Source organism: Glandiceps talaboti, chromosome 12 (genome assembly GCF_964340395.1).
Source record: "Glandiceps talaboti chromosome 12, keGlaTala1.1, whole genome shotgun sequence".
NCBI lineage: Eukaryota > Metazoa > Hemichordata > Enteropneusta > Spengelidae > Glandiceps > Glandiceps talaboti.
Window position 1 is genome coordinate 3,552,116 of NC_135560.1, and position 72,089 is coordinate 3,624,204.

Sequence of the window (72,089 nt, forward strand, 5' to 3'; positions counted from 1 at the left end):
CGCTACGGTAACCATAGTTACTCTAAACCTTAACTTTTGTTCTAAAAAACTAGTATATTTAAACTATGACAATTGTTGCCTTCAGTCTCTAAAATTTGCAATGTCGATCAAGGTGTTGACTTGAACTAGAAGAACTTGATATACACATGTATATGTACTGTATTATTTGGATGACGATACATGAAAAAAGTTATGGTCGACGATCTGGAGTAAATATTGTTAATAGCAGGAAATACACCATAGCGGACTTAATACTAACTAATTACTATATTATACAATAACCACATCTGTCGTTGTTTATATATTATATAAAGGTTACAGTCGTTGTTTATATATTATATAAAGGTTACAGATGAGGAAACAAAATTATTATTTATGTCTTTAAGGACACCGCTATAGTCTAAATACGCACCTGTGGATGTAATATTTCATAAACAACGACAGTGCCAACAAGTGGTTTTACAAACGAGATAAGAAGCAGGATATGCCAGTCACTATGTATAGAGGCCTATACTTCGTTATTGCCTAGAGTCGCATACAGACGTCAGGCATGCATGTATATGCACATTGATCTCCGATAAGCAGCAACATCACAATACATTATTTAGCTGTAGACCCTATAGTAAAAGCATTAGGGTTCATAGTATCGCTGTCAGACTCGTGACTACCGTCCCTAAACTTTGCAAGCCGAGCCGCGAGAAGTGAGGGACTTTCGGGACTAAAGTCCCCCACTTCTCGCGGCTTCGCCGCTCGGCTTACAAAGCTTATTAGGGACGGTAGTCACGAGTTTGGCAGCGATACTATAAACCCTAATGCTTTTACGGAAATATGCACTTGATACAAATATTAAAATTGCATAGCTCGATCACTACCATAACATCTTTACATGATCGATTTAAACTTGTACATATATGCTACGTAACATTCAAAGAATGGTGAGAAGATCTAGACATGGGATGTTGTAACCAATCAACACCATTGAAGTCTATGATAACTGTAAAAAGTCTACACTAGAGTCCATTAGATGGAGTTGCATTATCCACTCGTATGTCAAGTACAGTTCTTGTTCCCTACAGTACAATTGGTGAGAGGGTATATAGTGACGCTTATCAACATGATGAAGTGGAATAACTTAATTAGTTAGCATTGCTGTCAGCGTCAGGATTGCTATCGGGGTATAACTCGTCATAAGCTGGCAGTGGTGCTGTAAATAAAAAAATGAACAATTTCATTACATTAAATGATGTATGTTTAAATGTAATCAGACGGAAGAAGATGTACATGTGAATGTACACGATATTCGATGAAAAATTATACATTGACGGCTGTTTCACAATCGATGCTTCACTAGTATACGTCGAGCCGGGGGGGGGGGGAAAGCAAATATTGAAAGTTCTATTACATTAATTTCGTCATGAATGGCTTATAAAATAAGTTAATTAGTCTTAGTTTTGTACTTTTCAGTATGATCAGATCAATAGGTATATGCTACGGACTCAAAGTGTTACGAACATTGTATGTTACGGTGTAAAGGACTATCGCCACTATGCTATTTCGCTACCATAACTGACATGTTGAATGTAAAATGAAACAGTTCAGGGATTCAAATTTAACGAGGTGGCGCTCGAGTTAACTTTTAATCCATGGACACTGTTTTGATATGTAGATTAGTATTCACATTCAACTAAACATTGTCCCCATGGGGACCACATGGGGCCAGCGAGCATGTAATTGATTGATCTATCTATCGATCAATTTGATTGAATTATTATTTGGTTGAATGATTGATCGATTGAATGATCAATTTTTGTGGTGCGATTGATCGATTGAATGATCAATTTGTGTGTGATATTGATCAATTGACTCACTTATTTTTTGTGTGATATAAAACTGTTTTTCTTTTTTTGTCTTTCCCTGGCTACTTTTCTCTCTTTGAGCTGTATACAATTCTCTCTTTATTGACTAAATAAAGACACCTTGTCCATTCTTCTCCTCTAATCTAAATATATAAATTAAAACACCCCTCTCATAACTAGTATGAATCTGTTGTGTTACTTATCTGTGGTTACTGCGAAAATTTGCTTTATGTCTAATCTTCTGGACACTGAACAGTCAATCATGCACACAATAGACTAAGTAGGAAATAGAGCGTGATAATTCCCAGAAGATAAGAGATAAAGTAAACTGTTAATGTAAGTGATCCCTTGCCAATTATAAGATTAGAGGAGCGGGTGTTTTAATTAAGATAAGAGGAGAAGAATGGACAAGGTGTTTTTATTTAGTCAATAAAGACAGAATTACATACAGCTGAAAGAGAGAAAAGTAGTCAGAGAAAGAAGAGAACATGTTTTATATCACCACAAAACTCAATGAGTTAATTGATCACACACAAAATAAGTTATATTGCCCCACAAAAATCGATCATTCAATCGATCAATCATTCAGCCGAATAACTAATAATCAATAAATCGATCGATAAATCAATCGATCGATCAATCAATCAATTACATGCTCGCTGGCCCCTTTGTGATAACATTCGGAGGTACTATCTTGTCAAATATACATGAACTAGACTTTATCTGTTGTTTGTTTGCTGTAATTGCCAATAAATCTCAAGTTCACATATTTCAGTTTTCCGGCATTCACATAATTATATTGAACTTGCAGAAATATTATGATAAATACTATAAACAGTTACACACCTCTAAAGTTATCTCCTGAGTTTAGTATATGCAGTGACAATTGGTCCTGTATCAGGACTGTTACCGACTGCTATGCATTTCTAGTTTGTGGGTCAAACTTGTGGGTATACACTCCAGTCGTGCTGCTAATCTCTAACACCCATTTCCTTTGTCTACTCTACTTGCATTCATGGAAGTATAACCCACTGCCAGGAGATCTAAATCTCAAATTTCCATTATCATACCCCCATATTATCCTGTGTTGACTTGACAGACTTATTTTCTTACTGGTTACTGATAGGTCAGTGGCAGTGTCAATCAACTTGGGTGAATACTAAGTAATATATTTCGCCAGTGGTTGGTTTTGCTGACTGTATCTCACCAGACAGTTACTTCTTAAATTTACAATTAAGTGTGTGTACATGTGTACTTGTACGTTTGTACGTTTTTAACCTTTGACACTGTAATATATATCTGTAACTTACATAGATACGGTATGAATCCAAATAGATCCATATTCCAACTGTTTACTGATTCACAATGGAAGGCAGTGTTTGTAAAAGCATGTGTTGCCAGATAAGGCGGTGCACTGTCAGAACGTTCCTCACGTATTCGTCGTAGTGTGCCAACTTTGATTGGAAAGCTAACATCTAGAAATTCAGATCCACTTCGACCGACAAAGGCTTTGATCTACAGGGAAGAGATGGAGGTATGTAGATGGGTGGTTGGATAGAGAGACAGAGAGTCAGACAGACAGACAGACAGAGACATAACGGAGAGAGAGAGAGACAGAGAGTCAGACAGACAGACAGACAGACAGACAGAGACATAACTGTAAGCATGCATGTGCGTGAGTGAGTGAGTGAGTGAGTGAGTGAGTGAGTGAGTGCATGTATGCGTGCATGCATGCATGCATGCGTGTGTGCGTGCGTGCATACATACACACACACTCACTTTCACGCCTGTGTGTATTCCTGGGAGTGGCGACCCTCTTGAATTCTCCGTCTATTTTAGGTTCTTATAAATATCTAGTGTTACCTAGACAACCGAGTTCCTAGCTATGCCGTCAATCCTACAAAGTATTTACAATGGTTACAATGATTGATTACTTCCCAGAAGACACTCACACATGATAAATAATTGATCTATTACTTACCCAGAGATGATATGCCACATTGATGATAGTACAGCCAGGCAATGCTGTCGGTGGTACAGGTGGTATTGTTATGTATTCATTTTGCCAGACTGTAGTAGAGTGTGCTTTGCATCCATTCGAAGATATACATTTGACTTGCCTCAACGATGTTTTTTTCCGTACTTTGCCCCTTCCCCCTTTCCTGGCCGTGAATTGAACGTTCTTCAAAAATAAACGATGCAAGGAAACACATCTATTATTATGTATAGGTAGACAAATATTGTAATATGGAATATTCAATTTTCAGAATTGCTAGAGAAAAAGTACTTCGGCATTGTTTTGCTAAATATGTTATACCACAGATTTCTTTGTCTTTGGTTAAACCCGGTGATCGATAATAACATAAATAGTTTTAAAAGTGTGGTTAGATAATAAATGTTATGTCCAGACACCAATTCGTTTACATGACAACATTTCGCCTGGAGTGATAATATCTCAAATTACAAATTACGAATAAAAAATGAATGGATAAATAAATAAATAAATAAATAAATGAATAAATAAGTAAATAGATAAATTAATAAATAATTAAATAAATAAATAAATAAATACTTGTATACATACATAATAAAATATAAAGCTTTTACACTGATATGCATATATGTTAAGTGAAACTTCTGTGCAGTCTTGGGTGTTACTGTACCCTACACTGTGTACATTAACGGACGACTGAACTCAGTCAACTCATTACTATATGTACACGGTATACGTAGATTTAATGTAGTCCCCTTGTTCATCACGTTCAAGTTAATTAAGTTGGGGTCAATTTTAACGACTCTACGAACTATACTCTTTTAATGCTAGATCTTTTCATATAGAGACTTTAAGATGAGGGACTGGGAGAGAATTCTTCTCGATATCATCTACTCGATTACATAGTTGGCGGGAAAATCATGTACGCTCATGACGTTTCCATGGTATTCTCATAGACTAATAAAAACTGCACTTGGCATTGAACATTTTACAGAAATTGCGGAATCGTACTAATATAGCTCACCACTGTAAAAGGAACTTCAAATATAACGGTGCTTTGAACACACAGTCACAGGCACACGCGCGCGCGCCCACCAAGCAACCCACCCACCCACACCCACCCACTCACTCGCTGACTCACTCACTCGCTCGCTCGCTCGCCTTTTCATTCATTCATTCATTCATTCATTCATTCATTCATTCATTCATTCATTCATTCATTCATTCATTCATTCACTCATTCACTCACTCACTCACTCACTCACTCACTCACTCACTCACTCACTCACTCACTCACTCATTGTTCATTGATTAATTGATTGATTGATTGATTCATACATCGTATATGTGGGCTCGACTCTCCTGACTGTTTTATCGGCGTAAATGATATACCGACCATTATCTGTCTTAAGCAGTCCAAACCTATTTACCTGCATAAGTAGCATTTGTATACACCGTACTTTACTGCTACTATTGTTTTCTAAGTTGAGTTTTACAACTATAGGTTCACCCGGAGTGTGGAAACATCTGTTGATGCCGACAGCCAATGTTATATTACTAGAGTTAACACAACCACTAAACTTCAGTATGGCGTTTCTCTCCATAGGAATCTGTAATGGCAAACAGTAATGTATACTAAGTCTTCAAGATATAAACCACAAATCTGTCATAGGTACAAAGAATCGGATGTACAAAAATGGAAGGGCGTAATTACATTGCATTTTGAGCAAACTAATTTGAAAGTAGACCCTCTATCATTTAGCCCATTGTACAAAATAATGATGCATGTGCCGATCGATATGAAAGAAACGTTACCTCAAAAATAATTTTCTCAAACGAGAGACATTTTTTGCGGTTGACTTTTTCCATAAAATCAAGTATAATATATGTAGGGTGCTATCACTAGTAGAAAAAATAGTACAGTTTACGACACTTTCCGTACTATAGTTCAGATTGAGTTCAATTCTGTACTTTTATGCTGATGAGGTGGACGTTTCTGTACTTTCCCATTAGCGCCTGTCTAATCGGATTATACTCGATCTGAAAAATAGTTCAGATTGCGAGTCGGAAGTGATTTGAATACATTTGCATTTAGTTCAGAATATATTCATGAGTTCACCCCCATAACCGGGCAGTAAACAAATGAATATTCAAATCTATCTCGCCTGCATGTGATTCAAGGCGTGTACACTAATTGTTTGACCCACAGAAAACTAACAGTAACACTATTTAGTTAGTTAGTTGTCTGTGTTTGACCACATGAAGGCGGAGGGGGAGGGTGCAAAAGAAAAGGGTTACACACATGTACAGTGTATGATATGATGAGAGCTACATTTAATGTACATGTACATACGAACTGACATGTATACGTACATGTACAACTACGCTAGCATGTAAACGTTAGCAAAAACTCTTACTACTACCTCAGACCACTAAAATACTAGAGTGGTCTGAGCTACTACTACTTGCAAAAAGTATTTACAAGCATTTCCATGTAGGTCAATGAAATATCACCTATGTGGGTTATACTTCAATAGTCGGTCAAACAGCGTAAAGGTCTACATTCTACAATGACAGACATGATTGTTCAACTCGGTGCGATCTAAGATGAATTCACGGTGTATATTTGGTTACGTCGCCTTTGAATTGATGATGACGACTCGTCCGACCTAGACTGTTCTGGTCCAGTTTCAAGTGAAAGTCAGAATTATCACGGTGCCATTGATTATACTAACTGTGATGAAACTCGCCCACTCTAGTCTCTATGACTTCATTAGCCCCAAAATGCAAGAACTTAATAATGGTATTGTAAATCGAAGTTCATGCATGCTCTGACTGTCGCCTGTTTTTTGTTTTCTTACATTTTATACAATTTTGAATTGTTAGCTTTGTATTTCCTGCATTAATGTTGAAAACTGGTCTTTTTACTGTGCGTCTTCAATGCGCAGGTAAAATAGTGTGTTAATCTAGCATCGTGAGTACGCGCTCGCTTATGGTTTCGCATACCTTGGACTGCCTGTCATTCAGTATTGTTTTAGCCTATTTATTTCTAAAGAAAAATGGTCTGTAAAGGGACTGCTTTAGTTGTCACAGTGCCTTTGTGGATTTATAAATCGATTTATGACAAGTGAGTCTACCTATTTTTTTTCCGACCCACTCAGTCAAGGAGTGCGATACACCAATCACCGTGTATTTAGCTTTGTATACAGTGTATGGATAATAGCAAGTTTCGGGACTGAAAAATCATAAATTGTTTGTTAGACTTATTTTTTATTCAATGTAATCTGGGTTGATTGGGAATTTTCAGATATCAGGATTTAAACCTCGGATTTCAACTCAGAAAGGCTATATTTTTTGCCTCAGTCTGAATTATATTAGTAGAACTCTCACCAACGTTCCCAATGTGAAGTGATCTGAAAGTTGGTGAGAGGTCCTCACGTTGGATTGCAGCACTGCATGTTCTTGCCGAGAAGATAAAGAGGTGTAGTAATTATGGTTTAAAACTGACTTTTACAAACGCCAGTCGTGTAGGGTCTATGATTTTTTATGTTGTGGATGAATGCGGCACTTTGATCTGAACCTCAGACCACTATAATAGGAACAGACTAGAATCGCTTTTTGTTTTAGGTGTAAATGGGGCTCTAAACCCATCTTCTCTGTCGTGCATGGTTACCCTTCAAACCTGCTTCAAGCCGAACGTTGTGCAAAACGATACTTCGTGTCTTTACGGTTTTTTTTTGCAATTGTGTTTTAGTGGCCTGAGTCTGAACAAGTGTTCATACAGTACAGCAAAGTCCCACCAACAAAATCCATAGCAATAGATGCAGGAAAACCTCAGTATGGGCGACGGTGAAATCATGGTGTTAATTCTAAAACCTTTGAAAGCAAGAACATATGTTTGTGCAACTTTTGTATTAAAAGCATACCATTCCAATTCAAGGACAACGATTTTGTTCAGAAATGGTGGTAGGACTATAATCCTTCCTACCTCCTTCCTTCCTACCTCCATAGTTCAAAACCGCTGATCGTAACTGCATGGTACAGCGCATCTACATTTATTTCTGAGTTCCGGAGGGCATTATTTGATAAGTACCCCATTCGTCCCTGTATTAGATCTTGTATAGTCATAACATTACAAAGATATGTGATTGTTGTGATCATTTCATTTGCTCATTATGTATTCAAGTGTAGTCAAATTTTCTTAGGTGTATGAGCAACTTTACTTCACCAATAAATTCTACTTTCTCACGAGTATTGTAAAATAACATGGCTATAATATGATACTACACAGCACGTTTTAGACGTATTTGCATATCAATGTCATCTTCAAATTTTCTTGAAGAATTCTTCATCCAGATACTCTAACATACCTGCACACCAAATGTCAGCCCATTCAATCGATTAGTTTTGCGGCTGTCATTCATTTTTACTTTGAATTCTTTTATTTACAAAACAAATGACAGTTTTTGACCCCAAAAATGACCAAAAACAGAAAATTGAAAATATCTTGCTGTCATAAACAAATATGAATAGACTTCTCGATAAAATTCCATTTACTCATTGGGAACATCGAACGTACAATGTCAAAAAGTCGCACTGGCGCAAAGTATCATGGGAAAACTTTCTTTGGCACACCTCACTTAGGAAATATAGCCGCAACAAAAAAGTTAATACTGGGATCATGTCTTTTTAAATTTAGCCTTTACCTTATAGAATAGAAGTATCAAAAGTGTATGCACTAACAAGTATCTGTGGTTTGTGCAAACATGCCAAATCGCTGATGATTGTTAAACAACAAAACTTTGCATACCATTGTCATTAATAATTCTACGTTTTACTTCTGAATCAGTTCTAAACACTTACGATTGAAATGATCGTCAACGATACGCTGATTTGTAGTTGAGGGTAATTAAAAATATTTTACAATGACGATTTCGACCATTAGCCGATGGAGGTGACCCCAACCAAACCTGTCACAAGATGTAAACTTGCACACTTTTTGTGTGTCAATATGTCTGTTCTGGTCAGTCTGTTTTGGGAATTTATGGTACACTCACTGTCGCAGTTTTCAGCCAGGGTCACGTTATTCGACGATTACTATTTGGATAAACACTGCAAAAAAGTAACACCCGTCATTGTTGCTTAGACATTTTCCTAGGGTCTTTTTCAACATGATTTATAGTAAGAAGTAACTTTGTTGATGGTGTAGTCACTGAATTTATAACCCTACATCGATGACTTAGTAATTGAACACGCAAATGAATTATCATGAACACTGATCTACAACCGATCCGACCCTGGGATTCGATCACAATTCATGGCGTCGCTTGCCAGTCTATGTCTATGTCTTGGTCACGCAAACGTGAACACTCTGATATCTGAAACACTTCTTTGCTCCAGATACGCACCTTTTTTTCATGGAAAATGTCATATAGTTTGAAGTAAGCTGGGAGAAAATATTAATGAGATATTTGTAGATTTAAATAAGAGTGAAATGATAGTCAAGTGATTTTGAACCATCTCCGTGTATTTTGCTTTAGCGAAAACACTGACAACTACTAGTATGTGATCGCCCGGTCGTCAAATTGCAAAGAACAATGAAGAACAGCTGAACACCTTCCTGTGGTCATCTGTTCCTTTCCGTACCGACTCTCAATTGTTTTGCTGCGTTTACTTGTATATCTTTAATAACAATAGTTTTTTAACTAACACCAATGTTCTTCCACTTTCTTTGCTTTCAAAATCAGTCACTTACTGTTGTAGCCAGTCAAAGACAGCCATCCTCAACTGGAAACACACCATGACAACAAAGATATACCAGAAAGTCATGACGTTTTGAATCATATCATTCGGCCCCCAACCCTGTTTTTGACAATTAAAAAATGCTCTACTACCCATCACAGCCAGTATCAATCAGACTTTTTCCATATATTATATTCCACCCTAACTTAACCCATATGACCGCCCCATTTATAACTCGTATGTCCGGACATGAACATGATTGGCTTTTCGCTGACCAAGGGGTATGAGACCATATGTGGAAGTGGGGGATAAGCTTATCAAATATGACCGTAGTTCCATGTAAATTAAAACTTATAGTTATGCTTATAGTCGTTACGTTTTCAGTTTATTGTGGTACCCGCTTGATGCTTTCTCTGAAGATGCCGACGGGATCAGTCTAAAATTCAGTTCTGGTGTATAAACTACAATGTATCACACATATCATGACTCTCACTATCCAATCCATCGGCTATACACTGGAGAACACAAGGACTATACTGACTGTTTTCTATCCAGCACGAAATAAATTGAGAATACGTGGAACTTATATGTACATGAACAGTAGCTCCGACAACTCTGACAAGTCTCTATATACCCCACCAGGCCTCTTTGCTGGAGTTCGCGGAGCGTGTGTTGTCAGTGCTAATCTCGTCTAGTTCCTATCACCGTGTTCCTAAACAGTATCGTTACCATTTACACCTCCACTCACTAAACTTGGTTTAGTCATAGAAAATAGAGAGGACCCTCTCTATTGTCTATGGTTTAGTTAGATACCAATTGGCATCTGGACTAGAGCTAATCACGAGTCCATCACAACGTGCATGCATCATTTTCTGATGTCCGCATTTGATTTGGACATTGAAGTAAATGATTTTACATTTCTGAGTCTCATTCGGTATTTTTCCACTGTTCTATATGTGGTAGCTACTACTTTTGGCACAATAAAAAAAAAAGATGTTACGAAGACGAAAAAAAATATAATCGAGATGCACGATAAACATTTTTGGAAAAAAAGTCACATAAATGACTGCAGTATCCATATTTTTAATTGGCATGATTGAAGACTTTAAAAAATGAATGATGATAAAAGTGAGATTTTGCCTCAGTGATGGTTTTTCTATACAAGCGATAACATCACGATACCGGGTACTTCACAAACATTATCTCACTGACTTCAAAACCATAGTGACTAAATCGTTTCGTACAATTAGACGGCATGATGTTTTTTACGTCTCGCACAAGCATATACAATGGTACACTTTACCAAATTGTAATAGACCATGTAAATATTACATTGACCGATGCAGATCTTGCTCGCGCAGGTTGGGTAGATTTATATGCTACGTTATGCCTTAGGCCTAAAAAATAACTGTTTGGTTTCTGTTACCCGACCCACCTAGTTTTTCACTGCCGACCCTTAACTTTTTTTTTACGTGTTCTTGAAAAACTAACAAAATCGCAACAATTGTGAAGTCTCACGAGACATAGTGGATGCAGAAACTGACATCAACTTAAAAAGACAATATAAAACTGTTCCTCCAATCTGTAATGGTTGTACATCTAATGGAAAGAAGCCAATAACACAGAGATCATTTGGAAAAAATGGAAAACCAGAATTAGACACTCGCACATGAATAAAAATAAATCTACCTACCCCACCTATTTATTTATTTTGCCTAATCGGAACAACACAATTTTTTTAATAGGCCTATTTCCTAACTCAAGCTTAAATTATTGGACCCTTGTGAACCAAAAATGTGCGAAAATACAACGCCAAAATAGTAACGCTTTGCACGGTTTTCACACTGAGCAATACGATTAGATCATAGACAGTGAAGTTCTCCAGTGTCTCTGGTTAGACCGACAACAATGAAACCGTTAGCGGGATCTCAGAGTCATACTCATTCACATACAATTTTTTATGGCTGTTCACGTTGGTTAGCAACATCTCTGTCTTTGAGTTTGAATGAAATCGCTGCCATTCCCTACAGGAAACTGTTCTATGGAATTACATGCCAGGAGCGCTTTCAATATCATAGAATGTTTTGTTGATCTTTTTTTTTCTTTTTTTCTTTTTTTTTTCTTCTTTTTTTTTTTGGGGGGGGGGGTCGACAACTTTTACCAAGACAACCATTATATTAATCATTATAGTAACTACCTAGCATGGCTAATAGCCATACTGAGGTAGAACTGTAGATTGCTAAAATGTTATGGGTTGCTGGTTGTACACAACCTCAGCATATGCCACTTGACTTTCAGGCATTAATAGGTGGCAGAAATAGTCCGCACCAGGGCCGCTCTGTAGTCCGCATAAAAGGGTGACTAAGCCCAGACAATATTGTCCAGACCAGATTTGGAGGTGTGAACGCATTTAAAGCTGACTCGGTTCTAAATCTTGGTGCATATTCATGAGGTCGACACCTAGAAAATGAACCATGTGTACATTTCTTTTGTCTTTTGTTAGTTAATTTATGCGGGTAAACTGTGTCTTCACTAACATTTTCCACTAAAAGTTTCAAAATTGTCTTGTTTTTTGAAGGACTACTATAATAATATTTCACCGCCCTTGCTTTATTGTCATATCAGGAAAGTCAAGAACTTGACAAAAGCTATTCAAAACAAAGTAATCAAAGTTGTAAAACCAAAATGGTGCCGTGGAGAGTTGTGTCTGGTCATGTTCTGATCATGGAAGTATAACCCACGGTCTGATCTAGTAGCAGTATATCAACGACGAATCTACATTACAAACAAACAAACAAACAACACACACACACACACGGTGATATTAAAAAGCACGCAACACAAAGGTTGGTTCACATCCCTCGCATCAGTACCGGTACCCATTCTACTGAGTTATAAATATAAATCACATTCTCAGCTACAACATTGAACTTGTATGATACAAAAATCTTCAGAATGTGCGGGCCATATTTTCACTACCGGCATTGGCAGTCACCATCACTGCCTTTAAAAAAAATTAATACAGATAAATGGAAGCAAAAACAATCCTCTTGACGGTAGTTTAGTAGTCAGTTATGAATTATGTAACGTTAAATAACGCTATTCAAATATTTCCCTCTATGCTTCCCATATACCGATAGTAAATCTTCAAACATCCATACAGACATGCGGACTTTGCTCCCTACTAGATACATCCATGTTTTACGTTACTTTCGTATTGCAAATTTAGCTGATGATGTCATGTCAAAGCCACGTGGTCTAAAAACCTGAATCTCCGTACATACATTTCGATATGAAATTATTTATCCGTGATGTTTAGAATTTTGGTCGGTCAATATAGTTTCAATGACCAAGTGTGACCCCCACTGATGTCTAAAGTACTAATATCAGTACCTGACCGGCCATGGCCATGGCCTTGTTTTTGTTTTTGATTTTCTTCAATATTCAAATCTACGTAATGTCTGGTTTGTTAGGCCATAAATTCCAAGCATATTTACCATGATATCACAAATATAGACCAGTTACAGAAAGTAATAAGTGTCAGCAAAATACTGTAATATCGACACTGGTTCACGGATTTTAGGGACGCTGGTGCTTGGATTATTTTACGGTTGACATTACCTAGCCAGTAATATAAGGAGTAGTACATGGGTATTTTATCCCTGGACTCTCTGTCTGTTTATATCGAAATGGAATAAGCTGAAACAGTTCTTCTTTGAGCAGGAAATATGTTGTGATTATGGATATTATATATATACATGTATATAATTGCCAACACATCGGCAACGAGAGTAATGACATTGACTATACGTAATATGTAAAGATGTAGTGTAAAATTGGAATACGGTCGTCAGGAACTAGATTAGGGTAGGGGGAGGCTCAGGAGAAAAATTGTTGTCACGGGAAAAAAACGAATTGGGACGTGCGTGAAAATTCGGATTGTCTGAAAGGGGCCCGGAGTCACGTACAAATATTTTGCTCATGAGTTGAACCAAATTTAACTCCAGGAGCAGACGTTTAACAAGCGTATTTTTAAAAGGGTGACTGGCAGAGAATGTGTGTCTCTTGAAGGGTAGACAATATACTCGCGATAGACTATGGGTTTCAGGCCACTGTGTCAGACGTGGTCTTGGAGGAGTCAGTACAATTCCTCCAAGAGTGGTAAGAGGCCAAGCCTGAAATAGACGGGTTGTGCGGCAAGTAGAAGTTTACATGCCTTGTCTGTGGTTTACATTGTGCACGCAAAACATCCCACAAAACCGGCAATAACTAAAGCGGCATATCAGTAAATATGAAAAACGTGATCTTGGTAATTTGGATACCAGTTCTGAAAATATTCTCCGGGAAAATAGGTTAAAATGAACATCAAGATAGCTGCCTATTTCCCATTGTTTATAAATCGTCAAGAGGTTAAGCTATCCACTCAGATGAACCACTCTTTGTCACTTTATAATCTGGCATTATACTTGGGATAATTTCCAAAATGTACATGTTTTATCGTTTCATTTTGGACTTTATAGAAGTTGATGACTAAAATTACCTTACCCTCGATGAAAGTTATGAATGCGACTAGGTTTTACCATAGACAGGGTGGAGGGTCTATGGTTTTACCTACTAGAATTAGTTGCGACAAGATTGTAAATGCACATGGGCGAGTTTTGCCAGATTGCTTTATTTCAAGTGATTTGAAAATTGTGAATGGCGGACTTGGCCGTGGTCCATCGAATTGTCGAGTACTACCGTGGTGGCACTAGTCGTTCCTCACTGGAACGGCAAGTGCCACCTTATGGCGATATTTATTGTCTTTGAACCTTTCTCAACAAATAAATCACACATAACTCCCCAAACGCTTCCATTCTAGAAATCCGGTGCCAACCCTAAACCTTTTTAATAAAGAAGAAAAATCAGTAAAATCGAGAAAATTGTGAGTGAAGTCTTGCCAGAAATGGTCATCAACTTAAAAAAGACAATAAAAAAACGCGGTTCTTCCAATCTGGAATGCAGAGCAGATGTCTTTGAAATAGAATTATTTAGTTTGGTTTAAAATTTAGTTGAAGTGGGCACAAAACTTGATTTGGTTCTGACTGTTCTGAATTTAGGGACACGAAATCGTCTCCCTGATGGCAGGAGTTCAAAGTGTTGGGACATAATGTGGCCTTTGTCATTTACCATTTTCCCAGCTTTGTTTTGTACACGAGATGTAAACATTTCATTCAAATTAGTCTACTTTTCACTCAATACTTTACTAAACACATTTACAATTTTGTTCAAGACACTCTTGTAGCTAGTCCCTAGACTACCAAACCAGCACAAAAAAGAAAATGTTAAACCGACTCAAAACTCCGATAGAATGTCTGTAATACCTTGGCATTTACAAAATTTTAGGCCCCTCAATTGTTGTAGACAGTAAACTCTAGATTGACATTTCTTGTTAATGAAATCTGTGTTGGCCTTAACATTTGATTTATTATCCAAGACTGTTCCTATATATATATATATATATATATATATATATATATATATATATATATATATATATATATATATATATATATATATATATATATATATATATATATTTAGTCACCTGTTCAACTTTAACATTGTCAATAAAAAGGTCGGGCACTACTTTAGGGTTCTTCCTAAAGTCGACCTTTCGTCCAAGTAGTTTTCTTTACACCAAGTAACAAACCTATCAACTTCATCGAAATAAGTACGGTCGGAATTTGACAGGTCAACTAATGCAGAGTTATCAGAATATTTGATAAGTGGATTTGTATCGGTACCTGATGAGCAGTCATTTGTGTAAAGTGTAAATAGTTTGTGTGAGAGTATCGTGCTCTGTGAGGCACCCCTAAATGTTGAATGGAAGGCTGAACTTAATTTTTGGTAGCGAACAAACTGGGAAAGGTTGACAAGAAAATCCATTATCCAGAGGATGAGTTTGGGGTTAACGTTTAAATAACTAAGTTTATGAGCCATCATGTTTGGTTGACTTCTGTTAACGACTGATGAAAAATCAATAACCAATAGTCTTACAAATGAACTTGGTTTTTCAAGATGTGTATACGCATCGTGAAGTAATGTGAGAGTTGCATTATCAGTACCTCTATTACTTTAATATGTAAATTGGTATGGGTCAAGGTGTGAATGTTTTTGTGGGTTTTGACAAAGTAAAATACGCTCGAAGCATTTCATCACAATGGAAGTCAGTGCTACAGGACGATGCCTTGGAAGTTTTTAGGGACCGGACAGATGGTAGATGTTTTCCAAATGGTTGATATCGTATGATCATTGTACGACCAATTGAACAATCTACTGGAAACACTAGCTAACTGCGATGCATAGACATTCAGTAACCTACCACATATGTTATCAGGACCCATAGCTTTCCTTATATTTAGTTTCTTAAAAATAGACAACTCGTTTATCACTGATTTCAAATTAACTCTTCTTTTCTTCTTATTTACTCTCAAGATCTAACCCGATGTTATCTATTTCCTTTCCAAAATCGTGAATATCAAAGCGACAGTACATTACAACTTCGCCTCGCCACCACCCTGTGTTGCTTGGCAAGGTGGTAAATAAAACAAGTTTGCCTTTGGGATTATATTAACTGGGATTGTCGACACTGAATAATCCGGTCAATCATGGCACTGCGCTCATTGTATGTCACGGCGTACAAGTATAAACGACGTTCATACTTCCATGACCATAGTTTCTGCGACCTGTCATTTGTTTGACCATAGACACTCCACCTTTGTGGAGGGTCCATGGTTTGATGGGATGCGTTAATTCTGGCAAACTTGTTTGGCAAATCGATCTGACGCAATATAGCTTGTGACCGTGGCATGCATAGCTTGGGTCAAAATCTATAACACCATTAAAGTATAAATAATGTTTAAACTTCCACGATAACACATACCTTTGAGAAATTATACTGACAGTATAATTACTCCAAGCACAGACTATTCTCGTGTCAAACTCCGACACGAACTTGTTTTTCCTTGAAGAGTATATCTCGTGAGACCTATGGAAATTATCAAAATCTATATTGTAGTTGAAAAGAGCAAGAATGAAAAGAGGGGAAATTTAAGGGACATCATTTCTATATACACGTGTATTGTGCAAAGAACCCGATATCTTTGACCGCGTTGCCGTCAACCGAGCAATGGTAATATATATATATATATATATATATATATATATATATATATATATATATATATATATATATATATATATATATATATATATATATATATATATATATATATATATATAAGAGGTAAGTCATAAACTGAAGGAAAAGTGCTCAATACTGAGAAGTAGAGCTGTATTTACACAAAGTACACAAGTTATGGTACGGAGGCCGTTACGATCTTCAGACGACTAAATAACGGAAATTCAAGTGATAGAATTCGATGCGCGTTGTTGAGTGACATGGTGGAATGATAGAATGTATTTGTTTTCGTGGACGATTTAGTGGACGATCTAGTGGAATTAATCTCTAAAAAAAAACATGAATCATGGTCTGAGTACTTCACAAATGTATTCAATGCTCAAGTCCAAAGTGATGAAAGTTTCTCGATTTCCATGATCTTATCAGATCCACCTTGATAGACATAAATTCAGGCATTAATGGTGAGATTAATATCCGACTGTAGTCTTTTGGACAAGGTAATTACTTTGATAGTCTAGTTCCTATACTGTATCATTACCATTTATACCTCCACTCAAAGTATAGTCAGAGTCGTTACTCTAGAAGTCTTGAAATGCATGAGATGCAATTTAAAATTCATTTACAGCCACCCACACAGTCATTAACATCATGTCTTTGTTAATAAATCACAAAACTCTAACCAATAACACAGTCCCTCATAAAGTTAGTGTTTATTGGGACAGTAATGTTCAAATGTGGTATATTTGTCAGCCCATGATGCTACTTATATACTGTTTACATCACCAAAACATTTAGGTTTCACTGATTGGGTGAACAACTTTTTGTGCTATTTGAGGGGCTTTTGGCTAGACGTGGTTTAGTTAGAAACCATATTGGCATCCAGACTATTACTTTGAAGGAGATCATTGAAGAACAATAAAAATAAAACTCAAGGTGTGGATATGGGATCAGTGTGGCATTCTACATAGACATTCTCCAACAATTCTTGTAGACATGTTATGTAACCATTTTTTCTTCACGAAAGGCATGTTCCCACAGGAATCAATGGGGTAGGGGTTTCTAACATTGTCTTTTGAAAGTAAATTACATGTATGTCAAAACTAAAATTATTGTATTTACTAAGAGATGAAATTCTTAAGAAAATTGAAAAGTGGTTATTGGTGGTCATAAACTCGACGTTGTTCGCTTTTTATGAATATCTAGGCGTGATTATGTCAAGCAGTGGTCTATGGTATTTAGCGCTTGCAGCTCAAGCGAGTAAAGCAATGATTGCGGTCATGAGTCAACTTGCAAAACTTGGGGACCTCCTAGTCAAAACTAAATTTAAAAGTTTTTGACTGTAAACTATTACCGATATTAAATTATACAGTGGAGATTTTGGGTTTTAATAGGTCTACTGAAACTGAACGTGTTCCAAGTAAATTTCAGTGTTATATTTTGAGTCGTATATAAACATATATGTAGTCTTTGAGTATGGGAGCTACAAAAATGCTTGACAAGTGTTCATTACGGGAAGTAGGCTGAAATGTTTTGAGATTGCTGAACGAGAGCTGCAAAACTTTAACCTCAGACCACTTCTCCTCAGCCCTGGTTCAAGTTCTTAGGTCATAGTGGTGTAAACTACATCTCAGACCACAATGTAGTGACCTGAGACTACATGTACATGTAGGCCCTACCTACTGGTATATTATGTAACTGCACTTGACGCCAGTGTGATGTCTAACTAAACTGTGTTATTGAAAGAACCGATGTGACGTCATCTGTTTTCTTTGTACCTGACACAATCCTAGCTGCTGTATTTTGGGCATGTTCAAGAGGGACAATGTTTTTAGCTGGCAGCCCATACAGAAGGGCCATTCAGTAGTCAGGTATCGATGATATAAGTGCATGACCAAGGTTCTGACAAACTCCGTTTGTAAGATACTGGCGTATGCGACCATAGACAGTGGAGGGGCCCCCTCCACTGTCAATGATGCGACCTATTGTTCGGGGGTGAAAAAGAACTGATCTACATGTCAACGAGATGTGCTTCTTGAGGTTATAACGGTCATCAATTGTTACACAAATGGTACATGCTGAATCCACTAACTGCACAGAAGACGATCCCATGTTGATGTGGTTCATGAGACGAGGAAGCCTGTTGAACTGAGACGTGATAAGGAGGACCTCGGTTTTGCCATCATTAAACTAGCTTATTTTGGGTCGTTTAATATCATGTGCAACAGTTTCCATCTTAGTTACTGTAGTTGACGTATGTGATTGGGGAAATATATTGGTAAATCTGGTTGTCGTCTGCATGTTGTTGCATATTGAGATTTTGATGTCGGATTAGCTTTCCAAGTGGTGATGTGTATAGACAGCATACGCGTGTAAGAGTGGACCAAGCACAGGGTTTTGTGACACTCCACACTGCAAATGTTTGGTTTCTGATATGCCTTGTACAGAAATGGACTGTTGTATATCTTTGAGGTATAAAGACTCTAGTCGAATGCCTGTAATACCGAGCTCGGAATAAACTTGAAATTATGCTGGAGTCAGAATTTACGGGGGGGGGCATGAACAAAATTGAGGTTCAAAGGGAGGGGGGCATGACAATTGTGATGGTCTGAAAGGGCCCCCGAATATTCTGCTCATGATTTGAACCAAAATTAAACCTCAGGAGCAGTTGTTTACCAAGTAAATTTACATTTGTATAAGTGTATGCCTCTCTCTCTCTCTCTCTCTCTCTCTCTCTCTCTCTCTCTCTCTCTCTCTCTCTCTCTCTCTCTCTCTCTCTCTCTCTCTCTCTCTCTCTCTCTCTCTCTCTCTCTCTCTCTCTCTCTCTCTCTCTCTCGTCGCCGTATGTCTCCTTCTCTCTTGCTCTATCTCTCTGTGTGGAGACTTTGTTGAACATTCAAACCACAGGAGCAATCGTTTACCTTGTACTTTGCAAAATTGTTCACTTCATTTACCTACCACACATTTAATTATTAGGCAGCCAATGGCCAAACGAATGTGTGTGTCTGCCAAAATATCTATGTATTAGTTAAAGCGTAGGTAATACAGTTGTAAAATAATTTAATGAGAGTACAATTTGGGTATTGAAGACAATTTTCAAGTACTTTATGGCTTCCAATAATGTGTATGGTTTGAAATATTATGCCGCTAAATGGCCTCCTACATGTCCTTATTTTTCAAACAATTGCCTACTGTGGGAGGGGGACACACCCTCCCCACTAGTTATCGAAGGGGGGTGCCGTTTCTGTCAAGACATAGGATTCAAAAAGAAAACTCTGCTGGTTAAGTTTTTCCAAGTACAGGTTACAGCCCAATGAGCCCACATCCATTTGTAAAGAAATCTCTATGTCTGATATGTATGGACACTGAAGTTGATTTCCACTGTTAGCTTACAGTGTGTCATATAGTGTACCATACTGTACTTCTCTGACGTGTATGGGGAGGGGGTAATGTATAATTGCATATTAAAATATGTGCAGCCGGGGGGGGGGGGGGGGTATGGACGTCGCCATCTTTCAAGCGCTAAATTACCTGTTAATCGAGATTTGTTTCAAAACATTAGCATGGTTGATAATATATGTGAAAGGGGTAAACTAAGAATGGTTTCTGGGATCGCCTAAGTCAACACGACATATATTGTGGATGGTCTGAGATATTCGATTACGATTCACATCGTCCAATTTCCAATCGTCCCAATATCCATATTAACATTCTTTATCGTTTCAAAATCACAAAAATGCATATGTCGTGGTGGGGTGAGTACCGACTCTAGTTTGGTCTCCGCTCTCTCTCTCTCTCTCTCTCTCTCTCTCTCTCTCTCTCTCTCTCTCTCTCTCTCTCTCTCTCTCTCTCTCTCTCTCTCTCTCTCTCTCTCTCTCTCTCTCTCTCTCCCTCCCCCGTCTCCCCCTCTCTCTCGTCTCCGTATCGAAACTTATTCAGTCATAAAATCATCAGGTTTCTGACAATTTCCAATACCTGTTACAAGAAAGACTGCAGTACAAGAATATTTGGTTAGCTACATGTATTACATCTGATGCCTTATACGTGACACGCACGATAATTGTCCAGTTTGCATCAGAGGGTGTGCCTCGCCTTCTGTACATGTGCCGTACGTCTGGCTTGTCTGTCAGTGTCACATTTTGCTTCCCCTCTTCAGTTTTCTCAGATGTTTTAAGAATTTAAACATAGTCAGTGTCTGATCGACAAAAATTCTTTCCACTGAAGTTTAGAAAACATTTAGTGCAACTCTACGTAAACGTCATGTTGATGCATCATACATCATCATGAGACGTCACATTGACCTCACACTTCGCTTCGCGCTTCCTTCAACGTCCGGTCGTTATGAAACTAGTTCGAAGGCTTTCGCTAGCGATAGCGTGGCCAGTCTTGTTTTACTGCGTAATCGTCTAATGTTTTCCAAATAATTATGAATTAATTTATCTTTTTGTTTACACTTTGGGTATTTTACTTGCTATTAGAACTCCCGGGCAACTCATATTTAATTTTCCAACCTTAGAATTTGTTCAATGATCGTCAGGTTTGAGTACTTTCCTAAGCCGGTCCCACAACTGTTATACTTATAAGTTATAGCTGGGCGTTGTGACCGGTAACCGGCTATTATCTACATCACTGCCTACTAGGTACGTCAAAAACACACCGTTCGCACATGTGAGCCTGATTTTAGGCAAAATATCGGGCTATTAGAGTGCATACAGGCCCTTTTGTTCGCTTGTATTGTTTGCATTTGGTATTTGGCATTTCGCACGTTGTTTATTTGCACCATTCACAGTGTCTTATCATGCTTTGTGTAACTTGTAAGCCTAATCGACAACTGGGCCAACGGTTTTTACTAGACAAATTTGAAACAAATTTTGCGTCAGTTTGATGGTAAACCTGCTATATTGACTACCAAACTTAGTTAACCCCAGTTATTTTTACTCATGTTGCATCACCATATATTTAGAAAGAGTATATATGAAATATGAGAGCCATGTGAAACTTCTTCAGTGCAAAATGGGATGAAGATATGAGGGCAAAGTCAGTGCTCCTTATAGTCTCGCTGCCAGACTCGAGACTATCGTCCCTAATCTGTTTACCGAGCGGCGCAGCCGCGAGAAGAGCGGGACCAGTCCCCCTCTATTCTCGCGGCTGCGCCGCTCGGTAAACAGATTAGGGACGATAGTCTCGAGTCTGGCAGCGAGACTATGCTCCTTACAGCAGTTTGTTTTTCCCGCATATGCATACATTACCCATAATCCTTTTAAGTATTCTGCAGATATCTGTGCAATGTGCACTCATGACTCATGAAAATCTGGAATGCACTGATCGAAGCCAATTGTACAGTTATACTATAAAAACAGGAGTTATGAGTATAATTGAAATAAAACAAGAGAATAAGAGATGAGGGCCCTCAGAATCGTCACGTAGAGTGATATAACAGTTACATGGATGCCGGGCATGTACCCATAGGTACGGGCCCGGGGGGGGGGGGGGGGTTCTGCATGCCGAACGTCATTAAGTATTTCCTTTACTTTGGTGCTCATGATCGTAATTTGGATGATGCCCAAGATATTTGAGGCGTGAATACCTGTTGTTCTTCTAAAGGCTTGTTTATTACTGTGAAGATCACACCCTAACACTTAATTGTTCTATAAACGACACATGGACAAGAATACTATTCCCATAGAGGTTAGTCTAGTTAATTCCTGATGGACCGTATTTCGTTCAGCGTTACGTTGTACATAACACGGTCAGTCAGAAACTATAGACGACATGGACGACATGGATGCCATATAATATTCCCAATAGTCACTCAATTTTACTTAGCTAGAAATAATGTCCACAGACTCAAATCTGTCAGCACGTCTCTACTGTGAGTTTGTTGACGCTATTGGCCGGTCAGGTTTGTTAAGAAGCTCCATACACTAGCAATATTTGTGGCCCAATTTTAAACTATTATTGGAAACGATTGTCATGTCATCTAAATCTGTATTACTATGCATCAAACGCGTAGAAATGTGAAACACGTTTAGTGGTGGCGGTATGTAGTGCATAATGAAAAGGCGTACTACGAACATTTATTTCAAAATGAGCCCTGTGATATTACAATCTACGTACGTCCTAACCATGTAGTTCATATCATAAGCCTGCTTATATACATACATATGTATCGAATACACTAGCTACACGTATAGCGTTTATGTACGTATTGATTGCAAGCACGGTAGATTTGAATATTCATTTGTTTACTGCCCGGTTATGGGGGTGAACTCATGAATATATTCTGAACTAAATGCAAATGTATTCAAATCACTTCCGACTCGCAATCTGAACTATTTTTCAGATCGAGTATAATCCGATTAGACAGGCGCTAATGGGAAAGTACAGAAACGTCCACCTCATCAGCATAAAAGTACAGAATTGAACTCAATCTGAACTATAGTACGGAAAGTGTCGTAAACTGTACTATTTTTTCTACTAGTGTATTAGACCAAATATAATAACATGTTGGTCACCATTGTACTCGTTCTAACACTCAACACTTCATATAACCAAGTTCATGACCCATCAACAAAAATTCACATGCTGATCATTATCACCTGTAAGTCTGGATTTCTTTCAGTATCTCCATGTTCTCCAAGAATTGTGATACCATTTTGTATTGAAACATGACTGCCATCAAACCTGTGTACAGTACATTTTGTCAAATATCGCACGTAGCCATGCCTCCCTTCGAAGGAGCAGGGCAGTCCTGATGACGGTAGTTCAAATCTGAAGGGAAACACGTGGACTCCCGCTGAGAGATTGCTATGTGAAGCACCGGCAGTCGGATCTCCTGGGTAGCAATAATTAGGGAAGTCATATCATTCCATAACATATAGGTATATATGAGAGGTTATATTTTAGAGAAAAATGTCAACAGAATGTTATTTTCCACAATTTATGGTGCAAATATTATCTCACTATTTCTACTGACATGTTGTATTTATAGCGAGACCAGTGATCAGATGGTAACGCTTCAATCGGTACAAAGGGCTACCAATATTTTACCTGTATGCAATAAATCAAGGCGCAAATCGATCAAGTTTTCTTCGTCCAAGTACCTTGTCAGCTTTTCTCCCCACTCTGTCTTTGCATTGCCAGTCAACCATACTTCAATGTCTGCAAACAACAGTCTTAGTGTTATGAGTTTGGTAGGTCTTTGGTCTGTCTGGGTTGGGAATGAGCTCAAATAAGCCCGATCTGTTGGTTTTTGGTTTGTCTGGGTTGGGAGTGAGCCGAATCAAGCCCGGTCTGTTGAGTAATATGTGACTCTTCTCCGATTCCGTTTTTCTCAATTTCCGTTTTCTAAAACATTACGCTCCCCATTTTCAAACATTTAAAAAAAAGATTGGTTCAACTGCTGTCAGAAATGAAATGAAATACGGGTCTCAGAGTCTATGGTAAGGACTCAATCCCACCGCTGCCAGCACAATGGCACTTTTAAAGGCAATGGATGCTTCCCACTACTGCCACCATAGTGAATTTGTATGAAGGCTCTGCATTACTTAATTCCCGTGTTTTGATCTAATTGGCACACTAGCTGGGCACACTACCAACATTGTAGGGCTCTAGGTCAACCCCCCTCTCCATCAAACTATCCCCAATATCTTACAATACTGTTTCACTTTTCACCACAGCGAGACTCGCTCCTACCTCGTACAACAACAACAACAACAACAACAACAACAACAACAACAACAACAACAACAACAACAACAACAACAACAACTAGTACTGCATAGTTGTCAGCAGCGATTTAAAAGTGTTCCCGATATTACTGCACAAAAGTGACAGTGGTGGGATGTTACAGCAGTGGGGTGTGGAACTGGTGGCAGCGGTGGGATGCCAAAAATACAAAATAATGCAAAGTGAGATAATACATGTACAATTAGGGAAAGTAAAATGTGACCCTCCCCTATAAAGTATGGCCCGATACAACCGATTTGTAAAGTTGACTGTTTTTACCCTTGTACCTACTGACAGCTCCTTTACATGAATGATACTCACCTTTCAGTTTGAGTTCTTTACTGAGTGTCATACAAACTATTCCAGAGACTACACCACTGACTTCATATACTTGACTTTTATTGTCAAACAAAATATTGAATTCCTTAATGATCCCCATCTTTAGTAAGCTTGATGTTTGCTGCCTGTAACAATCCAAGAGTATACTATTAACAAAATGTTTCATTAGGAAATACACAGTTAACAAATTGTTCATAACAACTAACCCACCCGGCAGTATACTGTTATCAAAACGTGTCTAACGACTAATTCCCCCCAGGAAGTATACTGTTAACAAGGCGATTATAACAACTAATCCACCAGGAAGTATATTGTTTACAAGGCGTGTCTAGCTAATCTACCAAGAAGTATACTGATAACTAGGCGTGTCTAACAACTAATCCACCAGGAAGTATGCTGTTAACAAGGCGTGTCTAACAACTAATCCACCAGGAAGTATACTGTTAACAAGGCGAGTCTAACAACTAATCAACCAGGAAGTATGCTGTTAACAAGGCGATTATAACAACTAATCCACCAGGAAGTATACTGTTAACAAGGCCATTATAACAAGTACTCCACCAGGAAGTATATTGATAACGAGGCATGTCTAACAACTAATCCACCAGGAAGTAGACTGTTAACAAGGCGTGTCTAACAACTAATCCACCAGGAAGTATACTGTTAACAAGGCGTGTCTAACAACTAATCCACCAGGAAGTATGCTGTTAACAAGGCGTGTCTAACAATTAATCCACAAGGAAGTATACTGTTAACAAGGCGTGTCTAACAATTAATCTACCAGGAAGTATACTGTTAACAAGGCGTGTATAACAACTAATCCACCAGGAAGCATACTGTTAAAAAGGCGTGAATAACAACTAATCCACCAGGAAGTATACTGATAACAAGGCGTGTATAACAATTAATCCACCAGGAAGTATACTGTTAAAAAGGCGTGTCTAACAACTAATCCACCAGAAAGTAGACTGTTAACAAGGCGTGTCTAACAACTAATTCACCAAGAAGTATACTGTTAACAAGGCGTGTCTAACAACTAATCCACCAGGAAGTATACTGTTAACAAGGCGATTATAAACAAGTAATCCAACAGGAAATATACTGATAACAAGGCGTGTATAACAACTAATCCACCAGGAAGTATACTGTTAACAAGGCGTGTCTAACAATTAATCCACCAGGAAATATACTGATAACAAGGCGTGTATAACAACTAATCCACCAGGAAGTAGACTGTTAACAAGGCGTGTCTAACAACTAATTCACCAAGAAGTATACTGTTAACAAGGCGTGTCTAACAACTAATCCACCAGGAAGTAGACTGTTAACAAGGCGATTATAACAACTAATCCACCAGGAAGTATACTGTTAACAAGGCGTGTCTAACAACTAATCCACCAGGAAGTATACTGATAACTAGGCTTGTATAACAATTAATCCACCAGGAAGTATACTGTTAACAAGGCGTGTCTAACAACTAATCCACCAGGAAGTAGACTGTTAACAAGGCGATTATAACAACTAATCCACCAGGAAGTATACTGTTAACAAGGCGTGTATAACAACTAATCCACCAGGAAGTATACTGTTAACAAGGCGAGTCTAACAACTAATCCACCAGGAAGTATACTGATAACAAGGCGTGTATAACAACTAATCCACCAGGAAGTATACTGTTAACAAGGCGATTATAACAACGAATCAACCAGGAAGTATGCTGTTAACAAGGCGTGTATAACAACGAATCAACCAGGAAGTATGCTGTTAACAAGGCGTGTCTAACAACGAATCAACCAGGAAGTATACTGTTAACAAGGCGAGTCTAACAACTAATCCACCAGGAAATATACTATTAACAAGGCGATTATAAACAAGTAATCCAACAGGAAATATACTGATAACAAGGCGTGTATAACAACTAATCCACCAGGAATTGTACTGTAAACAAGGCGTGTATAACAAGCATATCTGTGTACATATCAATAAACAATATGTCACGGTTACAAAATATATCGAAAGACCGAAGCACTTAATTTTCAAATAAATGTCTCAATTTTTTCATAGAATTTATTCTGACTTTGATAATAATGTGTATACTGAAAGTAATGTGTCGGAATTGTTTCGGATGTGCTTTTTATTTTGTTAATAATACTTCATGCAGAGTTAAGAGATTTGCAATGTGGCCTTAATTACACTGCACTACAGTGTTGTTATCGAATTGACCTTTTACCCGTTATATTAATTGATTTCGTATTGATCGCATGATTCAGTCGACAACAAATTTAAAGTACGTATGGTTGAAAACATTTGTCGCCATAAATCAGGTTGTTTTTGAAAAACAGGGAACAACCAATCTAATGTGTTAATTCAAAGTTTACGGCATACATGCAGACGAAACGCCACGAATAAGTGACGGTGCTTAATCAGAAGCTAATGTTACACATATTGCGAATGCTATGACACTGATATATCGAAATGTAGAACTTACCTTTACGTTGTCATTTAATTAAGCTCAGCTAACCCCCATAGCCACTGTGAGATTGTTGGGTATCGACTTACTTGAAAACAACTCAATGTATACGTATCACTTGTGTACATGTAACTGTAAACACAACACTGGACTACATGTACACGTCCACACGGGTCACACCAAGTCATTCCGTGCCTACTTGATATCGTTAATGTATTACGAGACTACATAGTAACAAATGGGCTTGTGACCCAAATGTTTACCTATCAATTTAAATGCATCCAAACGATCAAAGGATCAACAAACAAGGGTGCTAGGCTAAGAAGGTGTACACTCAGGCGAATTCCACGGGAACTCTAGAACTTATTTTTTTACTTCAATTATAAAGTGTAAGTAAAGTGCCCAGGCTTTGTGTGTGTGTGTGTGTGTGTGTGTGTGTGTGTGTGTGTGTGTGTGTGTGTGTGTGCGCGCACAGAGAAGACGAAACAAAAAAACAATCGCGTGTTTCCGATGAAATGACCTCAGAGAAAAGGGTAGCGAATTCGGGAATTTAACTTATTTAGTTTTATCTTTTGCTTCGACTAAAAAATAAACAAAATATCGGGCAGAATACTAGTATTCCTCTGATAGTTTGAAGAAATATGTACAAACATAACTGGGGAAAGACAACAGACATGTATAAAGGGCAAGAAGACAAAGAATTTCTTATCTTTTTGTGTTAAATGTTTCAAAAATGTTTTAAGGTCGAGAGGCTTAAACTAGGGTCGGTTGGGTTATCGGAAATAAACAATTTTTTTTTTAAAAGTATGAAAACAGAAGGGTAATGTTTTGTTTTACTGGAAGGATGAGGGCGCCCTCATTTCTTGTGTTTGCCATTGGTTTCAGGTCATATATTTGGTTGACACGCTTGGCAACATCATAATCGACAGTCGGTCTTAGCTACACAACAGCACGATGATACAATACTGAATTGCTTAAGTAATAACGAGACCAAATCACAAATAGTGTTGATTTGTCATAACAACAGCCGTGGCTACAACGATGGAAGAAGAGAGAGAGAGAGAGAGAGAGAGAGAGAGAGAGACTAGACAGACAGACAGACAGACAGACAGACAGAGAGACAGACAGACAGAGAGAGAGAGAATAAAACAGAAACACACATATATAAGTACATACGTACATCCGTACATACACATTCATACATATTGTATATGGACTATGCTTCGCATGGCAATAATGTATTATTCATGAATTATTGCTTCTTTTGTTCATAATTGCCAATTCGACGAAAAAATGATAACATTCTTTCCAACAAGTTCTCCACATATTCAATCTGATATGGCATGTACATTAATATCATCCTCGTAATCTTTCAACACAAAATGTTATAGAGTTGTCAATTTCTTGTTGATTTGCATGTAACATATTACTTTTATCCTTCAATGTCATGATCCTCTTTTGACAACTTATTTTACCTTATAGTTCAGATACTACTTTACTGGACTGGAATGGTTTGCATTCAGTTTACCCCACAATTTTCCAATTTTCAGTAGAATTCAGACATCCCCTAACATTGATGATGATTAGTGAATAGGTGGTCAAAATGACTTGGACAAACACTCCACAGAGAAATCTTTATTAGGCTAAAGGTGACAGCCGCCAGTCCATTATTATAATTGTTATGAGATATAATCAACCAAATGCCAGCTGAGAAAAAAATTTAACACATTTAGAATTTAACATTCAGTCTGATTGTTGTGAGTGGAACTAGGTTCTTACATATTATGGTGTATTTTTTACACACAATCTAAGCGACTTATTTTATTACTTAAAAAATCACTATATTTCTCGTGGTTTAACATTAGCTTTTGTTCACCAATTAAAATGACCCTTTCTACTTTGCAAACCTGTTTTCTTTTTACTTTTCATAATTCAATAATTAACACTATTCTAAAAATGTCCTTTTTGAATTTGATTGCAAATGTAACGTGCATTGACAAAACCATAACCCTCGGTGCCTTGGGCGGAAGACACTGCTATAAGTAACGTGACGGAGTTACTATAAATGGGCATATAATCAGCGTGTTGACTAGATGACTAAAGGGTACCCACATCATTTTCCCTCTTTCTAGAGGGTTCGATCAAGCTACGCAGTGATTAGCGTGATTCCAGAATTTTAAATTTGACCCTACAAGACTTCTATTCCGAGTACCTACAGTACATTTGTCTATTATTAATGATCTGGCCATGTATATATTTCTGATTTCAATGCTTAGAACATCCTTCTTAGCGCTTGTTTATTTAGTATTAGCCAATGCCGTCCACACAATCACGGTTTCCATGGATATCCGAAAAGGGGGCTTCAGATCAACGAGAATGAATCGATATCAGTTCCTTTCTATGCTGAAAAAATATCAGAAAATCAGATGATTTGATAAAATTCAGTAATCATGCTACTATGGATAAATTGAATAAAACAATATACATTGTATAATGACTAATCTATATCTGTCCTACATTTTTTGAATTTATTGATATTTCTTTAGCTAGTGACGTCAAACGTTGGTCTTGTTAATCCGTATGTATTCGGAAATCAAAATGAAAACTCATTGGAAATCGTAAGAGTCGTGGATATCAAATAACCGTTTCTATTTGCTCCGATATGTGTTACAAAATGCGTAAAATATACATACGTCACTGCCAGGAGTAAGCTTATACATAATGCGTAATAGTATCAAAATTTATGAAGCATGCAACAGTTGAGATGTGTTTCGTGTTAGTGTTTGCCATGATTTATTGATTACTTCTTTAGGCAAAATATTTTGTATGTACATAAAACAGACAGCTACCTTGTTTTCACTTACAGAGAGAAAGAGAGAGAGAGAGAGAGAGAGAGAGAGAGAGAGAGAGAGAGAGAGAGAGAGAGAGAGAGAGAGAGAGAGAGAGAGAGAGAGAGAGAGAGAGAGAGAGAGAGAGAGAGAGAGAGAGAGAGAGAGAGAGAGAGAGAGAGCGAGAGAGAGAGAGAGAGAGAGAGCGAGAGAGAGAGAGAGAGAGAGAGAGAGAGACAGAGACAGAGAGAGAGAGAGACAGAATAAAACAGAAATACACATATATAAGTACGTACGTACATCCGTACATACACATACATACATACTGTATATGGACTATGCTTCGCATGGCAATAATGAATTATTTGGCGTTAAGCATTTTTGATAATTATAAACGGACTAGGTACTTTTGCAATATATGATATTTTGTGTTGCAAAAGACACACTGTATCACATGTGAATAATACATGTGGTACTCACGCGGTACACAAATGAAATACGACGTGTAAGCTTACTCTTTCAGAAGCCAAAAAACATATGGACGTCTGTACATTGAAACCTTGTAAGGCAGGGAGAAATGTAACAAACAACCTGAGACCCAATATTGAGATCTAGACTTTCCTGTAAACGTTGCTATAGAGACACATATTCTTTTTTTTAAAGTACATATATCACCAACGCTATATGACATGGATACATTAGACGGCCGCGGTATATCATGTCTTAGTTTGCTACGTAGATATGACAACTGATATGGTTTATGACGTTTGAGTTATCTGTCACCTCAACTTAGTTACGGCCATATTGTGTTTAACATTGATGTATTATTTCTAATAGGTATCTGTCTTTGTTTTAAGTTAATCATTAGAAAAAGATAGTCATTGCATATTTCTCTTTACGTAGACGTTTTAATAATACGTGATAGATTATTTAATGCATCATTATGGACATCCACCCAGCCAACGATATTTCCTATTGTCAAACCAATATTATTTTATCGTTTTAATACCATTTATCTACCCATTAAATCCACTCATCTATATAATCAACTAGTCAACCAACCGTCACTCACTCACTCACTCACTCACTCACTCACTCACTCACTCACTCACTCACTCGCTCGCTCGCTCGCTCGCTCGCTCGCTCGCTCGCTCGCTCGCTCGCAATCAATCAATCAATCAATCAACCAACCAACCAACCAACCAACCAACCAAACAACAACAAGCCGACTAACCAACCAGTCACCCAACCAAACAAGCAAACAGGCAAGCAAGCAAGCAACCAATCAAGCAAGCAAGCAGGCATGCAAGCAAGCAACCAACAAAATTGTGAAATACATGGTAAAAGTAGTTTTTATTACTTCGACCATCACTCTATGCTGGTCTCAGACAAAATAGAAAATATGGTGAGTAATTAATAATTGATGGGCATGTGTCGCTACATAGATACTTTAGACCAAGAAATCACACATGGTTTAATAATACATTAGGCTGGAGTCAGAATTTACGGCGGGGGGGGGGAAAAGAAATTATTTTGGTCAAGAAAGGTCAAGGCCCATCGAAATGAACCCAAGAATTTTCATAGCCCGCCCCCCTTCCTGGCTACACATATTTTAATGTGTAATACATTCGCATGGCTGTCATGCAACTCATCACTGAATATAGGTTTCAGAAGATATTTTAATTTACTCGGTTAACAACCGCTCCTGAGGTTTAATTCGGTTCAAATCACGAGCAAAATATTTCGGGGCCCCCGTTTCAGATGATCAGAATTTTCATGCCCCCCCCCTTTGAACCCTCAATTTTATTCATGGCGCCGCCCCCCATGTCTCCCCAGGCCCCCCTGCCGTAAATTCTGACTCCACCCTTATATACGTTTTACTTTCGATGTTTACTGTGTCGCACGTGATAGACGGACCACATTGAAATCTATCCATTATTGACATGAAGGGGTATACGCATGCGCTACAATACAGCAAGCCTTAAGATTGGGCTTTAAATGAAGGTGATCTACGAGGTGGGGTTCTAATACCTTCAAGTTGGCTACCATACAATGAGTGCTAATCCCATTGCTCCTTCACATCAAAACACAGTGATGCTAAATACACATACGATTTATATTTCGTAAGTCGTAAGTCGAAGTTCAACGGTAAAGTGAATGTATTTGCAACTTTGAAGGTCCGCGTTGTAGTATCACGATACTACGATTGTGTCGCACAGTCGCTGATATTGGCCAAGTAACAGATGAAGATAACGGGCTTCGAGGTTGCCAACGCGACCATGGTTCTCAAGGACGGAGACGATGACTGCAACAGTACCTTTGACAACGAGGGACTCGGAGTTCTACCACAATGGGTTTTCCATGGTTTTATTCCAACCTACTATACTGTCGTATGCTTGGGTGGTTTACTTGGTAATGGGATTGTGATATTGGTAATACTCAACTATCCAGTCATGAAAGTCGTACCAAATATATACATTCTCAATTTGGCATCAGCTGACAGTCTGTTTCTGCTTGGATTGCCCTTTCTTGCGTACTTTAACACGACAAGAAAGTGGATATTTGGTGATCTGATGTGTCGGCTCGTGCTTGTCATAGATGGTATGAATCAGTTTACAGGTATGTTTACTTTGACAGCGATGAGTGTCGACAGATACTTTGCTATTGTACACTCTGTATGGTCAAAAAAATACCGAACCATTAAGAAGGCTAGGATAGTCTGTCTGCTGATGTGGTTATTGTCTGGTATGGCTACAATACCATTTTGGATTTATGCTCGGACGCAAACGTTTGACGATGTAACTGTCTGTAACGTTATCTGTTCTACGTCTATACAACGTATGTACATCATTACCACGTTCATCATCGGCTTCGGTCTGCCCATAGTGATAATTTCTGTTTGTTATGTTAGAATCATTGCATACCTAGTCATCGGAAGTAGACGACATCGAAGGATTCGCATCGGTAGAGTCGCAATCATGATTCTCTTGGCGGTCGCTCTTTTCTTACTTTGCTGGACACCATTTTGGATAACACAACTAATGATCGTGTTTGTACCACCAAAGAGTCGGACAAAAGCTTTAAAAATCGCCTATTTCTGTTGTCCATTCTTGATATATGCGAACAGTTGCCTGAATCCTGTTGTCTATACGTACGTGCGTCAGGACTTTAGACAGTTTATAACTAAAATATTCCGTAGAAGTTTGAGCCAAAAGCCAAGTATCCAAATAAATGGTAAAAATGTGAATGGCAGCACTTGTAGTAGACGACAGGGAGGGCTACATGGTGTTGGATCGATCCAAAGTCTGTCAGCTAGCCCGAGAGTAAGTCACTGCAAGTTATCCGAAGACCCCAGATCAAATACAATCGAGCCGACCATTCTCCCCTGCGTTCAAGTTGAAATGCTTCCTAGTGGTATCAGCAAGGATAACTGAGTTTGCCTCCCTGAGTATTATATTTATATCACCATTTGTTATTGTATGAACTATTACAGCGGGCGATCGATTAGAAAAGCTCCGAAGTTTATGGCTCTTTTCGAAAAAGCTTACCCAAGCTATTAAACAAACTATCACTGAGTCTGATAACAATGTTTAATCTTGATATAGACACCACAAAGATAACATGTAAACATCACTTTCACAGTGTCAACTCTTTTAATAATATATACTAGTAACAGCATACACACTAATAGACATGAGTATAATTATAATTACATGAAGTTCAAACAAAAGCCATGGTCAGTAGCTAACTGTACTATTTCTTTCATAAGTTACTGTTAATATCATTAAATAATGAAGTGTCCACACTGTGTAAGTGATGTTTGTGTGTGTCTATCTCAACATGAAACCTTGTGATCAGGCTCACTGATCTTGATAGTTCGTTTAACAGTTTGGGCAAGCTTCTTTGAAAAGAACCGAAATATTTATAACGCATTGTATTCTGGCAAAGGTCAAATCTTGGACAAGGAGGCTAGTCTATTTACCTATAGTTTCGTCAAAATTTATTTTGTAAAATACAGCAATATGGTGAAATATAAATGGAATTTATTCGTTATTGTTGAAAACTCCGTCAACCTTTGGAAAATGGGGGGGGGGAGGGGGAGAAGAAGGGTGTCTCTGGTAGACAATTGATCATTATATTATTGACACATAAGTTATCAAGGCAAATTTTGACGTGCAATATAAATATTTATGTAAATCAAAACGAGTCCGAAATATAAGTCGTAGGTAGAATTATGACGTCTCGTTGGCGACTTGTAGTAGATTGTGTCTGTGTAAAATGTAGAGGTACAATTATAAAAAAAATATGCCCATATTATATCATAATATTTGAAATGTAATTATGAGCGCTTGTTGCTATTTCAACAGCCTTTTCCACGTCAACAGGCATGTGTTTTTTGTCTCCAACAGAACCGACAGTTATCATATTTTGCAAACGAGCAATCAAAAATGTCAAGAGGTAATGTAATATCCTTCCTGTCCTGTCCCTTTGAAAACACGTAAATTATAAAGAAAACGAGTAACGACCTTTCTTCCTGCATTCAGTGTACCAAAATACTTCCGTTCCACTTCATTGCTTAGCAATTTATTCGTGAAAGAAACAAATGACAGACCCAATGATGCGTTATACTGTGCATCTTGCTCCGGTAAACCTGTATTTATAAGCCCCCCAGGCGTCTGTATCGGGAAATTCGAAGGTCTCGACAATTCTTATTACAATAACAATTTTACAAGGTCTGTGCGACATCGCAAAATATGAATGACCTGTATTATATTTCTAGTAATAATCTGAAAATATCAAATTATGATCTAAATATTTACTGAGTAATAAATTCACTCTGTTACTATCGTATCATGTTCATGTAATTTTATTTATTTGAAATGTAATCCACATCCCAAAATTAATTTGCATTGGCATTGTCGAAGATGCTGTGGGCCAAAGATATATCCAACGAGTTATCCTTGGTGATCGTGACAACTTTCAAAGGGATTCGCTTTTTTTAATTGAACATAACCAATTTTGATGTGATGTAATTGAAAAAGAATATCTTCACCAACTCATTGTATTAAAATCAATTAGAGCCGATGCTAATATTTACATGGCTAGTAAATCGTATGTGTGAAGCCTTTAGGTTTTTGAAATATTTTAGACATCGACAAAGTACTTGTATTGTCAAAAGTTGCAACCTCCCAAATGAAAAGGAATTTGCTACCAAGAAATTATTTTTGTCGAATAAATGTCAAAGTTAAACTCTTACAACTAAAACGCTATTCACGATTTTGTTCAAGATTTCCATTTTTCATGACATAGCTATTAGAATTTAAACAAACCATTTCTATGATTCAGTATACATTACTACTTTATTTGTATATCATTATAGTGTCGACGTTGTACCAATCATGATCAGCGTCAATTTTACAAAATGCTAAGATACACAGTCTGAAACTGCATGGTTTTTGAAACCATATGTAGTAACAGTCAGATCTTTCATTATTTGTAGTTATCCTTTTTTATTGTTGACAGTCACTGTGAATTAAACCTATCTCGGGTAACTTTTTAATGGATTTGTACAAGCTATTACAAACGATACATCTATAATTTGCATACTGACTCAAGTAAAAACTGAATTGATGGAGTAAAGACGTCAAGGTGTGGTCCTAAATGTGAATTCCGAGCTTGGCATCGAGTCTGTGACTTAATAGAACATTCACATATAAACCCATTTTTGAGACAATATATTAGTTTTTGCCGCGTTTAAAGTGATTCACATGACACTCGCCAATTCGGGACAAGATCATTGCCAAGCGAATTGAAAACGTCAGAATATTGTTGGATTGGATTATGAAACTACCTTGATCTTAGGAGTCACCAACAGGTGTGGATCAGGGTTGGGAAAGGTCTATTAGTGTTACATAATTGATATTGATGAACAATTACTTGGTATTATGATGAACTAGCGTGTTAACAATCAGTTGGTTTGACTGTTTACAAAGATCGAAGTGACAAAGTGGCAATATCATTAATGGCGACGAATCAATACACTGAAAATGCATAATGCTGATGAGGGTGACTCACCATATTAATTTTCTATATACCTGTATACATTATCACAGATACAGGTTTGTAGTCTCATAAATTATTATACAGACGTCTAACTAATCCATTTGACATTATCTTTTATAAAACCTGCTGTGGCTAACTATTAAACTTTAGTTCTTGGTCTTCAAAACATAACAATGAATGACATTTGTCGGCATCCAAAAATCCTATTGTCGTATTACAATGTAATTCCACCTTATCGCATTGATATTACATGTATGTAATCCACATTCCACGATCTATTTTTCGAGTTTCCGATTATTCCATACAACAGTTTCCTATATAAGACATTTTGAATATTTTACGAAATACTAATATATTAATGTATGTGTTTCTTGAGATCATATCACATGCCTTGAAATTGTTTGTTGTGAATAGTATGATATGGGATGTGATTTAACGTGATATGATCTAATTCTATTACTTGTTACTTACTTTTGTCAAAAGATACATAAATTGTAATAAATGAATGAATAAATAAATAAAAATGTCAATTTTCATGTGTATACATTATTGACAATCATTCTCATATCATCATTTACTGTAGGATGACATTTGGTCATATAATTAATCAGAATTTCTCTCTTAACAATGACAACGTTTGACAGCTACAAGTAAATTAACACTTGCTACAAACAATCTTTACAACATTGACATCGCTATTGGTTTGAAAAATATATGTCTGTCATTTTATTCTGCATTGCCCATCTTTTTTGACATACATGTATAACATATTTGGAACACAGTCTCCAACATTATATTTGTACTCTTCTGAATGAAGTACACAATGACGAAGGAATAATTTGTGATGATCTCATAACGGTCAAGGTTAATAATTCCATCAACTTCATTTACATATACAACGGATTTGAAAGAGCTTGAGTACTTGACTGGTGTCAATACATATCTTGTGAGTGAAGGAACATTAGAAGTAATTGGACATGAGATCTGTATCAACGAAAGTCTTGTAACTTGTGATAAGGACTAGAGTAATCTATAAACATGACATCCATATATGGAAACCATTATTGTGCGACCAGTTAGACTAAATTGATTGTATCAAATACACTTTAATCACAACAGTTGACTTGATGTTTTCAAAACAACAGAACTAACGGCCATGGTATCGTTATTAGTGGGGATGTTTGGTCACAATATCGTATCCACTTACTTCTAATATTGCTTCGCCCATAAAAACATATGTTACCACAACAGAATATTGAAGCGGTTTCCATTGCAGTTCAAAGAAAACAAATCTCCACTATAACGCAGTTTGACTGCCAACTATCAATTTTCAAAGGGCAACTTTAGATTGGGGATTAGAACATAGATAACAAAAACAAGTATACAATGTACAAGCCAACTTATTGCCTTTGAACAGAAAATATGGATATCCAGGTGGTTCTACGTCACGACAACCCATGTCTACGTCACTGGTTCTGCGTTGCTCGAAACATTCCAAATCGCCATTATTTTTGCAAATTGTTCATAAATTATGCTCGATGAGGTATAATTATATTATTTCTCCCTTGTTTTTTCTTCATTCGTAAAATACTCGTGACCCAATTGTTCATCCAAGTCTCCACTCATCTCATTTAGGAATATTATTTAACTGTCTAGTGGAGCAGATTTAGAAATTATTTGAGAACAATATCTGATCGTCAGACAATACTTCAAATGACATAGGTTGCAGAAGCATAAATTTGATATGACACCTCTGTACATTCAGTGAACTCTCAATGTACCATATCATGTACAATAACGACTAGATACGGTCAAGTAATTACTGTAATTACGACGAATTAGATCAAGGGTGACAGATTCTAAGAACGACAAGCTTACAGAGTGTCTTTCAGACGAAAGACTTCTACTCGATATTAGCTACTCTTCAATATTTTACCCTTTTAAAATGAAGTAGATGGGAAAATGTACGTTCATGATGTTTCCATGGTATTCTCGAGCTCAAAGACGAATAATAACTGCCCTTGGCATGGAACACTTCACAGACATCGTGCAATCGTACTATAGTTCACCAACGTAAAAGGCACTTAAAATATAATGGTGATTTGAATATACGCATGAATTTGAACCCAAAGAAGTGTAAGGAGATGGCATTTTGTTTTGCAAAGCAGTTCAATCAGCCTCATCCTCTGTCTCTGAATGACATACAACGAGTAACACTGAAGTAAAGCACTTTCTCTATGTGCTACACTCATTTATAGCATTCATATCAAGTGTACAAGTACACTGTTTCAATTGGTTTATTTACAAGCCTAGCATGTGGCCTTTCTAATGCAGTCAATTAGCAAATGAAACAGTATACTTTTACACGTGATATGGATGATATAAACGACTGTGGCACATACAGAAAATACTTTACTTTGGTGTTATGGGTCGTACTACTAAAATGATGTAGGCTTGGTGTTTCACTTAGGTGACATGAAATTTAATATACACCCTCAGACAACTTCTTATGCAAACATTATCACAGGTGTCATCCACAATGGGGATGTAGAAGTCGTCAAGTTGAAATGTTGATTATTAGTTAGAAAATAAAGAATTGCAGTCATTAAAATCATAAAGTCCGTGTGTAATGTTTTCATTTGAAGCATGCATCTACTGCACTGTAAAAGAATAGCCATGCTTATCAGTGATACTTGTCTGTGTTAGTGTTCATTGTGATTGGGCAAAGGATCCTGCTGTGTTTATTGTGTCTGTTATTGTTAGTCTAGAGTTGAAATGTGTCTATCTCTTTGTCATAAAACGTAATGTCCCATGAGTGAAACACCAAGCCTAACTAATTTTGCCATAGATCTAGCCAGCTGTTGTCAAACTTCAAATGTCTGAGACTGACGATTAACAATAAATTAGAAAAAGTGTTAATGAGATGGTCAGTAAAGCCTCACAGAGGTTATATATATTACATGTATTGAGTAGATTTGGCGCGACTGTAGACGATCTGAAACGTGTTTATGTGTCCTTAGTTCGTTCAACGTTAGAATATGCATGCATCGTTTGGCAAGAAGCTTAGCGGAAAAACAAAGATCTCAGATAGAGAGTATTCAAAAGAGAGCTTTCAGAATCATTCATCCTTTTAGTACCTATAAGGAATCACAATTACATCTGAACTTAGAATCCTTCCACTTACAGGTTCAACGTCAGAATATCCGTCTCAAGTTTGCTTCCCAAGTGTTACAACCAGATCATAAACTCAACCCCCCATGTTCCGTCACATGTACCTTACCAACAATAAATCCTAATGTTAGGAACTTTAAAGCAAGATCTAAGCGGAAAGATCTCAGTTCAGTTGTTTACTGTGACTATTCACATAATCAAATGTCAATGTCTTTATGATTTACAGACATCGTCAAGTTGTCCCTACTATGACCCTCTTTACAGCAGGCTTTAGGTATAATACGATGTGTATTACTCGCGGACAAATCATAATGAACGAGAGTATCCATCGGATCCGATAAAACAGATCCCGAAAGCGATATATGTGTTATCCCTGGATACATGTTTCTAGTCATTTGTATTTGGTATTGGAATACATTTATTCAATTCAACCATCTTAGGCAACATGCAAAATGTTTGTTTCTGATAACATGATTTCAGTAAATAGGGTAGGTACGTCTGACTTTTATTTGATTTTACTTAATTAAAACAAAAATCCCTTCGACCCCATTATGATAAGAAACTCGACGGTCACATTACCTCCGAAAGGAGTTTGATGAGATGTAAAATAGGTGAATGTTGACAATTAAATGCTAATTAGTGCTAATTAGTAAGTAGACGAACACGTTGTACATACTGTACTGTTATAGTCTAAGAAGACCCGGTTTCTCTTTCGAATACGATGTAAAAAATTGACAACAGATGAGGCAGTGCATGAAGGTGTACATGAAAATAGAAATAAGTTGTTGCCATTTTACCTTTTTGCAGGAAAAGAATGTTTAGGGTCGGAGGCTTAAACTAGGGTCGGTCTGGTTATCGGAAATACACAATTTGTTTGATATGGCCTTATGGGTAATGAATGTACTTATGTGTTTTAAAGAGATATCGTACCACCGCTCGTGTAACACGATATGTTTATAAAACGTAAGTAACACAAAAAGACGTATTATAAGACCATTAAAGGACTACATGAACTTTTATTGAAGTAAAGACAAACCCTCTAGCTGATGTAGGAGAGTTCTCCACAGAACAGAATGATGTCTACGCTGTCATGCCGGTTCAATAGAAGAGCGACTGACTGTCATCCTTTCTTTTCGCCTGTCTCTACTCTGACATTCGTATTACATTTCACATTTCCCAAGTTTCTCAGGTATACCTTATATAAAGGTCTGAGGAAAAATTGCCTGATCGCATACTGGTACTTTGAATAAAAGAATTCAATACAGCGGTTTCTGAATATTAATAAAACACCCCTCCATAGCCCACATTCCTTGATAACTCCACACAAAGCTACCTGAAACCTATTAATCTTCTGTATCGAGGGCTTCAGGATGTAAAATCGTATTATAAGAACGAAAATGACAATATGATAGGAAACTTTAGAATTGTTTACGGCTATAGATGCAATTGTGTCTGATATTAGGCGCCTGATGACGTCAGAGTCGACCATGTATGAGAGGCCTACAAATATGAAATGTGACAGCTAAATAAGGATATGATATGAAATTTCTTGAAATCATACTGCAATGTAAGCGTTGTAAACTGGATGTAAATCATTTAAGAGAATAAATCTATGATATTGTGACGATATTTTGTGACATACTAGTAAATGATATTCAATACTTATAACGTATTCAATATTTTGAAATTATCAATTTAGACATATGTAAAGGGATACCCTTGTCTATAGTGACTGTACTGGACATATCGTACACTTCGCTAAAACATTATGTTGGGCTATGTTAGACTATGCTTGTCAACGTTTTATGAAGAAAGAATGAGATTTGATAACAGTTCATATTTATCATGAATGGAAGGTAATTGTAAGCTGTCTGTAACAGTTCTACTCACAGGACTAATACTAAAGGAATTACTTGATCTGACACAGTTCAGTTGGTAATGACAATAGGCGCCTCAGCATACGTCTAATCAAGAAGCCATTCACATGTCATGAATGTTATTGGGCGTCTCTTCTTAACAACAATGTTTAATCTATTTGAACGCACCAAACACTATTTTAATTCACTTAGTAAAGGCAATTCATCAAAATAAACATCCCAACTTTCTATACAACAAATTTATTTCTTATAGATAGTAAAGCAGTTAGTCATGCTCGTGTATAAATGTGAACGGGATTTATCTCTCTCAATGCCGAAAACCAGATTTCTTAGTAGTCATAGAAACTGAAAATTGTCTCGACATGTAAATCCATTTTAATTTCTATTAACCATGCATTAACAAATGATGTGATCTAGTAACAATGTGTAGAGATATGGTTGTGATTTAAATGCGGTGCATATCATGTCATGTCATGGTGAGAGATAGGGAGGGTAATTCTACAATGTTACACTAAATTTCTCTCATATACAGGTTAGATCGTTTTTGGTGTCAAACGTGTGTCATTAAATTCCTTCCTCAAGTTATTGACTTGTCGGAATGATTATCACCAATGCCAAGTATGAGAGTGTAGAACATCTCTTGGTGAGAACACAAGTCCAAGTCTGAAATTTATGGCAACATTCCTTCCATATCCTCCATTCTTGCAAAGCGAAGAGCACGCTTGCAGGCCACTGCTTCCATGCAATGGTCGAAATCATCTCAGATGTTATCTGTTTGCGAATGCCTTGTCCAAATATGGGAAGAAAACCTCTCAGCTACATGGCCACAATTGTTAGAGACACCAAGAGATCGTGGACCTCCTAAATGTAATGAGGAAGAAGGACTCCTGGTGCAACATTGTGGACTATATCTCTAATGCGTCCGCATGATGATGATGATGATGATGACGATGATGATGATGATGATAATAATGATACTTATCATCTGATAAAGAGTTGCTTTGGAGAATTGGAGAAGTGGACACTGTGTAGACGCAGTCTTTAGAAAGTGAAGTATATGTTTATGTAATACATTATATATATATATATATATATATATATATATATATATATATATATATATATATAGAGAGAGAGAGAGAGAGAGAGAGAGAGAAAGAGAGACAGTTGAAGGTAAATTAAATTTGATTGCAAGGCCAAATAAAAATAAACTGTGGTTCCGATAAGGCCGAATTCATAATAGGGTGGATAGGTAGGATTTTTAAAACTTTTATTTTTTAGAACTTTTTTTGTTCTGGTTCAGGTTATGTTTTCCGTTGTTTATCTTGAGCCCTTCCATATGGTCCTTGCGTTATGGGTCACATGAGGCGATGTCATCTTGCAATCTCACATAATGTGGTGACCGCTTTATTTTCAAATCAACAGATTATTTACATAACATTTTCTTAGCGTGCATTAATTCGGAATGGTAGAAAAAAATTGCTAACATGTATCCGAGTGTGGATGACAGTGCATGGTGAACACACATTGTGCAACCCATTTGAGAGTCTGCATGGTGAACACACAGAGTGCATCCAATTTGACAGTGTGCATGGTGAACACGCAGAGTGTATCCCATCTGACAGTGTGCCTTGTGAACACACAGACTGCATCCCATCTGACAGTGTGCATGGTAAACACACAGAGTGCATCCCAATTGACAATGTGCATATTGAACACACAGAGTGTATCCCATCTGACAGACTGTTGAGGTACTCTGGCCAGTCTTGTATGTAGTACATTGACTTGCATTGACAAGGTGCATGGTGAACACACAGTGTGCATCCCATATGACAGTGTGCATGGTGAACACACAGTGTGCATCCCATATGACAGTGTGCATGGTGAACACACAGTGTGCATCCCATCTGACAGTGTGCATGGTGATACACAGACTGCATCCCATCTGACTGTGCATGGTGACACACTGACTGCATCCCATCTGACAGTGTGCATGGTGGACACACAGAGTGCATCCCATCTGACTGTGTGCATGGTAACCACACAGAGTGCATCCCAATTGACAATGTGCATGGTGGACACACAGACTGCATCCCAATTGACAGTGTGCATGGTGAACACACAGACTGCATCCCAATTGACAATGTGCATGGTGGACACACAGAGTGTATCCCATCTGACAGTGTGCATGGTGAACTCACAGACTGCATCCCAATTGACAGTGTGCATGGTGGACACACAGAGTGTATCCCATCTGACAGTGTGCATGGTGAACTCACAGACTGCATCCCAATTGACAGTGTGCATGGTGGACACACAGAGTGTATCCCAATTGACGTTGTCCTACCTTTTTTTAAAAGATGAAAAGATTGATTTTATTTATTTATTTATTCGCGACACATAAAGGATCCGCTTACATCAGAAAAAGAAAGAAAGAAAATCATACATATACACAAACAAATAGAAAGAAAAGACCTTGGTGGATTTGAAAACTATGTGACTGGGGGCTGGCAAAATAGCAAAAACAATACTAATCATTGGCCATTCCTCATTTATAAACAAATGAAAATTATATATACTTGTAGTGATCCTCTCTAATGACCGACTGTTTATGGTGAGTTAGTAACATACCTTTTGAGAGCATTCTTAAATGTGTTTTTACTATTAATAAATCTTAATTGATATGGTAACTTATTCCAAATCTTAGCTCCATGATAAGAAAAAGAGAACTGGCATAGTATAAGTTTCCTTGTTGGTACAAGGACGGGTGAAATTGTCACAGACCTAGTGTTGTAAGAATGATTTGGAAGGTTAACCTTTGTGACTGTTAAGGTACTCTGACCAGTCATGTATGTAGTACATTGAATTACCTGTATGACTGCAAAGGTACTCTGACGAGTCATGTATGTACAACATTGACTTACCTGTATGACTGTTGAAGTACTCTGGACAGTCATGTAGTACATTGTCTTACCTGTATGACTGTTGAGGTACTCTGACCAGTCATGTAGTACATTGACTTACCTGTATGACTGTTGAGGTACTCTGACCAGTCATGTAGTACATTGACTTACCTGAATGACTGTTGATGTACTCTGACCAGTCATGTAGTACATTGACTTACCTGTATGACATGTTGAGGTACTCTGACTAGTCATGTAGTACATTGTCCTATCTGTATGGCTGTTGAGGTACTCTGACTAGTCACGTAGTACATTGTCCTATCTGTACGACTGTTTATGTACTCTGACCAGTAATATACGTAGTACATTGTCCTACCTGTGTGACTGTCCATGTACTCTGACCAGTCATATAGTACACTGTCCTATCTGTATGACTGTTGAGGTACTCTGACTTGTCTTGTAGTACATTGACTTACCTGTATGACTGTTGAGGTCCTCTGACCAGCCTTGTAGTACATTTTCCTACCCGTATGACTGTTAAGGTACTCTGACTAGCCATGTAGTACACTGTCCTATCTGTATAACTGTTGAGGTACTCTGACCAGTCATGTAGTACATTGTCCTATCTGTATGACTGTTAAGGAACTCCGAATGTAAGCGAATGAAAAGCTTACATATACACTTCTACATTCTTATCAACAAAATCATGTTAAAGTTTGAACGAGAAGCAATCCATGGGAATGTTATTTCAATGATGTGTTTGTTAGAGTGGAATGATAATTGGTTATGGACTACTTAGCTTCTCCCCAAAGCGCAATACCTAAATCTCCCCAGGCTATTACGCTACTATAAGAGGATGACCCTAGAAATGCAAGATGATTATCAAACTTCTTACATTTACTTGGAGGCAAACTAGTTTCCTATGGACTTTTTATGGTCATACGGTGATAAGATAACAGCAAAACTACCCGGTTATCTAGCAGTTGGATTTCTGCTTGACTTAAGTCGACGTTTAAGGGGAAAAGTGTCATGATTCATACTTACTTTTAAGACTTCAACATGAACTCGAAAACTATTAGTTTCAAGTTTGCACAGAGTTCATGGTAAATTGTACACCTGGTCTTATAAATATCAAACCATCTATAGCACACTTTATTTTTAAACATTTCAATTCCTCTTTCTGTTGGATTACATAGTAGATGGCTATGACGTCAGACTGTCTTAAAGGTCAATTCTACTTTCTGTTGGATTACATAGTAGATGGCTATGACGTCAGCCTGTCTCAAAGGTCAATTCTTCTTTCTGTTGGATTACATAGTAGATGGCTATGACGTCAGACTGTCTTAAAGGTCAATTCTTCTTTCTGTTGGATTACATAGTAGATGGCTATGACGTCAGACTGTCTCAAAGGTCAATTCTTCTTTCTGTTGGATTACATAATAGATGGCTATGGCGTCAGACTGTCTTAAAGGTCAATTATTCTTTCAGTTGGATTAAATAGTAGATGGCTATGACGTCAGACTGTCTTAACAGTCAATTCTTCATTCTGTTGGATTACATAGTAGATGGCTATGACGTCAGACTGTCTTAACAGTCAATTCTTCTTTCTATTGGATTACATAGTAGATGGCTATGACGTCAGACTGTCTTAACAGTCAATTCTTCTTTCTATTGGATTACATAGTAGATGGCTATGACGTCAGACTGTCTTAAAGGTCAATTTTTCTTTCTATTGGATTACATAGTAGATGGATATGACGTCAGACTGTCTTAAAGGTCAATTCTCCTTTCTATTGGATTACATAGTAGATGGCTATGACGTCAGACTGTCTTAAAGGTCAATTCTTCTGTTGGATTACATAGTAGATGGCTATGGCGTCAGACTGTCTTAAAAGCCAATTCTTCATTCTGTTGGATTACATAGTAGATGGCTATGACGTCAGACTGTCTTAAAGGTCAATTCTTCATTCTGTTGGATTACATAGTAGATGGCTATGACGTCAGACTGTCTTAAAGGTCAATTCTTCTTTCTATTGGATTACATAGTAGATGGCCATGATGTCAGACTGTCTTAAAGGTCAATTCTTCTTTCTATTGGATTACATAGTAGATGGCTATGACGTCAGACAGTCTTAAAGGTCAATTTTTCTTTCTGTTGGATTACATAGTAGATGGCTATGACGTCAGACTGTCTTAAAGGCCAATTCTTCATTCTGTTGGATTACATAGTAGATGGCTATGACGTCAGACTGTCTTAAAGGTCAATTCTTCATTCTGTTGGATTACATAGTAGACGGCTATGACGTCAGACTGTCTTAAAGTTCAATTCTTCTTTCTATTGGATTACATAGTAGATGGCTATGACGTCAGACTGTCTTAAAGGTCAATTCTTCTTTCTGTTGGATTACATAGTAGATGGCTATGACGTCAGACTGTCTCAAAGGTCAATTCTTCTTTCTGTTGGATTACATAGTAGATGGCTATGACGTCCGACTGTCTTAAAGGCCAATTCTTCATTCTGTTGGATTACATACATATAGTAGATGGCTATGACATCAGACTGTCTTAAAGGTCAATTCTTCATTCTGTTGGATTACATAGTAGATGGCTATGACGTCAGACTGTCTTAAATGTCAATTCTTCTTTCTGTTGGATTAAATAGTAGATGGCTATGACGTCAGACTGTCTTAACGACCATTTCTTCTTTCTGTTGGATTACATAGTAGATGGCTATGACGCCAGACTGTCTTAACGGTCATTTTGTAAATAAAGTAGATGTTGCAAGTATTAGTATTCACCACCTCAACACAAAGAACCAGCTTAACTGCATAAAAATGACATTACATGGTACAGACAGAATGACAAAGTCTTTAATCTCATTAATTGCTAAATTTCACTTTATAGTATTGAAATCTCTGTTTATCTATTTTCGTGCCATGCTTATTAATTCATAGTAGTCGGTAGCTCATTCATTTCTTTCGGGAATTCAAAACAGATGGACTGCTGAACCTCGGTAAAATGAGAAATCCAATAAACCATCCATATCGAAGTAATTAGTCACCAAGGCTTTTAAATTGACAATCTTACACTGCGCATGTCTTATTTATCTGAAACATTTCCTAGCACAAAATATGACTCCTTTTGTTATCATTGACCATATGCTGTCTAATCGTGGTTTTCCAAGTTTAAAGAAATTAACGAAATTAAATTTGTTACAATATTAAAGTACAATACTTTCAGCAATTATAACAGCAGCAGATGGCTATTAGATGTGCGCACTTTAATGGTCAACATAGGAAGGGAATTATATTACATTATATAAATGCATTTAACATAGCGATGGATATGAATAATGGTCCACATTTACTAATATCATATATTAATAAACCGTAGTTATACGTTCTGAAAGAGTTAATGTTTGGATATTTGAAGAAAACTGACAGACACTACAGGCGATGGGGTAGTTGTTACATTTACTTCATCTGTTAACATCAGCCATCTCGCTGCAATAAGATATCAAACGTCAATTAAACCAGACAAAAATGACAGATCACTATATATATATATATATATATATATATATATATATATATATAGAAGCTAGATTAAGAGGCAGTTGGCAAACTCATACCATTGCTTACATCACAGAATCCTTGCAGTAACTACGTGGGGCTGATTACTTTAACTCTTGATAGTATATACATGAAATAGTTTGTTTGTCATATCACGTTTACACTAACTGAAATGTAATTTAAAAAGTCTACTATAATTAGTAAAATAACAGAGACACACGATAAGACAGTCTACCTTTACATAATCCAAAATTGATCTTGAAAAATAGAGTAATGTTAGAATCAAGCTTTTTATTGAATATCTTGTTCCTTTTAAATCTGATTCAAACGTAATAAAAACAAGGGATACTTGTATTCAGACGTCGTTGAATATTTAGCCCCTGGAGATAACGACAGCCACATTATATTGCTCACCAGATTATCCGTACTCAGGTATAACGATTTAATTATTTAAATATACGCCCTACATTAGCAGATGTGACCTTGGTGATAGCGTCATTACATTTGACCTTGAACTTCATGGTCAAAAGTCAATCCTTAGTCTAGGTGTCGTGGTGGTTGTCATCTGGTACATAGAGTCGTTGGAAGTCGTATAAACTCTTTGATCAGAAGCACTTGAGATCACTTTTAATCATGAGTCAAAAGGCCGATTTCTCTTGAGAGGAATGCCTAGATGTCATCAAACGAAACGAGTAAATGTATGAAAGATTCATGGCAATTTTAAAACGCCGTGATATCTTAATAACGGGCTTAAAATGTAAAATCTATTATTCCTGTTCAAGGTAAACCGCGAACTGTACTACCTAAACAAGTGGAATAATGGATTAAAGAGACAAACAAGATCTTTATACAGGCATATAAATATACATTCATCCATCCATCCATACATCCATCCATCCATCCATACATCCATACACACACACATCAAATTATGTTTATTTCCGAAATACATTAAATTATTATGTACAGGTACAGTATTATTGGGTTCACACTGCATCTAGCAGGAAATTATCAAATTGCATTTGAACATGTTATCCACATCACAAGTAGATATAGTGTGTTAGTTGTTATAATGCTTGCATCTTTTTCTCCAGATATTACTAGAACCAATTATTGAACTAATGCTGCAATATTTTGCAATACAATTAGCAATACTCTTCTTCAAACCTACTTTCATAAGGCCACTTACAAATCTGTATTGAACATTGCCAAGGCGTCCTAGTATTAATACAACTTCAGTAAGAAACCCGTAGTTATTTATTTCCAGTGATAGTGGGAAGTATTTCTCAAACTTAGTGTCATAGCATTTCGAAATATGTGCATCGTATGGAATGGCAATTTCTATCAATCAAGTCTTTTTGCATTGTTTGTTGATGACAACAATGTCCGGACGTGTGTGTTGGTGCTGGAATGTTTCATTGTTAGAATCAGACAGCGTGGGTTTTATCAGAATGTCTGTGAATGTCTCATTATCAGCATTACTATCTTGGATTTTCTTGTAGATGATATTAACTATCCGGTTATGTCTTTGTTGATACAGCTTCTGGAATTGTGTGCAACCATTGAGTATATGGGATGCTGTTTCAGATGGATGTCGACATATTTTGCATGATTTTGTATATGTAGTTGGGTAGTATAGGGACATGAGGCTTTCACACTGGAGTAGTTGTAACCGTCCTCTCGCTACAAAGGATCTTAGTTTGTCGTCGATGCTGTGGTTGTTCAGGTAGGCAGCTGATAAGGAATGATGAATCTTTCCCGCATCCCGAAGTACTCGCCCCTGTGATGACATTGCCTTGAGATTTGCTGCTTGTTGTTGTAATCTATTCTGTTTGTATGTGGAGTAGAAAGAACTTGCACATACATACATACATACATACATACATACATCCATCCATCCATCCATCCACCCATCCATCCATCCATACATACACACACAGACACACATGTACACATACATACATACATACATACATACATACACACACACACACACATACATACATCCATCCATCCATCCATCCATACACACATACATACATACATACATACATACATACATACATACATACATACATTTACTTTATTAATTACACTAATCCGAAAGTATATAACGAAAGTAACACCTTCCATAACATAAAATAAGTTACATTGCAACACAAAAATTGATCAATCAATAAATCAATCTATCGATCGATCGATCAATCAATTACATGCTCGCTCCCCCTGTGTCACTAGTTAAGCCTATACCATCATACATACATACATACATACATACATACGTACGTACATACATACATACATACATACATACATAAATGTTAGTTACATACACACACGCACACGCACGCACACACACACACACACACAAACACACTTGCATACCCAAGGTGACCTTGACGAACACTGTGGCATCACTCAGACTTTCAATTTGTTCCAGGTGACTCTCTTATCAATACTCGTAACCTATGGCAACACTCTTGACGGCTAATTACCTTGTTGAATGTTTCATGAACTCAGCAACCATACAAAGTAACGTAGTGAACAAGTCTTATAACAGAAATTAGTCGTCCATCATAGCTGAAAATATTGAACCCGAGGACCTATAGTCCTAATCTTACCAATCCTTCACGGTTATATCATAAATATGAATACATTTCACATTTGAGAAAAACTCACTTCCGCTTATGATTTTAACACTCTGGGCTCTATCAGTACCTCGATTATCAATATAGGTTATTTAGATATCTAATTAACAATTCATGTCAGCTGGTTGTGGATGTTACTGTGTTACAAATAAAGGTATGGAATTTATCTAGGTCACAATTTAATATCTAAAAAACGAAAACAGTTAACATCGTTGACTACAAACATTTTCCACGATTTCTTTTGTTGTAAATACATATAAAGCAGGGATTTCAATAATCGTGAAATCCGAAGATTAAAATGATTTTTAGACATTTTAGAGAAAGGTGTGTATGTGATATAATTAACCTTGTATTACATCCAATTACACTCAAGCTCGCCGAAACAGTATGTCTCACACACTTTTTTGTTTTATCATGGTTCATACAATATTAATTAATGGACCACACTTCCGACACCTCGATCCTTAGAACCACCGTTCATATGCAAATGCCTGCAAGACTTCGTTGCTCTTCGCACTATTTGCGAGTAGAAACAGATAGAAAACATGGTATTGAAAGATATATGAGGTTATGCCAGCTATGTGATTCAAATGAGGTAGAGGATGAATATCCTTTTCTGTTAGTTTGTTCCTTTTTTAATGTTGTGAGAACTAAGTATTTACCAAGTTTTTACTTTGAACCTCCAACTACTGATAAATTCATCAATTTACTTTCATCAGATAATGTACATATTCTTCAATGCCTTGCTGTATTTACATTTCATGCTATGAAATTACGTAGAGAGATTTATGTAAATTTATCATAATTTCATTAATTTTGTAACATTTCCACTAAATTGTTTCGTAGTTAATACAGTCTTCAAAAATCAAGCAACTACATTTGTATTTTGGGCCGATGGCCTTGGATGTAAAGAATAAAAGACCATACTACCGAGTCGGTGTATCTAAAGTGATGTCATTATCGACGTTTATCTAGTATGTATGGCCAAAGATACAAATACATTTGTGACATAGTGGCTGTAAGTTGATCGATTTGATATGATTACATCATTACTTAACAGGACATCTCTACTAAAATTTGGCGATGATAGAGATACAATTTTATTCTGCGCTAGCTTCATACATATATCATTTATTGCTTTGGAGACGCCATTTTGACACGATAATTTCCCTGTCGAAATTTGTTGTTTTGAAGCAGCTAAACTCGATCGAGAAAAAACGCTCTACATTCAAAGATAGCAAAAGCGATCCGATGCGGAAAACTGTATCTTCGTTTGTTGATGATAACAGTATGGTGTCTGGTAACTCATTTGAATCGAGCAGAGCAATCGCTGTATGTATACTTTAACTCATCTGCTCATATCCAGTCTATGGCAATAGTATGAACTATACTGGAACTGTCAATCACAATCATTGTCAACAATGGTTTAGTCCCAACTTTTATCATTTGTAGACGATGATACAGTTTCGATAAATTTTAGTATCCTGCAGTTTCTGATGATTGCCCATGTTACTGGATATATACAAATATATGTAAAATGTCAATTGTTTGTGTACTTGCGGCCATTATCATCAATGTAATACATTTTCCCTGTTAGACACCCATTAATATTATAACACTTAACAATTTTTGCAATACACTATAAGAAAGTATATCATTAAAACAAGGTGAATTAGGCAGAGCTGATGCCGTGAATGTTAATTGTGTCTCTCAAATCAGTTTGCCACGTATCATTGTAAAATCGTTGTAGCGTTTACCCATATCCGACGACCGTTGATTGAAAACGTGTCTCCTCACAACGTATCTCGGTTTCTGGTTTGCTTCTTATCTCTCTTCACGGCATAAGTCTCATAAATGTAACTCCCATATAATCACCATACTTTCAATACAAACATTTCATTAGCCTATTGCATGCACGTTTTATATCAATCACTCTTAACTGAAGAAAAAAACAAAACAGTTATGTGATGATGGCAAAAGCTCGACATACTTCGACTTTAATATCAACAATTCCAAGTGAAAGATTAGAAGAGATGAGATTCTAATATTAACATATCTTTATAGTAACCACAAAATGATGACATACATTTCTAAATGACATTATTATTCATCACAAAAGACTTGCAAAAATAGAAATGGAAATGATGACAGCGAATGGTAGTTTGTAAGTTGACCTGTATTCACTCATTGGTTTACATGTGTCACGTTAAAATGGCATTGTTTACAAACACCTGTTCGATATGGAGTATTTCTTACAACATAATACATTCTTGCCAGAATTGAAAGCGAAGACGACACAGACATGCTTCTTCGACTGATCTAAGCGGATATCATTATTATTTGTTGCATGTTGCAGAAGCCATAGGCATAAACAAGCTTGATTGTCGTTCTGTCGGGAGTGCTGTTTGAAAGCTCACTATGGAATTTAAATGTCAACGCTGATGAAACGAATTCACAACAAAACAGAAGATATGCTTTATTTGTTAATTTTCCAATCTCTAAGGAATCGTCTTCTTGAATTTAGTTTCAATATGAACATTGCCCCGGGGTTTCAAATTACAAAAGGCAGATGCTAGTATCAGTAATAGAGTATGAAAGGTTAAACTATTTCAAAGTAATACAATTTCTACATATGGCGATAAATTTGTCATTATATTTATTCACTGTTTTATAAAATGTGTAATGTTCCAATCTCCACATTTCGTCATATTTAATAATTCATGGCTGGCTCCTTCCCCTAAATGTACCGCAAATGATAAATTTCGTAGGTCAACCCCCCCCCCCCCCGACAAAAAATGTATATTTGTGGGTGTACAATTATAGGGTATTGCTCTTTGCATGCAACACATACACAATTCTTCGTACACCTATACACTATATTGCAACATTGCAAATTTAAGTCATGTCCATTTTACGTTTGATTTTGCTCAATCATTTATGTTACCACATCAATCAAGACAAGTTGGACCTTTATATTTTTTGAACCCTTTACGTGTAAATTGTTTTGGTATTTGTTGTGAAGGTGTAAAGAAACAAGATAATTATTTATTTGACGAGACTGAAACAATTGAACCCGATGGTAAAAAGTGTCATGGTCCTAACAATGTTGTGAGCATCCTAGATCACTACTTGCATCATTCTAGTTTTGGTGAGGAGAAAAGTTCCTTCCATGCTGACAATTGTGCTGGACAAAATAAGAACAAAACTTTAATTCATTATTTTTGTTACAGGTGCAGTACAGGTTTAAATAAGGAAATAGATTATCATTTTATGCAAGTGGGTCACACAAAGTGCATATGTGACGCTTGTTTTGGTAAGATCAGACAGCTATATCGTAGGTCTGATGTTGATACTGTGTATCAGCTTGCTGAAGTTGTAGATAAAAGTGCCAGAATTAATGAGGCTATAACTTATGAGTCCAGCTGGTGTTCCCACCTTTAATTGGTATGAATGGGATAAGTTTTTATTGAATTATTTGAAGCCTTTGAGAGGTATTAGTAAGTATCATCATTTTCGTTTTACATCAACTGATCCTGGAGTAGTTTATTGTAAATTTCATGTTACTGATACAACTGAGGACAGGGTATGTTTGTTAAAGCGTGGTGTTTCATGGCCTCCTCCAGTAAACATCAGGCCAAATTTGTTATCTGCCGGGGGTCTTAGCCGGCAACGACACAGGGAGTTACATCAACAGATATTACCCTATGTCAGAGAGCCATTTAGAGAAGAGTTCTGTCCATTGTATGAATAGAATATTTTATGAATAGAGAATTGTTCTCATTGGTAGTTAAGTTCAAAAGAAGAATAACTCTACCCTACAACATTGTAGTATATTGTTGTTGTTGTTGTTGTTGTTGTTGTTGTTGTTGTTGTTGGTGGTTTGTTTTTGTTTTCTTGTCATTCACTTTCATGCATGTTTGACAGTCTACACCTTCAGGCTGTGAATGTTAACTTTCTCACACTGACTTATCACTAATGATATATATATATATATATATATATATATATATATATATATATATATATATATATATATATATATATATATATATATATATATATATATATATATATATATATATTACTTATGGGGATATTTACCAGGACTAAAAGGGAACTAAAACATTGTCAAATTGTCAATATAACAATTACTCTGCCAATGCAGGGGGTCATGAAGCCCTGATATTCAAGAAAAGAGGACAGGCAGCCGTTACAGACCCATCCCCCCTATTTCATGAAAATGGAACAGTCCCATCGCAAAAATTTTCAGTTCTCTTCAAAGATGAAATATACATGTTTATATATGCATAAATAAGGTCAAATACCTATAAGAACAACGGGTTTAGTACAGCATGTTGAGATGTTCACCTATACATAATGCCTATACATGCTTGAAAGGAAATAGATGTGAGGTCAAGGGTCATTACCCAAGTTCATGACCTTATACACAGAGATAGGGGTAGCATTGTAGTACGTGTCATATATCAAATCGAAGCACGTCATACGAGCTTTCACAAAATAATGACAACTGAAAATCGAAAATTTTGTCCATAAGGTCCCTTTTCGCTTGCGGCGGCCCATATAATATACAACATAATATATATATATATATATATATATATATATATATATATATATATATATATATATATATATATATATATATATATATATATATATATATATATATATATATATATATATATATTATTATTATTATTATTATTATTATTGTTTACATATTATATATTATACATTTTCCCTTTGATCACATGACTACATTTTGTTTTTGTTCGGACATGCGTAGTTCATTTGCTAGTAATCGTGTGTCTGTCATAGCTTGAAGAAGGTGTGTTAGACGCACGTAAATATCGCTTATTAATATTTTACTTTGGGATTGGAAGCAAGTCCGACTTTGAACACTACAACCTGTTCAACAAGTCATTTACATTTATATATATATATATATATATATATATATATATATATATATATATATATATATATATATATATATATATATATATATATGAAAGTGTCCAATTCATTAATATGCAGGTAATGTTGCCTAGTTATATGAAACGATTCATTGTATGCAACTCAGAAAATACATTGCGATCTAACAACCTTAGGGGCGAAATTGAATTTTTGGGGCAAGAGTTTTGAACAGGGCTTGGAAACCTTGGGGAAAATTAGTAAAATGTGATAGAAGCTTTCGGAACAGCAGCCCATTGCCTCTGCTCTTCATCACTTGCTCACACCTTCCACCTAGCTTTAACATTACCGATACGTTATCTTGTTGTACTGTATTGTGTAGTTTCTTTTCATGAAATTACTTACTTGTCGTTTTGCCTCGCCGCGCCCAGGATATTCAAACCGCTGCCTTGTAGTTGAAGGACTTACGTCTTGGCCATTACTAGAGAGAGTAAGTGTTGCGGAATGGTTAAATATTCAAAACGTATTTTAAAGTTTACTGAGTGAAGCTGTTGTTTGATCCAACTGTTACATTTTTTATTTGACTGTTAAGAGGGATCAACTGAAACCTTTGGTATTTCAAAGCTGAGAGATTGCCTTAAATGGCGTGATCTCTCTTTAGTAGCTTCCATTTTGTTTGATTTTCTGAACGGGTCGGGTTAACCATCTATGGCATTAGAAACTCTGCTCGCCTCGCTCGCTGCGTTTCTAATGCTCCAACCCGTTAAGAAAAAGTAAGCCGTCACAGAATGTAAACATTTACATATTTCAAGTGTTGTATATGAATATTAATGAAAATGGTCACTCTTTTCAGGAATACATCCAAAGCGCAATACAAGATGCATTGCACTGAATATTTGTAACAATGTACGCAACAGCTGACTACCCAGGTGTTGAAAATTTGCACCTCATGCAGAAATACCTATATAAACAAAGTATGTTCCTCAGTGAATCGAAATAACAAGAAATAGAAATGAAACACAAATCACATGAAAATAAGAATTTAGAATTGGTTTATAACATTATATTTATTTATTTGGAAGTGGACAGTGGACAACAAGCTGACTAGTAAATAAAGTAATACTATAATCACCTGTCCCATAATTAAATTATGAAGTGTACATTATTGCGGCGAACCCACAAGAAAATTAGCAATTGCACAAGGTCAATGACCGCTCCTGCCCTTTTAATGTTGTTTGGAAGGGTCCTCATTCAAGAGCAAAACCAACAGAATCAAGACCATCATTTAGAATCTCAGGGTCCATGGCCGTAGCCTGACCGAATTGCTAGGGGGTAGAACTTTGTTTTGGTGAAATCATGCATTCGAAATTGAGAAAAGTGGCCAATTTACATAAATTTACATGCAATTTACATAATATCTATTTTAGCATACGTAATTAAATTAATTATCACCTTGATTGCTCCTGATTGGAAGGAGACAACTCCAAAGGTGAAGAAAATTGAAAATAAGACAGGGTAATAGGCCATTTAGAGGCACACAATATCAAACCATAGACACAATTTAAAGTCTTACAATGCTTGAATATGGTAATAAAATACCAGAATTGAAACAATTATGCCTTGTATTACATATTATCTGGAAGTGTACTTTGTCGAGACAAAGCTGAAAGATATTTTGCGGATGTTCACTTGGTAAATGACTTCTCCTTAAGTTTAATTTGGTTCCAAAAAATCCCGAATAAAGAGCAAAACATTCCAAGACTTTCAGACTTTTGATGGCCCAATGACTGCTCAGCCCACTCCCATGGTTGTAAACTTTTGCTCAATTCTTTTTAGTGCACATTGGATATACAACAGCTTGATTTAATCTCAATTCATGCTTGTACATCAGAGCCAAGTAAACCATGTACCACTGTATAAGATATTATATAATTTGGAATACACTCAAATGTATATTGTTACATGTACTATTCAGAAAATATAAAGAAATATCCAATGCGAAGCCCGCATGACCTCAGGATACATTGCCCATCAAAACAAAAAAATATATGGGTAGGTTGAACAGCTTTTTCATTTTTTCTGGCCTAATGTCGTATCGTACAAAGTAGTTGCCGAAAAGATGTCACATTCAAAGCAAAAAAAACAACCTTTTGAATAAAAAAAATGGATGGCGCTCCATAGCAAATTGTCGCTTCAGAATGAATTGCGGAATAACGCTAGTGTCAGTGCAATAAGATAATTATATCAAACAATATTTTAACCAAAGACAACGTCGAACTGCGTACGTAGTTTAATATTTTTTCAGGGCCACCAAATATTCCAAAAAGAGATCTGCCGTTTTATCAATAAATGTTTTAATATAAGGAACAAGATGTAAATGAGATCGAGCACATCTTCGGAGTCACTGGATGCAGCAGGCGACCTCACGTTGAACGACTTTTTCCGTCTTTTTTTTTGGAGTTTCACTCTCTGACATCAAGTTATTGCGACTTGGTATCTTCAAATGAAGGAGACTTTCAAGACTACTGGTACTGTTACTCGCGGAAAATGCACAGCGCATGTGCGCACTTCTTTGGTATTTTCCCGCACAAAGAATTTTTAATTTGCTACACTGCAAAAAGTTACAATTTTTAACTGGATACATTTTATTCAAAGTTCAGTTCAATTTAAATAACGATTTTAATAACAACTCTATGTACTCAAAAATAGTTTTTTTTTCTTTCTTTTTTCCAAAATCTCGGGGGGGGGGGGGGCGGCGCAGGCTACGGTACTGGGGTCCACTTTCCCACGCCAAAATGTTGTAATAGCCTCCCATTCAGTCCTCAGACCCTCCCGGCTGTAAATCCTGCTCGTTCCCTTATCACGTGGTTGACCTATTTGAAGTTCCCATGCTTGAGAGAGAAATACTGTAATGGTAACTTATTCCGTCAAATGTAGGGTCACTAGCAGTACGATTGATGATTTTAAAGTGACTAGTAAGATATAGAACCATATCCTGGCTTCATTACAAATCAAACAGTACTTTGATGCAGTCTAATTTATGTGTGCAACTGACAAGGCCTGTCGAACATGTCTCATGTTGTCATATATTTTAACTGATTTCAGTTTTTTTTGACGGCAAAGACTAGTTTGCTGTAGCATTGAATGAATAATTGCATGAATATATTAGCAGTAATTGACAGCGAGTTTTACTTTGCAGGAAGAATAATTATCCATAATGTCTCATGGGATTTGTTTTGGTATAGAATTACTATTCAGGTAAAATAGTGTCATGAATCTATAATTTCCGCCAAGTATTCCCGACAATGTGTCTATTTCGAGTGTAGTGACTGACGTCTACTATATATAGTCTATACTGTTATGACTAGACATGCTATGTGTTGTTGTGATGTAGCTTGCCCACATATTGTGACGCTAATTAAATATGTATATTGTATTTTTTAATGTTATTAGAACAAAAGACTTGAATAAGTTTATATGTTGCAGTTTCTGTATTTTTGATATTCACACTGGTGACTAGCGTTGGCCACGGACGGACGGGGCTCTGCCATGTCCAATCTCAGCGTTATCTATCTACAGATAAAGTCACACTGTTATGCTCAATATTCGGTCTACAAGGTGATTCTATACATTTTGCTATACATCCCACTATTTGTTAATAGTTTTAATATGGTTTGACATTTATCGTCCGGCATCGATAATTACTGTATCGATGGATAATACTTTTACACGAGTCCTGACCTCCACAAGCAATGCATAGAGTATATTGTATTGTACACGTAATAAATAGAATATTGTATCTGCAAATGATATTGTAAATCCGATGGTTTCATATATACGTGATAGAAATAATTCATAGCTCATCCCATACTACAAGTTCAGACTTGTCTTGATTGATTGAACGCATAACCCTTTCTTAAAATATGTATGTTCATAACGTTGTATTAAATTGTCAGTGAGGTGACCTCTAAAGATTTGCCGACGGCAGATTGAAAGTTGATAAGTATTATTGGAAGATTACAAGGTTATTTCTATTTAGCTTTGCTTCGTTCATGATTTCTAACTCTTCATGAATAGGGTTCACTGGTTAATGCCTTCCGTCCCTGTCAACAATGGACATGAACCAGCCACACATTTATTGCTTTGTGTGTGAACAACATGAAGTGTATTTGGCTGGAAAGTGTAAAATCTGAATGCACAACACAATGTCACTAGATATTCCCGTGTAATTTTTTCTTGAAGTGAGGAATTTTCTTATTTTACATAAATTTATTGACATACGAAGAACATTTGAAGGAACGCAGGTCACTAACCTTTTAGCTTCAGTACGTACCCAAAATAGGGTATCTTTCAGATCAAGATATGCATATTTAATGATATTAATGTTTACCGTACGTACCTACAAATAATGCGGCTTGAGCATACGTAGAGGATGGGTGGGGCGTGGTGTGGCGGGTGGTGAGGGTGGTTGGTTGGTTGGTTGGTTACGCGGTACACTTTTCACAAAAAAATAAGTTCAAAATGACAATTTGCGAAGAAAACATTTTAATTTACCAAAAATTAAGACTTAAGAAGAAAATAAAAAAGTTGATATCGTGTAATCATTGTAGGCGTTTACTGATATGAAAGCATCCGCCATGTCTTATGATTGCATGCGTCATGTCTTATGATTGCATGCGTCATGTCTTATGATTGCATCCGCCATGTCTTATGATTGCATCCGCCATGTCTAGTGTATGACAAACATAAAGATTGTAGAATAATAAAGGCGTATTCGTCTGTATCTTCATCACAATAGGAAACTCACACAGTCCTACACAGAGAAATCTCCGTCTCACTGCATCATTAATGTTGAAATGACCGTCTGCTGTATTAGCTGGTTTTCAATCCTTTCAATACAATTTTACGAATTTGTCTTAATCATGCTGGAAGAAAGTGGTGTTTTACCGGACTACAGTGAAAATAAGCAGTCAATTACGTATTACGCGGACCACTAAATACGATTTTAGGAGCTTTATTTCAACGTTTTGCATTTTTACGAAGAATAAAATGTTGCGATTACGAAGTACAGAAATAGCCAATTTCTGACTTATTGTTCATTTATGCCATTAATGAGGATATCATGTTCTAGATATCTTAAGAGTTTGTAACATAACTGTACAGCAGAAACCTGTTATATCTCAGACCATCGTATAGTAATCTAAGGTTTACATACACATATCTTTCTCTAATATTTGTCGATACTTGTATACACTTCTTGTCTGGCTATGAGGGCATTAATAGAAGTCTATTAACCCGAGCACTGTCGTGAAGCAACTATTTCCCGACGATGAAATCAGAGGGAAATAGACGCTATTATAACAACACGAGGATGACGAATATGACGTCAACTAGTGTCCTAATAAAGTCAGGAAATAAATGTATATCACAACAGATTCTCGGGCTCATATTCATTCTATAGTAAAGGCAATCGCCCGTGCTACATGGATATTGCACAAGGGAAAATAGAAGACAATCAGGGCATGCTGTTTTCAAATCAAGGGCATCATATAAAAAAATTGGTCACTAGTCCCAAGATCTAAGTCAATCACTGAAGACTGTATGAAAAGTAATATGTTGTAAATGCTGCCATGTTCTAGACAACAACTATAATAGTGGAAGTGTTACAGTCACTGTTATCTACCAAAATATGAAGAAGTATGAAAAAAATAAAGGTTTTACATTTACAATCACTAAACACTTTTCAAGGACAAGGACTTAACGGTCTGAGGCAAGAGGCCCTTTTATTTGCACCTACGGGAAATGAGATGCCATAACAGTCGATAACAATACAATTCTGTGAACTATATAACATTGAAATACCACAGTAAAATAGAACATGCTCACTAAATTAGCCATGATTTGATAAATTTGACATGTCCAATTAAACTACTTACAACTACAAGTGAAAACAACCAGACGATAGCTACTGCCTAAAAAGTTTGAAAATTGGTTGTGGGTGGGTGGGTAAGAAGAGTTCAATTCACCCACTCTTACTCGTACTATAGGCTGAAAGTTTGACAGTGGACTCCCTAGCTTGTGTAATTAATTCCTTAGAGGGCGCCCTCTTATGAGGAGTGCTCCCCTCAAAGGCACACCATTATTAATTATCATTATTATCAACTTCTTGAAAAAACCCACCGACGTGCCAAACTTGTCTAAGGTTCAATTCATTTCTGTACCCATTACAACTGATATATTTACCACTACTAGTACTAATACTATAAACTGCAGTGTTCGTGTGCATCATACTATGGTGTTGTAACAAAAGATGGTCGGTCACCAGAGCAACAAATGGGTCAACCTCTAATGTTAACATTAGTTCTCCATCAGTGTTACTTTTCCACCAATGTTACTCTCTCATTTCCACTTTTACATGCGCTCACTTGGACTTTAGGGAATTAACTGTGACTACACACAAATTTCATGGTTGAATTGGATCATTTCCAAAGTAGCCAGGGAGCAGATGGACGCTCCTTGCATTGCCTTCACAGCTCGCTCGATTCTCTTCTAAAATGAATCCATACTTTATTCCAACTTTATACAGTATTCAAATGAACGAATAAACCAAAGTTTGTTGTTGCCTTAATTCAATTCAAATAATGTTGTCAAATAAAGCAAAGTATGTGATAGCGCCATTGTTCTTCCATCTACACAGTGTCGATCTTATAATAACTCTTAGGGTTGTCATATCAGAATACTATTCGCGAAATGCAAACATTTGTTGTAAGTATTATTACTTCATGACAGCCGAAAGTTCACTGTGACCTCGCGTCACATCAAAACTTTGTGAATATCAGAAAATTGTGTTCTGTCATCGCTAACAGTATAAGCTAACTTTCAATAGTTAAAATGTTGAAGTGCACCGAACTATCAACAGCACATAGTATAACATGTCATCAATGTTGTATTAGATAATACCTTTGGAGTTACTTTCACTCTGGAATGGATAGTGGTAATAAACATGTTGCTAATATGGGCCTGTCTGCAATGTCAATTTCACTTCTTGTTATTTCGCCGACTGCATTCATGTACATAGTTGTATCAATGTTGTCAGAGGATAGATTACATTGTCGAATGACCTTTCCGCATAGGGTCATCCGTACTTCCTGACATATTACAAAACATAGGTAATGGTCTCACGATAACATCATCACCCAGGGAAATGTTAATACATCACACCCCTTTAATCAGACATCATTCACTGATTTATGATGAAATGTGTTGTGAGCAAGATATCATAGATAGCGTTGCATTTTGCATATTAACAGATAAGTATTCATCAACTTTGTGAAGATCGGTCTGATTGGCAGAACAAGTAATCGATTTTAAACACAGCTGATGGTGTCCTTAGATCTCATGAAAAACAGTATATGCCTTAATTTGTGACTGTCATTATTATATCAACAATAAACTTCGTTTCTCATGATGCATGTTTATTTCTGGTGATGTGTTTTGATTTTGCTTTTATTCATCCCTAATAAATAATTTTGGAATGGAATCTCACCCAGTTTGGTAACACCGAATTCACTCGTGATAGTGTCATTAGATCTGGCTCAATCAGAAATCTAGCAATAGATGGAACTTTTGTGTAACTATTATGCAGTTAGCAAAAAAGTCAATTTTCATTTTTTTGTCATTTTCATTACCATGGCAAGAATAAAATTCCTTTTTGATGATGTACTTTGAGCAATCTATGTATACATGCAATGTTTGTACCGTTGCTATATACCTTGGCTAAATGGATGAATTTCATATTACTACAAAATTTTGGTTACCATGGTAATCATGCAATAAAGGATAAAATTACTTTGTTATATGTTTAACGTGGATTTGTGGATTCTATCTATCTATCTATCTATCTATCTATCTATCTATCTATCTATCTATCTATCTATCTATCTATCTATCTATCTATCTATCTATCTATCCATCCATCCATCCATCCATCCATCCATCCATCCATCCATCTCTGTCTGTCTGTCTGTCTGTCTGTCTGTCTGTCTGTCTGTCTATCTATCTATCTTGATTCAATGTTGTTAATTATCATTACAACTGATCAAACTCGTTATGTGTGGTCTTGTGTTCTGTAAGAATGAAAGTGCGCTCACACAGGATAGTGATACTGGTGATATTGTTTTGCGTTGATATGCTGAAACATAATGTTTTACGATACTTCTTTCCTTGTGATTTTCTACATCATTAAATTTATAAGACATGTAAGACACTTCATATCTACATGGCATTATTTTGTAATGTTCATAGATTTGCCAGTGCCTGTCATGTTTGAGACCCGTGTGTTGCCATGGCAACATTTGATTTGATGGAATAGTTTAAAATGAGATGAATATACGACTATAAGTATTTTTTCGGTTGAATATCGAATAAACATGTGTTTTATACAAGTCACATCCTTTACAATATCAAGTAATCATAGGTTTGATATGGTGTTCATTAAAGCCATTGACTATCAGAGATCAGTATAGAAAATGTAAAATGTGTAGTTTTATATTACGCCTTGGTCGTATTTCATATTTCCCAATGCGGCAATACGATATTACCAATATATTGAGGAAATATTGAAATGAAATACAAAGAAAATAGTGTATCGGAAAATTGTACTGTGGACATTATATCATGTCATATCACCATAACATACTATACCATACCATATCATATCATATCATATCATACCATATCATATCATATCATATCATATCATATCATATCATATCATATCATATCATATCATATCATATCATATCTCGGTCAACGCATTCCTTTCTGGGTCATCTCAACTGTTATCTTAAACCATGGATGCTACTGCTTTGGATTGTTGTATAATCCGTCAAGGTGACTTCACTTTTTTTTATGAAACGTGAAAATGACGTTGTTTGATTCCCTTGATTCCGATTCATTTCGCCTAGTATTAACAATGTATGTATGTATGTATGTATGTATGTATGTATGTATGTATGTATGTATGTATGTATGTATGTATGTATGTATGTATGTATGTATGTATGTATGTATGTATGTATGTATGTATGTATGTATGTATGTATGTATGTATGTATGTGTGTGTGTATGTGTGTGTATGCGTGCGTGCATGCGCCTCTGTGTGTGTATGTATGTATGCATGTATGTATGTATGTATGTATGTATGTATGTATGTATGTATGTATGTGTGTGTGTGTGTGTGTGTGTGTATGTATGTATGTATGTATGTATGTATGAATGTATGTATGTATGTATGTATGTATGTATGTATGTATGTATGTATGTGTGTGTGTGTATGTGTGTGTATGCGTGCGTGCGCCTCTGTGTGTGTATGTATGTATGTATGTATGTATGTATGTATGTATGTATGTATGTATGTATGTATGTATGGACAAATGCACACACTAATATATCATATAATTATTGCGCTATTTGTACCTTCGTAGGATGTCGTTAAGTTTTGATATCTTGTTCTACATCAAAGAAACAATGATCAGCTTATTACATGTAAACCATCATTACAGACATAATGGCTCCTCAGGGGACTATCATTATCGAGCCCATCACTGACAAAAGAGATATTCACGTCATCTAGCTAGATTAATTGTATACAACATAGAGAAACGGAAGTATTGTATCAGTCTACTCCTTTGCTTACACATATAGCTTAATTGCATGGCAAAAGAAGCAATCATCACCATCATCACCATCATCATACGAATCTTGGGAATTATGCCATTATGATATTCATTTATTAATTTTATGTTTTCTTTTATTTCGCGGGAATAACTGTAAACAAAACAGTTGAAACACGTTATTCAAGACGGACAAAGAGGATCTGGATCTAATTTGTTTCAGTTGTTATTCCCATCTAGGTTAAATGACTGCACTCATGAGTATGTGGGAATGAAATCAAGATGAATACATTAATATAATTAACATAATCAGTTAATCGACAACTTTTGTACTTTAAGGCCTGTTTTCCATACCAATACAAGAACTCAAGTACATTCTTGACAAGGAAGTTCTTAAGTTTTTATCTTAAAATCACACTTTACATTTCTCATATCTGTAATAGATCACAAGGGCTTGTCTGAGAGTGTAAGCTCTGTGAAGTGCCGATGATTGTTATGTCTCTTTGAAGATTTATAGTATAGATTCACAGGCATAAACATTGGTAGATCGATACCATGCAGTGACATTTCTAATCGTATACACCATGACAGTAAATAGGCAGGGTAATGAAAAATCTTAATTAGGGGCCTATGGCCTTGGGCCCCTATTGGTGTTGTTATAGTTTTTATTTTTGTTATAGTTATAGTTTTTCTTCTTTCTTATGCCGTTTTTTGGAAGAGCTAGAACTAGAAAACCATTGCCCGTAAACTTTCAAACTTGGTAGGCTTATCAGGGACATGAGTACTCGTGCACCTGACCCATTTCGGGCTGGTCACGAGACCTGGCCGCCATATTGGACTTCGTGAAAATCCTAAAACAATTTCTTCCCAAAACCTAGATGTCCAGTTGGCTCGAAATTTGGTACGTAGTATACATGTCCCCTCCCTTTTAATTCTGTCAATAACATCGCGTGCAGTCACGTGAACGCCATATTGGATTTTCGTAAAACTGGCATTTTTCCTTTAAAACTCTTCTTCTCCAGAACGAGCAGTCTACTTGGTGTAATCTTTTGTGCATAGCATCATCTAAGTGATGTCTTTCAAGTTTTCAAGACAATACCGTTTCAAGTTGTGCACTTAGCAAAGTTTGCTGATACCCAGCCATTGACATTTAGTGTTGCAGCAGGTCCGGCATTTCTGACGTCAAACTCTCCATTAGAGTCTTGCTTACAATGATATTAATTGTAATGATCTATAGAAACCTTACCTTATTTTCAGGTTAAAACTGTGGTGAAATAGGTATATGACTCTCCAGGTTTCCATTGCTGAACTACTGGTAAACGAAATGGGATTTTGGCTCAAAACATGGCCGTTGCCATGGTGATATGCATATATTCTTGGAAGAATGGTACTTGTGCGACGACTGATACCTGTCACACACACGCAAAATATATAAATATTCAACCTAAAGACATTAAATCGTTAACGTGATACATGAACCCAACATAGTATCTTTATTTTAACCCAACAAATGTTGGTCTGAGTCTTCCTACATCATGTTACATATTGTGCTCTAACTTAATTTGTAATAATATTCGGCTCTGTCATCATGGATTTCCATATTCCTGAGACTCTAACGAAGCGTTTAATATTTATATATTACATTGGTTATTTTCCGGTTGCGGTATCTCAAAAACTAGGCCACTTTTCTGGCTTCTGCTGCAGCAATAATTCTACATAAGATCATTGTAACATGACATCACCACATCCTAATCGTGTTTATCATTGATATATTAGTGAATATTTGATAATAAGAAAATAACATATTAGTGTATTTCTGTTGTTTTAGAATTGTATGCTCACATCTATATTTTTCTCTATTAAGTTAAATCTATTTGAAATCTGACTTTGTCATAGTTTTAAGACGAACTGACATATATTATATGTAGATAATAAACTGCCAACCTTCATAGAGATTAATGTTTTTGATAAACCAGCCCTAACAGAAAGCACCCCGCATATCCTTCCTGTTCATTTGAAATAAATGAAGCAGAAGATGAAACACATTAAATCATAATAACTTAATGTTCATATAAATATTTATATCATTATTCCTTTACTTCCCTTGGTGCGTGGGATTTCTAATATATAGGGTAAAGTAATATATTTCAGATATTAGATTTTCCCTTTTAGGAATATCAGATCATTATTTTTTCATTCATTTTGAGTGAATGTTCTTTTGCACATAACTAACAATCAGCGATCCTTAGCCTTTCGGAGAAATTGGCTCATTAAACCAGGCGATGATACTTATCGTAGGTATCTATTAAACTGCACACAGAAATAGCAGTTATCAGTAAGTTACTTTATTAAAAATACATTACAGCAGAGGAAAAAGTGAATAAAGTGATAAATAATTAAAGAAAAATGAAGACAGGGGAGAACATATACAGTACATCTGAGTCTGCTGAATTAAACTAGTACGAGTGTTAAAAGCTTTATGAACACAAACTGATAGTTTGTATTGAACAACTTCATTCTTACATACCAGTAAAGAAAATATCTTTTTTTTGGTGGGATGAACTCTAAATCTTTGAGGAATGGAATGGAATCTAGTCAATGGTCCTCATATAAAGGACAAAACACTCAGTCAAACAAAGTGTTAAAATACAATTTTACATCTATTCGGACAAAAAAAAAAAGAAAACCTGACCTAGACTTATTAGTGATGCCGTTACCACTGCATAATTCAACTAGTATCTGTAAGATTGATTTTAAAACTGGAATAGCTCGATTGTGTAAAATACATAATTATAAGAGTTCAGTTGAATTGTCGTCATCGTTGCTGTGAGAAAAAATTACTCCAAGTATAACACATTTGACCTTTTTTCGCCTGAGTATAAATTCATAATCTACTCTACCTGACAACACAATAAACACAAGAGATTCTTTCACGATTCAACTATCCAATTATTTAAGAAGATTTTATGAACAGCGCTATAAAAACGAAGTCGAAGACATGTTTTACTTTTTCCTGGCTTTATTATTTTGAAAATGAAAGAAAATGAAACTACTGTACTAATAAGCAAAGCAAATCGTAAATACACAGATATATCCTACTGCTAATCAACGTGCATCTACAATTTTATAAGCTTGACTGACTTTCTGTCCGTCTGTCCGTCTGTCTGTCTGTTAGAAATAATACGGCAGAATTCATTTTGTAGAGTGGTGTTACCAGATGAAAAAAAGAATGAACTCCAGAGTCTGTGAGCATCGGAGAAGAGAGGGTTGAAAACACAGATCATTATAAGTATATATGTCTTACTGTTCATAGTAAGCTAAACTGGAAGGACAACACAAATTCTAAACGTAATATTGATTTTATAAGACAAGAAAAGTTTCCAGTTTGCAAACAAGTCAGAAACTTCAATAAACGTGCTCATATCTCTACATGACAAAGTTCACACATGAGTGACCACTTTACAGTAGCGGGCTGCTTTTGTATTTTCTGTATTTTACTTTATTCATTTACTCCCGATTCCTTTATATTGAAATGACTACAGACATTAATATGTCTCATCACAGATTACGGTCTCACGAAGGCTAATTAAGCATACATGTAATATTACAGTCTGTTTTCAATGTTGAATATTGTGACGTGATTTGTGATTTCTGGTGGAAAGGTCATTTTATTATATGATATTTACTAAATTTGTGTTCTTTTAAAGAAGGGTAGAAGTGACATAACAGCAAATCATAAAAGACATATGTAATAATATGATTAGTCACCGTACGAGTCGTTATATTTTAAAGTGGCCATATGGGTGAAGATTGGGTATTTATTTTGGATTTTTGAAATATATTTTTTTTTATCAGAGCGTCCAATTTGACTTAATTCAGTCTAGAATGCAATTAATCGTACAGTTAGAGATTACTTTTAAACTTCTATATATTATGCGTATGACGTTCCGTTGTCCCAGAAAAATCGTTTTCCTCCAACTCGATTTGTAGTTTGCATGTTTGACTAAATTTAGTTTATTCAAAAAATCAACCAAACGCCAATTTTCTCACATATTGCGATTAGAAAATTAGCGAGCGGACAATGGAAACAATAATGGCATTGCTTGACAGAAAAGTAGCGAAATATGTACAAGCAATACTTGTAAAAGAATGAAGGCATACATGAAAGTGTAAAAGACAAATGATTTCTCATCAGTTTACCTTTCTAAATGTTAAACGTTGTTTAGGGTCGGTGGCTTTAAATAGTGTAAGTCGGGTAATCGGAAACACGGCATTTGTCCTTAACATACTGCAATACAATTAGAGTAACATTGCTTTTAGTAGAAGTGAAGAGTGTTATCCTTCATGGAACGGACCTTTCCATATAATATAGTAGAATCATTGTAAGTACTTTCTTTCATTGTAAGTACATCTAAAAGTACTCTCATTGAAAATACGTCTTACTTTAAAGAGTACTCATAAACATATGATGACCAATTTTACGCACCGATGACTAACCTTGCTAGAATAGGATAAGGTGAACTGAAAAAATATATAATACATATATAACACACCAAGTGCCATCATCATCATCATCATCATCATCATCATCATCATCATCATCGTCGTCGTCGTCGTCGTCGTCGTCGTCATCATCATCATCATCATCGTCGTCGTCGTCGTCGTCGTCATCACCACCACCTTCATCTTAAAATAACAGTAGCAACAAAAACTACAACATCGACAAAATAATATACCAGGAACTGACAACAAATCACTTATATTCCTGTGTTTATTTGTCAAGTTCGATGCCAATAGAGGTACACGAATGACATCGCGATGGCATCGTGAAAATAATGTTAAGTTTGTAAGGCCTCCCTTATATTGAATCCCATGCCATATCATTATTTGAACACGAGATAAATTCATAATCACAGCATGATCCATGTTTTGCTACTGTGACCTGAAGCTCTTTATGACAAATGTAAGTAATTTATATTAATTCTGACGGATTAAAGCTCAAATAACGGTTGATGAATGTTTAGACATTGTCATTTAGTCAAAAAACTTCAGGCAATGACAAATCGCTCATCAATCGTGACTAGTTGACCTGGGGTATATTCCATTTCCAGATTAGGCCTAATGCATGACGGTATCTCGGACACACTGTTTCATGATTATAACAATTATCGTCAAAACCATTTTGTTGGGATATATGATAATTAGCGTGCATAAAGTATGTGCTTTGACTGCAAACAGAGCAAAAAAGCAATATTATGAAATCAAAACTGGATTAGACAAAGAATATTAACATTTATATTGTATTTGTTTCAGAATTGTGAAATTTAACTAACTACATACAATACACAACGAGCATAAGTCAATAAGATAAATATATCTGGCATGCGAAGACATCCTCTTTTGACATAATACCCATGCAACATTTAAACACAGAGGAGATCACTTCAGTCATCGTCGTGATTGCCAGACTTGAATAGACAAAACGTATAACCACACAGACAGTGAACTGGGATGACCGTGACTAAAACGTCTTAAAGGACAAATCGTCTCTATAATTGATGTCTATCACATGTTGAGATGGTATTTAATGGTATTTGTAACTCAAGACAAATGTTAGACAGATTACTTTAATGTTCTTGTTTGTCTTTCGATTGTAATGAAGTAGCTATGATTCATTCCTTGTTTCAGGCAATACTTTTCTAGAGGTCGTTACCCTTAATATTATCTTTTTTATGTAATTCAGTATTCTAATTGCCTATGCTCAATGTCATTGGCTTCTTCCTCCTCGTTATGGTTGCCTTTGTCCTTGACATTTTAGTTAGAAAACTCAGATCAAAATGGCAAGTGGTATGTAAGAGAACACTGACGTTTCTCCCAGCTGATCATGTGCAGCGGCAAACTATCCGATGCCACATGGTGAGTAAACGATGGTCACTTTTCGTTGCGTCTTCAAAGATAACTTTCTCAGCGAGTAAAAAACACTATGAAGAATTTTACTTCATTTTGGTAATAACAACTATAGACTTTCTCCTACATTGTTTTAATATAGTAACCATTTACACAAAGATATGGCAGTTAAGCTTATTCATGACAACTATAAAGATATCGATGTGATCAAATGTTTCCATATGGAGAAGAGTCTATCAAGTTAAAGGGGCACAAGCCGAGTTTATATGTTTCGGGGATGGAATTTTATCTGCATATAAAAATATACTCACAGTATTCTACTTACTGATGCATACTTTGCCATCACTTGCAATTAACTGAACTCAACATGGTATTAGAATATAACTTACAAACTATACAATGACGTCATGTATTATACGTATCGAAAATGTACAGGAACTCCCTACTATGTAATCAACCGTTGTAACAATACCAGAGTAAAAAAACTGATAAACTCAGCTTGTGCCACTTTAATACTCAAAGTGGCTTGAAAATGTTACTTGTTCTCTCTCGGGTTTTTATCAACCGTGAGTGTGCTTAATCTCTGTGTTACTATTTGGCAACGATGCCTTATTGACTGCGATTTCTGCTCCAATTCGAAATTCTGATAATCCGTAAAACTCGAATTAATACAAGTACCGAGATGGCAAAGGCAATTTGACTTTCGTGAATTCATGTATTACATACACGTTCCAATCCCATGGGTACAACGTAGACTTTATACTCCCGAAATTCACACTGTAGACTAAATGGGGGTTGTGTGAAATTTTAAGTATTAGTAGAGTTATATTCGCCCGACTAGTTTTTTGTTTTGCTGTTAATGCTGCCTTTCAAATGGTACTCACATACATTGATTTGACAGTCTGTGACAGGGTGTAGCCGGACTACGCCATTTTGGGCGTTCTTTAATTGAGGTGCACGAACAATAGCGAATCTATTGAAGGTCAGTGTCCTTTCTTCAATGTTTGCGAGATAGACACAACTTTAACAAATGTGCCGAATTAACATTTTCGAAGGTTGATCGCTATTGCTTAAAACAGGATAACAACATCCGTTAACCGAATTAAATATTCATTGTATCAAATTGTAATATTAAAGAATAATTCCATATAGAGTTTTCGTTTGAGTTGGCTTCGCTATCCCCAGGACACAATGTCCAAAAAG

At 36.4% G+C, this 72,089-nt stretch overlaps 2 protein-coding genes across 2 annotated transcripts; one reads left to right on the forward strand and one right to left on the reverse strand.

The window, feature by feature from the left end:
* Positions 1-1,136: 1,136 nt before the first annotated feature.
* On the reverse strand, positions 1,137-24,938 carry LOC144443595 (arrestin domain-containing protein 17-like). The gene is made up of 7 exons (XM_078133135.1): positions 24,821-24,938; positions 23,822-23,932; positions 23,371-23,606; positions 5,280-5,459; positions 3,838-4,038; positions 3,167-3,371; positions 1,137-1,204 (listed from the first exon to the last, which is right to left on the reverse strand). The coding sequence occupies exons 1-7, from the start codon at positions 24,936-24,938 to the stop codon at positions 1,137-1,139; spliced, it is 1,119 nt and encodes a 372-aa protein (XP_077989261.1).
* A 7,477-nt stretch (positions 24,939-32,415) lies between these two features.
* Positions 32,416-33,570, forward strand: LOC144443596 (somatostatin receptor type 5-like). The gene has a single exon (XM_078133136.1). It carries the CDS (start codon positions 32,416-32,418, stop codon positions 33,568-33,570), a length of 1,155 nt encoding a protein of 384 aa, XP_077989262.1.
* The last annotated feature ends 38,519 nt before the right edge of the window (positions 33,571-72,089 follow it).

What these genes read in the sequence shown, in the direction of transcription:
- LOC144443595 (XM_078133135.1), bottom strand. Translation starts at nt 24,938, where the DNA reads ATGGGGATCATTAAGGAATTCAATATTTTGTTTGACAATAAAAGTCAA. An exon ending in CCTTGATTTATTGCATACAG is followed by an intron (nt 23,607 to 23,821) that starts GTAAAATATTGG and finishes ATTGCTACCCAG; the next exon opens with GAGATCCGACTGCCGGTGCT. An exon ending in ATGTGGCATATCATCTCTGG is followed by an intron (nt 3,372 to 3,837) that starts GTAAGTAATAGA and finishes TCTTCCCTGTAG; the next exon opens with ATCAAAGCCTTTGTCGGTCG.
- LOC144443596 (XM_078133136.1), top strand. Translation starts at nt 32,416, where the DNA reads ATGGTTCTCAAGGACGGAGACGATGACTGCAACAGTACCTTTGACAAC.